At 43.0% G+C, this 71409-nt stretch overlaps 2 protein-coding genes across 3 annotated transcripts; both read left to right on the plus strand.

The window, feature by feature from the left end:
- The first annotated feature begins 6819 nt into the window (after positions 1 to 6819).
- On the plus strand, positions 6820 to 9181 carry TAL2 (TAL bHLH transcription factor 2). Its single transcript, XM_062513680.1, has 2 exons — positions 6820 to 6845; positions 8818 to 9181. The coding sequence occupies exon 2, from the start codon at positions 8828 to 8830 to the stop codon at positions 9179 to 9181; it is 354 nt and encodes a 117-aa protein (XP_062369664.1). The 5' UTR covers positions 6820 to 6845; positions 8818 to 8827.
- Positions 9182 to 20536: 11355 nt separating this feature from the next.
- TMEM38B (transmembrane protein 38B) lies at positions 20537 to 37364 on the plus strand. Of its 2 annotated transcripts, none has more exons than XM_062512982.1 (6): positions 20537 to 20628; positions 29420 to 29576; positions 32189 to 32373; positions 33147 to 33234; positions 35179 to 35296; positions 37141 to 37364. In XM_062512982.1, exons 1-6 carry the CDS (start codon positions 20613 to 20615, stop codon positions 37345 to 37347), a joined length of 771 nt encoding a protein of 256 aa, XP_062368966.1. In that variant the 5' UTR covers positions 20537 to 20612; the 3' UTR covers positions 37348 to 37364. The 2 variants fall into 2 exon arrangements, with proteins under 2 accessions (XP_062368966.1, XP_062368965.1); XM_062512981.1 differs by lacking the exon at positions 20537 to 20628 and adding an exon at positions 24808 to 25120.
- The last annotated feature ends 34045 nt before the right edge of the window (positions 37365 to 71409 follow it).

Raw genomic sequence — 71409 nt, forward strand, 5'->3', positions numbered from 1 at the left:
TCCTCAAACAGAAGAGGAAAAAGAGGGGGAAATGATACTTTGCTAATGCTGGTTCCATCCTTTCCTGCAAAGTTCACCTGACCTAGCCAGAGTCACTGAGCTAAGTGACTAAAGCTGGTAAGGATGGTTCCAGCTACCACCCCACACAAGCCCCAGAAAAGGGTAGGGGGCATGTGGCGAGCAGAGAAAAGGCAAGACAGAGAGAGGATCTCCCGGGAGATGCAAAACAGGCTCCCTGGATTGCCAGGACTAGTGGTGACACGCGCCAGACAAAGGAACTGCTACTCTATAAATGAGGCAGCCGGGACCAGTGCTAGGCTGACTCCAGCAAGAGCAAGCTCTGTGGCCAGGCACTGGAAAAGCAGTCGGGAAAGAATCACAAGAAGCTTCTGATTTTGCTGCCTGTTTGCCCCCTGACCAGGTTTCCAGAAGTGCAAGTTCCAGAAAAGTAAGTGACAATGGCCTCTTCTCTTTACAGCTATGCTCCCCTCTTTTGGGCTTATCTTGCAACTTTCTTAGGAAAGCCAAAATTTTCCCTCAGAGCAGGGACTATCCTTAAAGGAAGGGATTTCTGCAGTGGGCTTTTACCAATTTGCTGGATTTTAATTTCTTATTGTGGCAACTCTGGTTCTTGTCATCAAAAATTTAAGGATAAGGCATCTCATCTGACAAACAGCCACTTACACCTGGCTGCACTTCATCAAGTGAATAGACACTTTGCACCTGAACCTTCCAAATTCCTAGTGTCCACAGAGACTCACTGAGTTAGACCTTACCAGAAGAAAATATTGATTCGTTTTACTGCTTTTGAGAGAAATGCTGGTGGTGAGATGTGGAGGAAACAAAAGTGATTTTATAATCACTGTTCTTAACTATTCCTAGATTTTCTTACAGCTGTATAAATTACACACTAGGCAAACTCATTTATAGCACTGCAAGCAGCTGTAAATGAGAGTTACTACACTGGTGCAAAAGGATTAGTTAGAGCATCATAGACTTCCTGAGCTCAGAACTAAAACTTAAATGAATTCTCCTACACTGTTTGATATTTTAAACAAATTCCTTGCTAAAGCACAAATAATCATGTAGCAATTATTCATGTAGCAATTATTCATTAGACTATGTGGAAATTCATTCACAGTGTCAACAGGCAAAGGTGTAAGGAAACAGTTTCAAATTCCAATCCTCACATATTTAAAAATGTCCCCATCCTTTACTGGTCATCTATGTTACAGCTGATACAGATGTAAAATATATAGACATTTGAATTTTCTTTAATTCAACAGTGCACTTAGGAGGAAAAGCTTAGCCTTTTTTTTCAAAATTTCTCCTCTTAAATATTAGTAGCTCTCAAATTTGTGAAAAAACTTTTGAAACTGCCAATATAAAGCATGTTTCTATTTCCAGGGGCAGCCTTCTGCATGAAACTATCTGCCTGAGAAAGATACTAAACAGGAAAACATGTGTGCTTTTTTAAGCCTTCTCTATCCTTCCTGATTTCCTTGTAACACTACAGGACAATATTTCATTTTCAGAATCTTTTTCCACCATGCATTTCTGTATTATTCCACAATAAAGCTAACCAACCAGAAAAAAGCCCTAAAATAAATGCAGCTTGTTTTTACTGCCTGTTTACATAAATCTTTACGGTAGTTATGATATGAGCAGGTGATCCAAGAAATGAAGTGCTCTTCAGAGCCAGCATGCCAGGCAGGAAATCTGTGGACTAAATGCAGGTGGTTGAGGCAGGGATGATGTTTTGTGCTGCTGTTTCTCTCAGGAGCAGCCCCACAGAGGTTGGTGGCAAGAGGTTGGTTCAGGGGGAAATGGGGTTGTGCTCTTTTTCTTGAGGGGTTTTTATCTCACCTTCAGAAGTTAGCACCTGTGTGCTCATGGTGACCTTGTGTCTTAGGCACAGCAGGCACTGCTGTGACCCAGCAGCCTGGTTTGAGCTTTTGGCAGGAAGACAGGGCTTAGCACTGGATCCTGTCAGGCCTTCTTGCTTTGGCTGCAGTCACAGACAGATTTGCCACCAGTCTCAGAGCAGACCTGGACAGAATGCAAAAGCAAATATTGTTTGGGGGCCACATTCAAAAATCATAAATATCTACATTCCCCCTGATGCAAATGTCCTTTGCAGACCTGGATTTTCCCCTTTCTGCTCCCAGCAACTTCTCTAGCAGTGTGAGCTGCTGCAGACTGCTCTCTGCTGAGCAGTAAGACATGCAGCATCTGGTTCCACTCCTCACTTACACCCTTCTTTCCAGGAAAATGTGGACTTGCCTACCTACAAAGGCATGGCAAATGGTTTCTGCTATTAACAGCTGCCTTCCTGCCATGTTGTGGCAGAGAGAGGGAGGCAGGAATGAGTGATGCAATGAGGTGGAAGAAATATCAGTGTGGAACAGAGTTTTGCACACTGGGTCTGGGGAAAAAAAAAAAAAAAAACAAACAAAACAAGGAGACCTGAAGAACTCCTGGAACAGAACCAAACAGTTTTTATTCTCTCTGTTTACCCTAAAGCATGGGGAGGGGTGTCTCTATGTAGTATTTGAGCTGTTAATTTGGCAGAGACTGTTGTTAAAGAAAACCCACAGGAATTGTCCTTCAGGCCAGAGAAGCACTTTTGCAAGAGAAACTCCCAGATTCTCTGGAATAGAAAATAACACAAGTGTAACTCTAGCAAAGAAAGGCTAAACCTTCTGGCATAGTGTTCCTTTCTCAGCTTAGCAAGCTGCCATGCCCCTGCCATTGCACTGGAACTCCATTTAACAAAAGCTGTTGCAGCCCGTAAGTGGGTTCTTTATTTTTTTTTTTATATAGAACTATGGTATAATTCATCCTTCTGCAAAGAACCATGAAAAGTATTGAGCAGAAGGGAGCCACATGGAAAAAAAATCCAACAACAACAAAAACCCCAACTCCCAAAAAAGCCCACTTCCACGAGCAAAGTAAACCATCTCTTGAGCTACATCTTTATCATTATTGTCAAGTTGTTGGCCACATACTCTGTGCTCTCCCAAAACTCACCACGGTGGCAGCCCATTCATTGCTTTGCAGATCTTCCTTTCCAAAGGCAGACCTAGAGGGCATGATGCCACAGTGTGCATGCTGTGGAGTCTTTTTTTCTCAGAAAAGCAGAGAGTTCTTTGCTGATGAAGACCTGCACCCTCCAGGAGGGCAACTGGATTACAAAACCCAGTGACCGAGGGGCAGCACTGGATCAGGTGAAGGACCTGCCCCTTGGAACTGGGATCACATGCAGTGTAGTAACCCCAACCACGAATGATGACTTAATCCTGAGACTTTCACACAGCTGCTTTTGAAGACTCCAGTGATTTCCTTTTTTTAAAGGTTCAGTGAGAGCACAAGTGTGGCTGTGAGAGTTTCTGTAAATGTTGCCCTTAGACAGGAGGGCTCCCAAGAGCAGATATTCTACTATGTGTGCTTTGTCCTAGTTTTACAGACTCTAAAAAAGGTAAATCACTGTGTCAGCATGGACTGGTTTTTATAGTGCTTTTGCTGCTCTGCTGTACTGTGTACTGTGGTGTGATTGTCAGATAACACCCCCAACAGAGGCATGAAGCAGGAAAAGGAGCCCTTGTTTACTCCTGAAGTAGTTCCTCTTCCCACATCTTATTTGAAATAAAATGAAGTTCACAGATAGTGTAAGGAATCACCCTGGGGATGCAGGGAAAGGCTCTTCTCATTCATTATACCAGCACTGCAAGGCTGGGACACCCTGTGCTTGTGTCTGCTCTAACACACAAACTCTGACATACACTTGACAGTTTTCTTCCACAAACCTTGCAGAGGTTTATAAGCAGGAGGGTCAAGGAGGTGCAGGGGGAAAAAGAAAAAGAGGAAAGAACAATCGGATAAAGGAATTTGCCTGAGGCAAGGGAAACACAGAAGTTCATCTCCCTGGTTGCCAGCCCAGATCTCAGCACTGAGATCTCCTTGTGTTGTTGTCCTGTGGGATTTCAGGCGGGAGGCACTTTGGGAATGGTCAGCACTGAGATACAGGGAGGCAGCAATGGGGAGAGTGAGCTGAGGAAAGCTGGGGGGAAGAGCCTGTACCTAGTGGGGAGCTGCTCTTCTTGCAATCCATCAAGCTGGAGTGCATTGTCCCCTCTGCCCTTCCTTCCTCTCCCAACAAAAAGAAAGTCCCTGAAATCCAAGCGGCCACGCGGCAAACTTTGCATGGTTAAACTGCATGGAGTGAGTTTGCCCCTCCTAGGGAATGGAAAAAAAAAAAAAATTAAGTCACATGTCAGCGAAAGGTAGTGTTCTGTCTTGTGATACCCATGCTCAGTCTTGCCCTCTGCATGAAGCTGAGTGCCACGCTCTGAGGTCTGTGTGAAACTGAAGAGGGAAATCGTGAGTTTCCCCTTTCTACCCTTGCCCAAATCACAGGGAAGCAAAGCAAACAAAGCACAGCAGCAAGGACTGATAGCTAGTGAATCTGCTCCCCATAGCAGATCAGGCTCAGAAGCACCTGCCTGAAGAGGAAACTGGCACCATCTGCTCTTCTGTTGCCATTTACTTAAGGGAGAACTTTACAGAATCCAGTGCAATGTGTTAAATAACCAACTGCAGCAGGCACTGGGTTCCCCCTGTGGAGGGATGGTGTGGCACCGCAGGTTCGCTAGAAACACTCCAGTTCTTGGTGGCAGCAGGCATCTGCTGTCTGATCAAGATTTGCCGGAGCAGGTCTCCAGTTTCAACATGGATTTAACCTCACCGAGGTCAGAGGTGTAACTGGAGGGAGGAACTTTCTCGTCCAAGATCGTTAGTTAATAGCATCCTGCTAATTACGACGGAGTGCTGGGCTGCTGAGTCCCCTGCCAGCCCTCAGACATTAACTGCTGGCTCGGGGACCATTTGCTGGGATGTCTGGCAGAGATGTGCTTTGTGCCTAAGCTGCTCTGCTGCTGCTGCTGCTGTCTGAATTGCCTGAAAGGCTTTTGCACAGAGAGGCTATGAGAAATGCTGCTGCTATGGGAGAGATCTTCATCTCTTCCACCGTTCAGTCTTTTGTCTGGCTGCATCAAAAATAGCCACTATTCCACCCACCACATATTTTTATGTTTTTCAAATGGGTAAGCAAGGGGTGCAAAGAGCTTCAGCTGTCTGTTTGGTGGGTGTTGGTGGCTTGTTTTTACTTCGCTTTTTTCCCCCCTTCTTTCTGGCTGTTGGAGCTTTGCTGAGGTTATTTTTTTTTTGCATAATTCTCTTTACATGCTGCAGATGTGTACCTTTAGCTCATGGGATTTACCTCCTACTTCTGGACACGCCTTCTTGACCTGAGTTAAATCCTTTCCTCAGTGCAAAATTTTGTCCTTCGAAGTAATTCCTCCAGTGAAAATAGTTCCAGATTTACTTTGTTGAGAGCAGAATTAGTCCCCTTGAATTTAAGCAGCTGTCTTTCTGGATTTTTAATTGTCAGCTAAATGTGAGGTCGTTAATCTGTGGTTAGGAAAGGTGAGCAGAAAGTACAGAGTCCAAACGTGCAGGTTAATGCAATAAATCTGTACATTGTTTGTAAAAACAGGTGATTTCTGCACAGACTTAAAGCAGACCAGTGGGACACAAGCAGCACACAATCAGCAGATGACATGTATTTCATACAGTGCATCAGAGACAGCTAAAGAATTTTGGTTGTGCAAAATTAGCAATGACCTGAAGTGTCAAATAATATCTTGAAAGAAAAGTTTGGTGAGAAGGGTTGGAGAGAAAGAAGAAAAGAAGGAAGGGAATGAGACAAAAGAAATGGAAATCAGATCCCTTGCCAGCAAACTGGCTGCATTTTAACTAGAAGGTGCTGTGGTTACAGAGAACTTGAGGGATGTGTAGGTGACTAGAGCAAAGAGCTGTGCTGAAACATTATAATTACTGCAGGATTGGACCAGGATAATTTTTTATGCTATGTTTCTAATGGAAACTCCAAGCACAACCCACACCTATAAAGACAAAAAAGGAGAGGAATTTAAGGTGGAGAGACTTACTGAGATGGCTTACACCTGAAACAAAGCTCTCTATAGAGTTGTCCTTGCAAGAGGAGGCACTGGGAGAGGAAAAAAGCTGCTGTTTGCCGATCTCGAATGAATGTCAGAAATACAAACACACGTTTTTTGAAGTGTAAAGCAGGAGCTGTTCTCACAGAGGCATCTGTTTGCTGACACGACTTGTGACCACAAACGTAGCATTGTCCTTTCCAAAGGCATGAGTAGAGAGACAAAGAAAGCATGGGTGAAGGAGTAGGCTGGGTTTATTTTTCCACCAATAACACCACTAACGGGACAAAAGGGCACGTTCACAGCACCAGGGCTGGGTGTTGACCTGGTTTCTGGAGTGCTGTGCTGGGGGCTGTCTGCAGCAGGAGGAAGACAAGAAGCAGACTCTCGGTATTTGTCACTGAGATGTAAACTATTTGTCACTGAGATGTAAACAGGTACTCAGCAAACACCCTCATGGCAGAATTACAGTGCAGAGCCCTGAAGACCTGGCAAAATACAGTCCAGTTAACCCATCAGAAGAAAAAAGGAAGCCCAAATAACTTCCCCTGTGTTACAAAAAATAGCTACCTTTGAACAGATAAAATAAAAAAAAAAATCAAACAACAACATAAACACTAAAACAGAAGACAGAGAAAGAAGCAGGTGGCATTCTGCATTTCACATGGATCTGAGCAGCTGCTTGGAAGAACAAATCTGTAAAGGCAAAATTTTTGCCTTGGGCAGTGAAAACATTGCAGCAGAGAGAAGCACTGGAAGACAGTGTTTAAATCTGTACCACTGATGTGGGAGTGTTCTTGCCAGAAAGGTATATGCAACATGTTTGAGGTAGGTGCAAAGCACCAAGCAGATTTATTCCCACAGCACAAACCAAACAATATACATGGAGCAGGAGAACAATTTTTAAAAATAAACAAAAAAAGAGATATAGTCCCCGTTTGGATCAAGCAGTGATTCTTAATGTAAGTCTACAAAAGACAAGAAAAACACAGCAACCTCAAATATAAGGGTTTGTTTTTTAAAGGAGCCTTTCATGAAGCAAGGCCATTTTGATGAGACAATTTTATCTTCCCCTAAAGGTATGACAGTAATTTCAGACTTCTAACAAAATAGAAATGTATTAGCAGTGCAAAGGCCACTGTCAAGAAGAGAGAGTGAGATGGTGTCACTTGAGACCGTCTCAAGTGAGATGGTGTCAAGCACGACCATTTACAGTGTATAGGGTTGTTCTCTACTGGCTGCATCCCTGACCAGAGGTCTCTGAACACAGCTGTGACAGGATTTATAGTGCTGCAGCTGTGTTCCCCTGGCAGCTGGTAATCCCTACTGGACTGGAACTCGAAGGAACTGGGCAGGAACTTCCCTGCCTTGGCTCCCTGACAGGGCATCCCAATTAAACTGTGATTCACATATGTGTTTCTTTATTCCCTTGGACTTTCACCATGTATTTTGGTGAACCCCAAGTGTCTTACATGGTGTAAGGCTGCTTCAGATGGAAACAGGATCACAGTGGTCCTGTCATCCCAGGGTTTCCTCTTCCTGGAGATGAAGGATGCTATTCCCTCTGCTCCCCACTCCTCTTTACAGGACTACAGTAAAGAAGGGTTTGCCAATGAGTATAAAAAGCTGAGGTTTTCACATGCATAAGAGGGTAAGTGGAAACATTTGTCCTTTAATCTCTTGGCTGTGGGTAGCTCTTCCCTGCTCCAAATGTCTGTGTGCCATTGGCATAAAGAGCTGCTTCAGAAATGGAGTCTGTCCCTTCCAGGGCTGTGGGAGAGAAGGGAAGACAATTTCCCATGGTGGGGGAAGAAGGGTTAGGGCAACACAAATAACTTTTGGCAGCCTTTCTGGGAAATGACATTTAAAATCACCCTTTGCTTCAGTACTCTTCTTTGCCAGGTCTATTCTGGGCACAGGGCTCCCTTTGCTTGGCTCTGTGAGGGTGGACAGGGAACAACTGGGGAGAGGTTTTGTCTGGGATGCCAGCATGTTTTGTCAGAATCACAGTTTCCCTCATGCACTTATGGCACTTGTGGCTTGGCATTTCTCAGAGGCTAAAGCAGAAGCCAGACTGAAAAGTGTCTGATACCAGCAGCGAGCAGCCACTGTGGGCTGGGCAGGGAACCAGACTGGGGCAGCCCTGAAGAAATAACCACAGTCACACATGTCTGTGGTGTTGGCTGACTGCTCACTGAAGGTCCATGGTGAAGTCCACCTGGCTTAGTTTCAGCCAGGAATCACCAAGCTTGGGGCTGCTGGGTGCAGATTCCAGGGAGGTGTGAAATGAGGCTGGGGAAATGTGGATGTGTTCGGCACTGGATTTGCCTGTTTTCTCCCATAATAAGTGTCTGTGTGGCTCCCATGCAGCCTGGTGGGATGACAGATGCATTGTCTGTTGGGATTTCTGTTGCAGGGGAATTCTGAGGAGACTGGAGAAGTTTGGCTTGTAGTAGCACTAAATGCTTGTATAAGGAAATTAAACTCCTTTACCTCCTTTGTGAAGTTCTTACTGAAATCTGGAATCCGGTTGCATCTCTAATTCTGATCATGACCTTGGAGTGAATGTGCGAAGGATGTGCAGGACAAGAGCATCAGCCAGAGAGGATAAAAATTAGAAGCACCACCATTCTGTGCTTGCCACTGGCCCAGAGGTTACAGTGCCCCTAAAAAAGCAGCCTGTGTGATAGCCAGGGATATTGTGCATTCACTCACCATTTCCTTTGCTTTACAGCACTTTAAGAATGACAAGGAAGATCTTTACCAACACCATTCACTCACCATTTCCTTTGCTTTACAGCACTTTAAGAATGACAAGGAAGATCTTTACCAACACCAGGGAGAGGTGGAGGCAGCAAAATGTCAACAGTGCCTTTGCCAAGCTAAGGAAGCTCATTCCCACCCACCCACCAGACAAAAAACTGAGCAAGAACGAGACACTCCGGTTGGCCATGAGATACATCAACTTCCTCGTCAAGGTCCTGGGAGAGCCAGGCCTGCAGCAGACAGCAGTGGCAGCTCGAGGCAGCATCCTGGGATTCTTCCAGCAAGCCCCACACTTGCAGAGCATGGAAAAGCTGACACTGATTGAAAACTGTGGTGTCCCCTGTCCTGGCATGAGCAGCAATATAGTAGAGTGTTGGTCAGAGGCATCATGTCCCTAGCAGACAATGAGATATGCAGTTTTGGTATTAGTGTGATAGTCCCACTCTCCTGGCAGAATCTGTGGGTTGCTCTTCCATGTATTGTGATTATTGATTCATATTTATTGCTATTTAATTTGCATTTTTATTTAATAGGATAGGAAATCCTTGGTCATGCAAAAACCTGGAAGTCTAGACGGAGCACTTGTGGTCTCTGGGAGCTTGGAAGGACTTGTTGCTGTCATGGCAGAGCCCAAACCAGAAGAGTCTTCTGGCTGGATCTCCTCCATAAATCAGGCCATATAAATTCCTTCAGTGTTTCTGACAGGGAAAGAGATTATTCTCCCATGCTATTTCAAGGAAACACTATTGAGATGAAGAATTATGACAGCATAATTCTTAAGACACAGAATTTGTCCACAACAGACATCTGGCCTCGGTTTTGAGAGATGTGATATTTGACAGAGTCCTCCATGAGGAGGACTAGGGGCTAATTGCGCTCACTCTTGAACTTGAACTTGTGAATCTTATTTCTAGCTTGATGCCTTTTTTTTTTTTTTTAATTTAGGTCTTAGCCCTTGAACCTGGCTATATCTTTCTTCATCAGACTGGAGGGATCCCTTATGTCAGAGCAAAGCACATTAAAGAAAATTAAATGTTAGGTTAAAGCAAAAAGTGCCAATTTAAAATGACAAAATACATAGTCTTAGATGACTTTCAGTGGGTTCAATAGGCAAAGTAAATCTCCTCCATAGCAGCAACAGTGTGCATGTGAAGGAAGATGGTCAGCTATGTCCCAGCTATGCCTTAAAAGTCCATCAAAGAGGTTGGTGACTCAATGCCTTTGTTCTTCTATAGCAGCTGTAGCAATGGGGGAGGTCCACTTTGGGAGGGAGGTCCCAGGACAAAGACGTCAGTAATGTACTGTGAAAACCTTCGTGGACACAACCATGTCTATGGTTGTGCACGCACACTTCACTGCCTGCCCTTAAACCCCCTGCTTTCAGCTGTTCTAGCTGAGGTTCTCCCACCTGGATACTACCCCAAATGGGCCAATGGAGCAAGGACAAAGAAACTGGGGTAAATACCTTCCACTTGTGAGTCACTTTCCGGTAGGAAAAGCACCAGCTATCATGCTGTAGGGGTTTCCATGACAAACTGCAGTAAAAGAGGTTTCATGAAAGTGTCCCCAAAAATCCAATTTAATTTTCCTGAGTTATAACCTGTGCCAGCCAAGGCCTGGTCTGCTCATGTGACATACGAGCAGCCCAGAACAGCAGAGAAAATGACACCAGGTTTAAGTAGAATGGCTTTCTGGCGAGATCCTTCTCCCACTGACACAAGTGCCCCTTGATTTCCATGTGGACCAAGGTACATGTCAAGGCTTAGAAAAGACAATTGTTCATGACTGGTGAAGAAAAGTAGCTCCTGTAGGCCAAGGCATGTCCCTGGGCTGTTTCTATTTGTTCATGAGACAAAGAGGTGCTTTCAGAAAGCAGAACTAGGGTTTGTGCATGCAGCATGTACAGCCTTTCTGCGTGAGGGGATTTGGCACCTGAAGCTGAGCTGCCTTTCAAAGCCTCATCGAGCACCAGGTGCACCAAAGAAGCCAGGGCTGGCTCCTGCTGTGGGAATGTTGAGCTGTTCTCAGCACTGACAAAAGCCAAGGTCTGACAAGAACACAGCTCACCCCATCCGGTGCTGTAAGGTACAGGCATGCCAGCGGACAGATTTTGACCAAAAGAAAGAAAGAAAAAAGAAAGAAGGAAAGAAAAAAAAAGCTGAAAGGGTTGGTTTCTTTTCTGAACACTGCTAATAGTTTGCTTACCTCTGGGTTTGTGAGCTGTTAGGATGGCCCTGGAGAGCAGCTGAGTGGAAAGGCACCGAGAGTCCTTTGCATGTTTCAGTTCATTTCTCCCCACCTCTTCCCACCTTACTGTGACTAGGTGGAGCCACAGCCTCTTCTGCATGGCACCTCAAAGGTAATGAGCCACATCCTTCTCCCAGCTTTCCACTGGCTTGCTGGAGTTGCAGCAGGACAAATTAGTCCAAGTAAATCAGAGCACTTCCTGCTGAGGTGTGGTGGTGCTATTGGGTCTATCAGTCACTTGCTATCCCAGGGAGCACCAAGGCAAGGAAAAACATCTTGTGAGCAGCTGTCATACTGGGAAGGGGAAAGAAAACCTGGAAATTTTGTAACATAACATGCTTGTTGTATTTTCTATGCTAAAAACCTTCCCTACTTGTTACTGCTTCTGTTCATATCACCGTTTTCTTTGATCTCCTTTCAGTTTAGGGGCTCCCTACTGTCACATTCAGCAAGCATTTCCCTAGATCTCTCTACCAAAGATTTCTTTTTTTTGGTCAAGTTTCTCTGTGTTTTGGGGATTTCTTATCTGTGTCATCATGAACAAATACAATGCAACTAATAACACTTTGTGGTATATGATGTTATTTAACACCTAATATATTCCAAATAAATTATTTAAGAAACTAATCTTTGTTGCTCTAAACTTTTCTAAAAATTCATTTTACATTTGCATACCACTTGGTAGAGGATCCCAAAGACCTTAGGATATAATTTCCAGCCTAGGATTTTTCTACTGTCTTTTATGCAAGAGTCTTGGTGGTAGAAACAATATTATTAGATGATGAATAATGACAGGAATTCTTTGCTTATTACAATTTCTTACACTTTTAGTACATATTGTACTTCTATCTATGTGCTAAGAAGACTTTGACTAGCCCTTGAAAAAGACAAATAACTAAAATTTCATTGTGTAATGTTGTTATTTATCTCTTCCAAACATTCACAATTCTCTAATCAACTTAATTTTAAAAAGCAAAAGACACTCTATAGAATTAATTTGGAGTCCATTGTCATCTGGAGATGTTCAGATAGGTACAGCCTAAAGATTCAAGCAGGAGTCCAAGTTCAGATATAAAAATTAATTCAGAGTTGAGGGGAGTTTAGGCTGTAAAGCTGTCCTTTCTGGTTAACAATCCAATCTCCAACCGAAGCTGAGGCAGGGAGAGGAAGCATTAGGGTGACAGATGCATAAGTTGTGAGGAAGAGATGGGAAATCACTGGATCACAGGGACAGTTTCAGTTTCATGCTTGATTGGGTCTCTTACATCCCTGAGAGTGCTCTATAAACACCAAGAGGAATTTCTGCACAAAATGTGTGTCAGGAAAGCATTGTCTCAGGGAATTATATATAAAGCTCACTAAATCAGCAAATGTGAGGTTCAAAATGTACCTAGGTGTGATGTCCAGCATGTATTTATACTCAGCAAGGCAATGTCACCTTAGAGAGAGTCCTCTGCTTCCAGCAAGTGATGCCAAATTAGTTTGTATGCTGAGGATCATGTGGCAATCCCTCCTCTGGAAGTGGGCATGGTACAGCCATGCCAACACAGTGCTGTGAGATAGTGGGACCTGTGCCATGGAGGCGTACCAAGTTATTTGGAGTTGGCTGAAAATGTCCCAGATATGTTTGTTGCAGTGGCAAAACCTTAGTACAAATGACAAAAATACCCTAGTCCTAAGGACCCTACTGTCGCCTAGTTGTAAACAGCAGTGCTGAATAGAGTTGTATGAACAGCATTTTCTTTACTTTTAATTTTTTTTTTTTTGTCTGTGAAGCTATGGCTGTCAATATTGCAAGGAAGACCAGCTAAGGCAGTATTTTCTAGAAGCATCTTGGTACAAAAACGAGTGCTGGAAATTTAAGAGTCATGCTCTGCTCCAACCCATGAAGCAGACCTGAACAGAGGGTGTGAGGTGTACTCCTGTGAATTGGTGATGCAGAAACCTCAGTGAGACACTCCTTCACTTGGAATTTCTAATAGGATCAGTGGAAGAATACAACTCCACATTTCAGCTCACCTGAGGATTACTTTCTCCAGAGGCAGGAAAGAAGTTCTGCCACTGTTCACCTGTCACAAAGCCTAAGGGAACTGACGCCCATAACGTCCACTTTCTCAGTATCCCTGTTGTGGCTGTCCAATGTAATTGAAGTTGGACATTTGGACTGGTTAAGGAAAGAAGTAAGTTGCAAATGTATTTTGAAAGCGTGCTGTAGGTCTTGTGCACAAATCCCAGTGATGGACAGCCTGTGGTTAGAGGAAGGGCAGGTCTGCAGTCTGGGTTTTGGCTTGAGATTCTGGGGATTCAAATCTTGGTGCATGTGAACATGCTGTGCCTGGCACTGGACAATGCACAGTGAGATCCCACATGAGTGTGGTGCCTCATGGTTTCTGGAGTATTGCACATGCTGATGAAGACTTTGTGGTGAGGAATGTATTTGGCAGTCTTGTTTGCTGTTCCTAGTTTAGACAAGGGGGAGGCAGGTACAATGATCATCACAGAGAGGGACTCAGCCTTCTTGGGACAAACACATTAAATGGCAAAGCAGAGTTGTTTTAGGACACTAAGATCAATCCTACCACCTTGTTCTAAATAAAAAATAAAGGTGCAGTACCAGTGTGTTTCACAGGTATATGATTAATGAACCATTTAGCAACTTAGCCCCTAGTATCTAACCAGTTCCCACAAATTTCTCTGCAGCTAGGGAATGATATGCAGTGACCATGGCTAAAGTAGTGTGAGCAAGGCAGATCTGACTTTTGTTCTTTGAAGGCTGGGTGATGAAAGAAGGTGGAGAGAATGGACGACTTAACTACTGACCTGTGGGGCAGGGGTCACTTGGGAGCCAATCTTAAATCTAAAGGTCATTGACGCAGTGACAGAGTCTAAATCCACCACTTTTCAAGGGTGTAATTGTATTTTTAATACAGCAGGTGCTGAGAGAATCACAGGGGGGAAGGTGGGTGGAAGAAGCAACTCAAAAAAGTACATGGGTTACAGAAGGCAGAGATTGCCCTGTGCCCAGTCAATACCTATATCTGGTTGAATTTATTCACTTTTGTTCTTTCTGTAAGCCATGGATAGAATTTTATTTGCCCTCTGATTTGGTCCAACTCTTCTCTGTAAGGAACAGTGCCTCATCCCATTGTATTCTCACTCCATTCCCTTTCCACATGCACACACAAACGGACATCCCATCCCTCTACATTTTGTTTTGCTGTCTTGGGTTGCAGACACAGCAGAGCCCCATGATAAGCTTCTTTTGGAGAAGCATTGAAACCCAGAAATAGAGGCAAAGAGCAGCCAGCCTTTCCTGCTGGGTACATTTGTCCTGCTGATTGTCAATGTCAAAAAACAGCACAGAAGAGGTTAAGGATGAGGAGAGGCAGGGAGAAGTCAGTAAGACTCCTGTGTATCGCAGCATGGACTGCACTGGGATTCAGGTGAAGTCTCTGAATTTATGCTGTCTAGCAATGCAGAGAGGTACTTACAAACAGAGGGTAGCAGAGGTTTCCCATGCATACACCTTTCTGCAGATGGCTAGGGGTGCAGCACCTTAAAGCTGGGGAAGGCCCCTCACTTTCTCTGAAATCCCCTACTCTACACCTTGAAAAACAGACTCTTAGGTAGCCTAAAACCTTAATGAAAAACTAAAGTATGACAGCCTGCAGTCAGCAAGTCTCCAGAGAGGCTTTCTGCTTCCAATCCTGTCTGTAGGCATTGATTAGCATTGATTTTCTCTTGGTGACTGTATTTGGCTAACACTGGCAGACAGCAGTGCTCAGTCCTGGAGCTGAGAAAGGCCAAGAGCAGACAATATTAACTCTGCCTTCAGATCACAGCAGAATTGCTGTGCTCTGATACATTGATTTACAACCAACCAGAACGAAGAATTCCCTCAGCTCAAGGATTCACAGCACTAAATTCCAGCTTTAAAAATCTTTGCACTTGCTGGAAAGACCTGAACTCTCCAGAGGAAACTGCAGTGCCTAAAAGCACGCTGAGTGGAGGCTATCAGACCTAGTTAACTACAGGATCTCTGACCAGCTGACCGTGACCTGAAATATTTTACTGCCTGTAGGTTAAAAGGTATTTCAGAAGGAAGAACCTAGTCCTGCTGAGAGGCTTTGCAGGGGTCTCTGTGGGAATGAATGGCAAAAAGTCAGCTGCCAGTTGAGAGCTCCCTACAGAGAGAGTGAGCTTGGCAGACTGGACTTGCCAAGAGCACTTGGTGCTGATACAGCCTGCTTGGGTGGGAAATATTCCCACCACTTGAAAGGGAATTGAAATAACTCAGTACTGAAGGGAGCTGCCTGCCTTGGCTCTTCCTCCTGAGCTATGCTGCAAACATTTTTCCCAAATTTTCAAGCATAGAAGTGTAGCCAGCTGCTGTCTGGTGAACAAGCCCAGACCACTGTGCTTGGCACAGGACAGCCCAATCTCAAAGGCCACATTTCTGCATAGATACATGAAATGTAAACAGGTGTACCCCAGCTCTCAGGTTTAGAACTGAGAAAGTCATGGCAGGAAATTGCAGCAGCACAGTTTTACCTGTCAAATTTGAATGGAATAGCTGAGCACATACAGTAAACACAAAAGCAATAGACATGTCTGTCTTTATATCTTTCTGTCTATCTATTACCTATTGTCTGTGTTACTTTTGTCACCTCCTTGAAATCCATTTAACTCCACTTTAGGTCACATGCAAACCAAAATACACAAATTTTGACTTTATAATCAAAACAATTATTCTTTCAGACCAAATAATAATTTAAGTGAAAAAAATGAAAACAAGTTATATTGACAGTGAAAGCATGGAGGATGTATTAACCATGCCTGACATAACCTGGATGGAACTACACTTGTTGTAGGGATATAGACTTCTCTATGACTCCTGTATATGTCAGCTGCAGAAAACAGAGTAGCATCACCTTCTTTCTCTTGCATCCAAAAGTAATTCAAACTGCCAGTTTGGTAATTCCGAAGTAGTGGCTCCTATTAAGCTCAAATAATTCCCAAAAGTACACGCTCCTGAACCAAAACAGACATACACTGATTATGTGTTTCTGATTATCAAATATGTTTCCTATTTCCCTCAACAGTACAGCTGTAAGTTGCTAAAGTATTTTTTAAATTCAAATAAGTGAAAATACTGCTAAAATAATAGTTTTAAAAAAAGTTACTCTGCTATTTATCACAACCTCATCAGTTAAATATTTCCAGCAGCTCTCTGTGTGGTGCTGTAAAGATAAATAAAACCAAATACAGTACTTCTTGAAAAATGGAGGTTCAAGTTAGGCAGGAGATGGTCATAAATACTGCCTCAAAGCTTGACTTACCCTGATATCTTTATTTCCTTTTATCCTGTCTCTCTGAAGTACAGAAAAACTCTAGGGCTGGGGCTGGGCTGTCTGTAAGACTCTTGATCTTGAGGGCTCAACTTGAAACATTTTAGAGTTGCCATGACTGCTTTTTGGGGCATTTTTCTTGTAATCTCTGTCCATGCATGCTTTTAAGATACATCAGAAAGACGAGGGTGACTGGTCAGACAATTCAGCTGGAAGAGCTGGTAGTGTAGAAGCAGCCTGAAGATATTTTTAAAAACAGGCACCTTCAAGTAATTTAATCTCATGTTCCTGAATACACAAGCATATAGAGCCCCTAGCTGCTTTTAAAACCTGTGGCTACAGATTTGAGCCTCGAGTCCTCTGGAAGCATTTGTCTCCCAGCATGGGCAGAAAGAAGAGAATTAGGGCAGGCACTAAGGCAATCAAGCAGATTGTTTACTACTCTTAGCAAGGCAAGTCCATCACAGAAAATGCCCAGGAACAGCCCCCCCCCCCCCCCCCCCTCCCCCCAGACACATACCCTGCCCCTAGACAGATGGCTTCTTTTTCCTACCACGTTTCTTATCAGTCTCCTGCAGAAACTCTAAATGTCTTATCTTGATAGGCCAGATTACCAAGATGATCTCCTCTCCATGATGAATAGAAATCAAACTGTTTTTCTCTGTCAGCAAAGCATACATTCCCAGACCAGATACTTAAATCAATAGAGCCTCTCCTCTCCTCTCCTCTCCTCTCCTCTCCTCTCCTCTCCTCTCCTCTCCTCTCCTCTCCTCTCCTCTCCTCTCCTCTCCTCTCCTCTCCTCTCCTCTCCTCTCCTCTCCTCTCCTCTCCTCTCCTCTCCTCTCCTCTCCTCTCCTCTCCTCTCCTCTCCTCTCCTCTCCTCTCCTCTCCTCTCCTCTCCTCTCCTCTCCTCTCCTCTCCTCTCCTCTCCTCTCCTCTCCGCATCCTTACCCTCCCCCTATTAATTCCTATGCTTTAATACCATCTAAGGGTCCTCAGTGAGAAGAGGATCTGCTTGCTATGCAGGTGCAAGTTTTCAGCACCACAGCACAACAGCAATACCACCCGCTCTGCCCTCCTCAGGGCTTCTCTTTGTGAGCCACTTTTTCTTTTCTTCCTTTTCAGCTCCGTGCTGAACAACCCCATGCAGATAATGAGATTATGCTAATTTGTACTTCATGAACCCAAAGTAAGGGGATCTGTGGAGGGTGAGCTGGGCCGGGGATAAGGGTGGTGAGGGCAGGAGAGAGGTTTGGGAGGGGGGTGCACAGACAATGGGTTCAAGTCAGTTAACAAAAAAAGCCGTCTGTATTGCCAAACAAAGCACACTCCGGGTAACCCCTTGCTGCTCTTGACAATTTAGAGTGTCCCAAACTGGCCTGCGCCACTGAGCAGAAAAGGGAACATGGAGAATGTACAATGATGGGGCACAATGAGGAGTCTGTGTCCTGTTGAATGTTGCTCTTTTTTTTCCTCCTTAACTAATCCTTCCCAGAATGTAGTAGTTGAAGTATGATCCACAAATTGTTTGTCAGGTGGTAGCTATGGCACTAGACAGCTTCTGAGCACACACACCCTCATCTGTCCAATTAGACTGACGATGCACTTGAAATTTGTTGGATAATGGGCAATGACTTTGCAGACACAACCTCGCAACTCTCGGCTTGGACTCGTCCCTCTGCAGGAGCTGACAGTCACAGGTTGGTTTCCCATCATAATTTGCTGCAGCTGGAATTGCTCAGGAACCAACCCTGAGAAAAAAATATATAAAGGGTATGGAAAAAAGTATTTTTCAAGATTAAAGCAATGCCAGAACTGTTTGCATTGGCAGGGAACTCCTGAGAACATCTGGTCTAGCCTCCTGTTCAAGCCATGTCACCTAGAGTTGTTTGCCCAGGACTGTGCCCAGTCAAGTATTTCCAATCTTTGCTATTGCAAGGGAAAATGTTAGAGGGAAGGAAGACAGTTGCTCTGCACTCCACCTTAAATACAACAGCTCCTCTTTCTCCCACAGGACAGACTATTTGTTCAGTTGTGCAGCCCTAAGCAGCACACCTCTGGACACCATTTTATGAAAGCAAATGGAGGAGGAAAAATTACTACCGTGAAGCTGTCATCTCTGGTCCAGCCTTGGGTTCAGTTGCATTTGCATTAGGGTATTACACGAAGTTTACCTGGTAGGGTAGAAAACATGACTTGCCAGCATTCCTCTTCTTTAGTTGAGATCTCATTTGCTGAATGTGTAGTGCATTACAAGGCATATATCATTACTTAACAAAATCAGTTCTAAATTACATTGTGAATTGAACAACTCAGCAAAGGAGCAGAAAAAGGTATCAGAAATGTAAGATTACCAGGTTAAAATCAAGTATAAAGAGTCATTCAAAATTGTCAGATGTTGATGGAAGAATCTACATTCACTGTGTGCATGGAAATGTGCCTAGCTTTTCTCTTTTCCTTGGGAAGCAGGGAAGTTTATCAGATGTGATCCAAACCAAAAAGCACTTTTATGATCTGTGTAACATTTCACATAAATAGATGTGACTAAAAAGCAACTTTAGATCTGAGACAATCAGCAATCCCAGATCCTATGCTCCCTGAATGCTAGATGCCTGGAGCTCTTGGAACACTTCAAATACACTCATATCAAATGAACTTTAACTTTAGAGACCTGGGGTTTTGCCCTGTTGATATACGTAACACAGAAAAGCCAGTGAATACAGCAGGACTTAATGCATGGGAGTAGTTTGAGGCCTGGTAATTTGCTCTGTTTCAGGTCTTCCTGTATGCTCTTCTTCCCTTCTACAGCAGCTCTTAGGTGAGACCAGACTGGTAAGGATTTGACAAAGTAGATAAATAGATTAAGTATCATAATCCTGAGGAGAAGGTCTTGTTCTGATCCCTTGTCTCGTGAGCTGAGGGATGACTTGCCAAAACCACTGCTTTTCTTACCTTTTTTTAAATAGAGATAGTGAGTCACAGCAGGGATGTTTATTTTGCTGTATATATACAGGGAGTTTAATGCAAAGGGAATTGGCCTCATTTGAAACTATACTGTGACATATGATGTTAATATGTAACAAGAATAAGTGAAGAATATATTGTTGTGACTGATTACAACATTGAAACTAGCTATGACTGTTATTAACGTGTTTTTCCAGAAAAAGAAAATCCTGACCAGCTGGACGAAGCAGGCTCACAACTGTTGCATTACCTACAGTGACGAAAGGCACAGTAGGTGTGCTGAGCACCCACTCCTGAGAATCATGTACCTACTGAGAGGACAGGGGGGCTGCTCAGGGTTTGTTGGAGCCGAACCACAAGTCAATACAATCAATAAAAACTCACCCAGGGGACATTACAGGACAGTGACAGTACAGTACTCCTGCATGCCATTGCTGATGGAAAGTCACAGCTGTGGGGAAAAGGTATCCTTTGAACCTTGGTTGGATCAACAGAAGGTTGGAGCTTGTCTTAGTCCCATCAACTAAGCAGCAAGTGATGTATCTAATGATGCAGTAGAGATATAAACAAGGTACTAAGAGTTAAAGTCCTTTCCATAAATCAGCTCCTTTCAAAAAGAATACTGTTAAGGAACAAGACATGCTAAGGAGAGGCCTAGCAGCCAAGATCCAAACTTTTGATAACCTGAATTCAGCTCTTTGTGAAGTCATGACTGAGTTTACCACTTCAATAAAGATACAAAATACTGGAGTATTTATTTTATAGACATACAAACTCTTTTTGTATACATCCACAGCCTGAAGCACACACTTTTGCTTACTTGTGTGTCCGTGACCTAAGGGCAGACACCAGGGAGCTCTTGGACAGAGCCAGCAGATTTGGCTACAGCTGCTGCAGTCCTGGGCTTCACCTAGGAATGAACATAGTGCAGCTGCTTCAAAGGCCATAAGAGAAGAGCATTTTTTAAATGGATCCTTAAGTACTTGTGAGAATCAAATCTGGCATGAGGGAGGATGGATCTGAGGTGGATCAAACAACACTGCTGCTCAGTTAAAAAAATAAAAACAAAACACATTATTTCTGATTGGCACTAACCACTATGCAAGGAAAACAAAACAGAGTAATGTAGTGTTAGGAGACATTTGGCGGTCTGAACTTCCTATGATTTATTTTCTCATTTTTTTTCAGAAAATCTGAAAGGAGGCAGGACCTGATCTTCTGTAGGAAGACTGGAAAAGAAGGAAGGTAACCGAGGTGATGAAGCTGGAAGATGCAGAAAGATAAAGGTGGGGCCTGAGTACATGAGTATTGATTCAAGGCATGCACAAGTAAGGTGACAAAAGTGGAATGAATAGCTAGACCCTCAGACAGACAGGAGACTGACCAGTATACTAAGCCATGAATTAATGCTGAGGATGGCATGGAGAAAGCAAGAAAACCAGGCAAGGTGTGGGGAGTGACACTGAAAGAAATATGCAGTGTTGATGGATATATGATGAGAAGGGAAAAAGAAAATGTACTAGAAGATCAAAGTAAGCAGCTTGATGGGGATAAAAGACTGTTGGAAAACAAGGAAACAAGGTAGAAAACTGTAGAGCAGAGCAAGAATTTGTTTGGAAGGAGACAGACAGCAGTGTGGCACATGGCTACAAATCACAAACGTTGCAGGATGAGAGCAGGCAGTGGAATTGTCTATTTCCATATTGTGACAAAGATTACTATTTTCACCTGACTTGATTTTTATTCACCAACTTGAGGTTGAGAGCTCTTCTTAGAAGATAAAAAAACCTTAACCTAATAATTAATAAAAAGACATTATTTCTAATTTCCTGATTTGAGGAAGACGAGTAAGAGTTTTGAGGCATACTGATGAAAGAAGTTGTCCTACCTTTTTTCCCCTAAGGCACCATTCTTGAACTCCAGGCCTCCAAGAAACATTACAAGATAAAACACTAAATAAACATATCCAACATTAATCAGCAACTTCACCAGCTATACTTCCATGCTAAGTACACAGACTTTTTTTTTTTTCAAACACAAAATTAGCATAATCCTGCTGAAAAGTACTGGGGAGAATGTGGAAGCTGGGTAGCTATTCAGCAGGTGTTTACAGTGGGGTTTTTTAAGGTCAGGATAATATTCCTTGGGCAAGAGACCCAGTTTTGGCGTGTGCTTTGATTTCATGTTAAGCTTTCCATTTATACAACACAGCAGCCCATCTTTAAAATTCTTAAATGCACACTGTGCTGCTCAGGTCTCATTATTAGTCTGCTCCCAATAAATGAAAGGGGTACCTGTTCTTCCAGTTTAAAATCAGCAAAACACAAAAAAATAGTTTCACACACACATATGGTGTGTGTACCTAGCTTACACACTAATACCACCCGCTCACACTATCACAGTTCTCTCAGCATCTGTGTACTTGGCTCAAGATGAACAAGAGGTTTATGTTTCAGGTGTTTTATCCCCTGCTGTCTTTAAGTTATTGCTGAGGTATCCAGGACAGCTGGAAAATTGATCTGATTTTTAATTTTTGCATTTGTTACTCTACTTCTATTACTCAGACTGTGTTGTGTGGTCAGATTTTTGTCTGGTGGCTTCCTCTGTTCTCTGCTCCGCTGTTACCCTGAACACACAGGAATCTCTCCCTGCTCACCAGTAATCCTAGAGAAACTGCTGCTCTAATTTCCTGCTGGAGCTGGAGAAAACTCACCAAAACATTTTTCTTGTTTAAATTGTGGTGGTTAACATGCTTTTAGACCACCTCACTGCTATGAGATGCACCTCCACACCAGGTACCTCTGTGCTGTTTAACCCCAGCCACTAGCCCAGCCCCATGCTGCCATCCTCTCACTCTCCCACCAGTGGGACTGGGGAGAGAATTGGAAAGGTGAAAGTTCACAGGTTGGGATAATGGCAGTTTAATAAGGGAAGCAAAAGCTGCTCACACAAGCAAAGCAAAACGAGGAATGAGTTCCCTGCTTCCCATAGTTGGGCAGGGGCTCAGCCATTCCCAGCAGGGCCCCATCACACAGAACAGTGACTTGGGAGGATAAATGCCATCACTTCAAATGTCCCCCCTTCCTTTCCCCCCTCACTTTTTACACTGAGCATGATGTCACATGGCCTGGAATGTCCCTTGGGTCGGCTGGGGTCACCTGTCCTAGTTGAGTCTCCTCAACACAAGGAGTAGCAAAGACCTTGGCTCTGTGCAAGCCCTGCTCAGCAATAACAAAAACATCTCTGTATCATCATGCCTGAATTCAGCACAAATCTAAAACACAGCGCCATAACAGCCTCCTGGAAGGAAATTAACTTTATTCCAGCCCAAACCAGCACAACTCTGCTTTGGAGAGCAACACTTCAGGTGCAGTGACAGTGCAGTATTCTGTATCTGAGGACCTGACTAAAAATTTAAAGTTCAGACAGGTATTGCTATCTGCTGCAAAACAGCACCAGCAGAGGTATCACTGCTGGCATTTCAAAGAAATTGGGTATATTTATGACAAGTTGCAGGCACAGTGGTGGCTGCAGTGCAGATATTGCTGGCCCAAACTGTGATTTTTTTTTTTTTTTGGTCACTATGTTCCTTGTGGTCACTGCCATTTTTATTTCACTCCCTCTCCTTCTATGATCACATACGAGATAGCTTGAGTAGTTTTCATTGCCTAGCAATGAAACGGATGCCACTTGGTGGGGATAAACCAGTACTGCAAGGAGTGAAAAAGACTGTATCCTTTTAAATCCTGTCAGTAGCTCCACTGTAGCTGCGCAGACACAGAGCCCTGCTCTGGGGGAAATAAAATGATGCTGAACTGATATCTGCCACGGAATGCAGCTTACTAATGTATTATGTCTTATTACTCATAAACTGGGGCACGTCAATATGCTGCTCTAGAAAAGCAAACTCTGGTTTCTGTGTCTGCACATAAGCATAACAGAAAAATCAGAATTAGACTTGTTAATGACAAGACTAGTAAGAGATCACTTTGACTGAACTAGGATCCCTTCGTGTAGATGAAATGAAGATGGAAATGGCCATGAAATAGAAATGAGCTGCACGCACATGGGTCAATTCCCAGGGAGCAAATGAGTCACTGGATGCACAGCAAGGAAGAGACTTTGAGAATAGGAATTTATTCAGTGAATATGGTACTGATAAAAGGCAAATCAATGAAAATAATAGCTGGCTATTCATAACAAGCTGAAATTATTCTGGGAAAAGCTCAAGTGCTTGCTATGTTGAGTGGCATAAACCTTTTCTCCAGAATGATTGTACAATTTCAGTTATTTCCTGAAATTAGCTCTTGGTAGGCAAAGAGCAAGTTCAAGAGCACCTGTGAAAGTTGCACTTTCAGACTGCTTTGCTTAACTTCACCATACAACGTGCAAAACTTAGATCCTTTAAGAGTTCTTTTCACCAGCATGCAGAAACTGAATGGAAAAGACTGAAACGGTTCAGGGAAAATTTAGTAGGGAAAACCAACCAAAATTCACAAACTACTAAACCTCCATCTCCTGGGGATGGGGGCAGGGGGGGAGGTAAATACGCAGAAAAGATGGGAACAACACACCTCAAGAGTGTTTCCACCAAGGAAAGTGCCAGGTCTAGTGTGCCTTGGCTTCGGGGTGACAGGATAGTCAAAAAGCTTTCCAGTTTCTGACAGAAGCTTGTCAGGATGGTGGAGAGAATGTTTACAAGGGCACGTAGTGAGAGGACAAGGGGGGAATGGCTTCGTACTGAAATAGATTTAGATTAGATATGAGGAAGAAATTCTTCCTTCTGAAGGTGGTGGGGCACTGTCACAGCTGCACAGAGAAGCTGTGGCTGCCTCATTCCTGGGGAAGTGGCCAAGGCCAGGTTGGATGGAGGTCAGGGAAACCTGGGATAGTGGAATTAATGAGATTTAAGGTCCCCTCTAACACAAACCATCCTGACTACATGGATTTCCTTCAGATCCTTTCTGTTAGCTGGTCTTGTGAACAAAGAAAAAGCAAATGTCATGTACCCTAGAGTTAGCAAAGCTTTAAAAATGGGTAGCTCACAAACACAAAAAACTAGCTTTGCTGAAAATACTGTGGGATTGGTGCAACACTGGATACAGATCTTTAAGGAGGCAGAGTTAGCAATGGCCGTCACTATCAAAATAGACATAAACATGCTTTAAAGCATTTCTGCTGAGTTCTGACAGGATCTGGAGTACATTAATGCCCTCAGTAACTACGTAGATAAATAGATGGCATCAACCTGAAGAAGACCGTACACGTTGATAATACAAAATATTCTTGATGAGTTTCAGAAATATTTAGCGGGTAAGGAGAAAAAAAAAAAAAAAAAAAAGATAGTAAGTGTAGTGACCTGCGCACGAGATGCGTGGGGGAGCACCACAAAACCAGCGGCTCCGAGGCAGGCCACAACCCGTCTGGAAAAGTGCACGGAGTTGGATTTATCAGCTTTTTGACCAAAAAAAAAAGGCAAACAAAAGGCAGAGCAGGCAGCCCGTAGGGCTGTCCGGCGGGGCTGAGGGAGGGGACAGGCCCGTGAGGCGCCGCGCCCGCCCCGCCCCGCCCCACCCCGCGCTGACGGTGGCCGGGAGCGGCCAGGCCGCGTCCTCTGCGCTCTGCCGCTCCTCCCGTCCCGAGCAGCCGCTCCCGGAGCTCCGTGCCCGGCTATGGAGCTGTGGCAGGTGCCGCTGAGCTTCTCCCGCCTCCGCATGTTCCCTTTCTTCGACCTGGCGCATTATGTCGCCTCCGTGCTGGCGCTGAAGGAGCAGCGGGGTGAGCGGGGCGGGACGGGACGGGGCGGACACCCCACAGCTCCATCCCAGTCGCGGTTTTTCCCCCGTGTTGCCCTGGGGTGTCCAGCCCCGGCAGGGTGAGGATGAGGCCCCGAGCTTACCCCATGGCCGTGCAAATGCGACTGTCTGCCGTCTGCGTTAGCCCGTCTGTCCATTAGCGAAGTCTCACTGCCCGCCAAAAATACCTAGCCGAAGCTTTTCCTCGCTTTCCAGAGCCTAAGAGGTGCTGGCGAAATCAGCCGAGAGTTCTGTTGGAAACCTTTCAGGTTTTTTAGTTGAGTTAATTATTTGTTTGTTTCAGTTTTAAAGCCTAAGGAATGAAGGGGCTGAGGCCCCTCAAAGTTAGATTTATGGGTGCAGGGAAGGCGTGTGTGACACAGACCGGCATCTCTGCCCAGAATTGCATCTCGGAGGAGAAATACTAGACTTTACATCCTTCACAGACGCTGGTTTTTTTGCAGGGGGGTGTTAAGGCGATTCTGCCGTGTAGGAAACAGCCCAGGACTCTCATGTGTCAGTGGCTGGTCAGCGTTTTGTACGGGAGACACCATTCCATTTCAGTCTCTGCTCTCTTCTAGAAAACCTTTTACACTGGGGCTGTTAACCTCAAGCCTGCATTTTTAATTTTTTTTTTTCTTTTGGCCGTCACAAATGTAGACACTGGCCTTGTTTCAGTGTTTAGAATTAAGCTACTTGTGGCGTGGGTTTAGACGTGTTTACAGTAGCTGTGCATCCCAGGTCATAACTGTATGGGAAACTGAGCGGGCTTTTGGGATTTTAGTGTGAATTTGGGAGCTGCTGCTTACCTCAGATTTCTAGGGCTCTGCACTGTTTAGTAGGGCTTGTTCTTTGGTCTCTTCATAAGTGTTCCAGGGTGAATTTTGACCTGCTGAGGAAATGCGCTTAACAGACTGTGAAGACTGGTATAAAGTGCTTATGTGTTCTAAAATCTTCACCAAACTTTGTTAACGCTGCCAGAAATTTTAATGTGTGCTGGGCTGTGGCATTGTGTAATGTGTCTGTCCCATTTGGAAAGGGACTTTCTGACATTATCATGCAATACCTTTAAACTTTCCTCTGGAATGAGCAGATCTAAAGATGTGATGAGAGGATCACACAGTGTCACAGGATGAGAGGCCTCTTTGCTTCAAATCAGCATAGTTTTAGTGAGACAACACTTATGGAAAGTAAAATTGCTGCCAGGAGTCTAGTCAGATCCATACTCCTAGTTGTTGTTTTTTTTTTTTCCTTTTTTTTCTTCTCATCTTACTAGCTGGTAGTTCAGAACTCCTGAGTATTTTCTAATACTTGGAATTAATAACTATAATCCAGGTGACTGCCTGCTGGCCTGGTTCTCACTTCCCAAGTGGTTTGAACTGGGTATTAAATCATAACTGAAATAGCAGTTATTATGAATACTCAGTATGGGTATATTGTTGTTGATTAATGCTGTCTAGGCTTTATGTTGTTTTTGGAAACTTACAACACTAGCTATATTTGACAGGGAAATTACAGGATAGCCTTGAGTGCCTGGTGATGTAAGAAGTATGTGGTCAAGTTACAGCCACATTTTTTTTATCCCAGATTACTGTCTCATTAAAATACCAACCCACCCCCACAGCTTAAAATCAGATTCAGTGTGGGCATTTGGTCATGGATGGGTGCACACTAACTAGGACTTTTCCAATCCTTCCAGCCAGGCTTTCTTGCTCACTTGTGACTGGCAAACTACAGCAGTGATAACCAACTTGTTGCTTTCTATGTGTTTTAAAAGAGGAGTTCTTGATTAGTGATTTAGGACAGCTTAGGAGTTGCTTGCTTGTAACTCCAGCCAGTTGTGGAACTGGCAATTTTTGGTGCTTTTTGGGATGGAAGGACAGCAAAAAAGTGTTGATGGTTGGGGATGTGTCATATTTGGTTTGTTCCTGAGGTTTTTTCTATGATGTGTTTCAGGTGATTTGACGAGAAGTAATTTCTTCAGCCTAGTTTTGCTCTGTTAAGTCTCAGTCTCTAAATCCTCTATCTTTACAAATGATATTGTATATGGTTGAATGAGGTACTTTAAAAAAATGTGTACAAATCCTCCTGGTTTTGTCACTAGATGTGTGTATAGTATGCATTATTGTCTACTTGGAACATGCTAAAAAGTTTAAAGAAGATATAATCCTATTGACAGAAATAGTTGGCAAAGGTTTTTTTTTATTTGTCTGGGTATTTTTGTTTGGTTGGTTTGGTTTTTTGTTTTGTTTGGGAGTTTTTTTGGCTTTTTTCTTGGTTTGGTTTTTGTTTGTTTGTGTTTTTGTTTTTTAATGCTATGATTGTTCAGGAACAATGTTTAAAACTGTATTCAAAATTAATCCTTGTGTTTTCAAACAGTTCCTTAACTTTCTGAAGTGTACATCCGCATTCCTAGTGGCCTTCTGGCATATCCACCATGGCATGGTGGTGTGATGCCTCATTAATTTTAGAGGATGCATCAGAGGACAAATATAAATGACCACTTTGTACAAAAACATGTGACCTACTTGAAACTGAATTTGTCTTCTGAAAAGCTACACCCCAGTCATAATTTAGGTAGCAATGCTGAGATGATCTTTAAATTAGTATCAATGCTTTTTGCCTCATTGCCTTCTGTATTGGGTGTATTCCTTGTTATAAAGCAGGTTTGAGTTGTTAAAAAACTGGCATTTGAGATGTTTTTAGTGCTGACCAAGAGAAAAATCTTGAAGTACAGTAGAATGAAGAAATGTAAGTAAAATGTAAGTAAAAATTTACCTGCATTGCTGTGGAGCTTACTGGTACAGGGCCATCTGGATGTGACCTCAAAACTGAAAACCACTTGCTGCTAGTTGTGAGAAAAAGGAAGTGTCGAGAAGCTGGTGGTTGTTGGAAAGCAGGAGAATGGATTTCAAGAGAGAACAGATGCCTAATTTTAAACCTACTCCAAAAGTAGTAAACACAAGCCATTAATATTTTGCAAGTGTCTTACTTGGAGCACCAGGTACTGCAGTTTGAAAAAGAAATTACAAAATAGTTAAAAATTAAAGAGATGTTATTTTATATGCTGATGTTCTCTAATGCTTATAATAAATGCTCATTTTTATAAATTAATAATTTATACATGAGCATTTAGATAGTGCTGCAATACTTGATATCTATGCCAGCATTAAAATTGGAATGGTCTTGTTAATATATTTAATTAACTGTATTGAGGGTACTGTATGCTTTTTTAAATGTTTGAGCCTCTCATCTTGACTATGACCCTTCATTTCCCACAGAAATGCCTGATAAACCAAAGCTTCTACTGTGAATTGGGAACAGATGTCAAATTTCGTTTTGGGGCAAACAGTAGTGCTTTTGTGAACTTCAGCCTTTGGACTACAGAAAATTAAACTCATTCAGGCAAACAGAGCTCAGAACCAATGTAAAGTGGAAGCTTTGGCAACACTGAACTTTTAAAGTGGAGGGAAATAGTCAAAGTAACTACTTGAGTCTATTTCTAGCTTTGGTAAAATGTTTTCCTCTGGAAATGGTTAGTACATCCCATTACCTCCAGTATAATCTTTTAATATTATGTACTCTTTCTGGCATAGTTCACTTGCATTTCAAAAATATAGTTAATTTTGAAGACTTTATTTTAAAGTGAAATAAACAAAACCATCAACCTTTTAATAATGAGGGAAATTTATTTATTATTATAGTTCAAGGTAACCTTTTTTCCCCCTCTCTTCAAGAGTGCAGGTGAAAACAACTTGACAATTATCTTGGATGTTGTTCTCATTTTGGCCAGCAATCACAGCAGGGTATTATGAGGAAAGAGGGAAAAGCAGTTACCTTGGATTCTTGGAACACTTAAAAGCAGGAATGGAATTCCTAGAATAACTCTCCAAATGTTAGCAATCCTGTTTAGATAAGCCACTTAGGTTTTTTGTAATACAAATTTGAAAGCAAGTGTCCCTGGGTCAGGTTGTTAACAGCAAGACCTCACTGCTATGCTCTGAAAGATTTTTCTTCTTGGTATCCAGATATAACAAACTAATGCACGAAAGATGTTCAGAGAACACTTTGCCAGCCTTTCAGTTCTGTTCAGGTGTTGTAAGTTAAAGTCACCGTACCCTGACGTTTGTATTTCTGGAAAATTTTCCTGTGAGAGCCTGCCAATTGCTGGATGATTTTTCATTACCTGAAGGAACTAAATTGAAAAATACTGACCTTTAAAACATTATGTTCTTCTCCAGCTTTCATTTCTGTTTATGGGGCTTGTTTCTTTTCCCCACAGGAGTTGTGGAAGTGTCAGTCCGAAGTCCAGTGGCTTGCTGGTTTAGTGCAATGCTTTATTGCTTTGGGGGTTCAGTTTTGTCTTCGTTGATGCTTGGTGAACCTCCAGTAGCATTTCTTGCAAAGACCATAAATATTCTACTGGCATCCTCAGTCTGGTAAGCAGCCACAATTGGGTAAGATGAGTGATATTGCCTTCTAAGGAAGCTATATGCTGTAAACTGATGCTGTAAACTGATGCTGTACCATCAAGGTTCCATGTAAATCAGAATCTTTACTTAAAATTGTTGTGGATTTGGATGCTGTCTCTTTATCCAGATGCTCACAGCAGCTGTTATGATCCTGTTCTCTGGGAATGGAAAGCGAGTCTCAGCAGCATTTTGTCGTGCAACAAAATGCTTGGTTGCTAGATTGGACTTCCCTTAGGTTTTTATTGTATTCCTGGTCAAACAAGTACAAACATTACTTTTAAATAAAATTGATTCAGTTTGCTTAACATAGGTATGTCATAAATGCAGTCAAGTTTCTTCAAAAACAGCTCTTGAGGTTCAGAACCTAGCTGATGTAAAAATTTTGGACTTTCCTATAACTAAGGTTCCATGACACATCTTTCCTCCAGTTTCTACTATCAGACATATGTTTTATTTCTTTCTGTATTTCATTCCTTCCCAAATGTCTGGGAGGGTTAGGGTTAGTGGTGAGCTGAATTGTATGATTGAATCAAGTATGAGACAATTTGGCCTGCTTTGGAGTTAAATAAAAATAGTGGAGTTACTTTCATATAAATGTGGTCTTCCAATGGAGTTAATTTGTTCCAGAAAGCGGTCTTTGAAGAAAACTTCAAACTTAACATAAATTATGACCAGCAGTGGGGGTTTTGAATTTAGAAAGCTCAATCACTATATTTGGATAGTCTGGCCTGCTCAAAATCCTTTAGTTCCACTAGTCCCATTAGTTTTACAATTGAAAATTCATTAAAGTGAAAGAAAGTGTTTCTATCTGTCTGGGTGTATGTATTAGTTTTATGGTCTTTATGCTGCAATAGAAGATGACATATTTAATTTAGACAAATGGGTGAAATTAATAATATGTATTATTAGTGAACTATTAACAGAGCTTACATAAGCTGCCTGTGATTGTTAGTCTGATGGCAGACTGATTGCTTGGTTCATCAAGTGACACGAGCTAGGAGTACATTTGAAGAGAACAGGATTTCTGTTTAACTCCCTGTGATCAAATGTGATTTGCTGCACATAATTTAAACGAGGTTTTTAGTGAGGACCTGTGAATGTTATGAAACGTTTTAAGCTTCCAGCTTTGCAAATTTCTCTCTTCCCAAGTGTAATGACCTTAATTGCTGGTCTCAGATCATGCGAATTGAAATTCCCCAAGCCGCATTTGGAACTGGAAAGCGAGTGGAGTTGTGCTCAGCTTGAAGAAATGCTCCTAAATAGTCTGTAGGACAGCGGCATCTACTGTTAGCAGAGCTTACAGGCAGGAGTGCTGTGGTGGGCCTTCAGTGCCAGCCTGTCACATGCTGCTTCAGGTTCCTAAACCCACATTCTGATGGTGTAGATTAATTCTGGTGTGAGTTCTCCGGTGAGTAGGTGGCTTAAATGGCTTTTTGCAGTAGCCTCTAAAGTTCATCCTCTCTCTACATTTTTGGCTTCATTGTATCTGCTGAAGCCGGGTTGCATGCAGTGGCGTCTGACTTTACAATAAGAGATAAAGGAAAAGGCCTCAGAAATTCTTGGTATGCAAGATCAAGATCAAAAACCTTAAAGCAAAGGGGAACTGTCCTCTTTTTTTTTAAAGAAAACAAAAAGTTACCCTTCTTTTTAAACACTTACTCTACTCTTATGCAATTATTACTCTCTTACTCCAGAGTGGAAATAATCTACTTAAGATAACTTAATCAAGATATTTAATCTTGATTGGGTTTTCCTGAATGTCTCAATAGGAACTGAATTTTATTTATTATTGACACTACATAGTCTAATAAAACATTACATAGTCTAATCTTTTAAAATTCACTGTCACTTAGGATTTAGCTGTTAGCCATCTTTAATTGTTTTTAAAAGCAAGTTGATAAAAGATATTTTGAGTAGTGTTCTTTCAATGCTTTGAATAAAGAAATGTGCTTGTAACTGGCAAACTGGAAAAGCTAGAATTGGTGAGTACTAAGATGTTAAGTGTGTTTAAAAATAGCCATGCATTTCACCTAGCATGACACTAACTAGTGGAGGCATTCTTGCTGAAGTTATGTAATTCCAGGTACCTACAGTCTAGAAGCACAGAGTCAGCATTTAATTTACCACCCTTTCGTAACCTTATTAAAAAAAAATCCTAAAAAAAAAAAAAAAAAAAAAAAAAACCCAAAAAACAAAACAACACCCTACACCAAACTAAACAAAAAAAAACAAAATAAAATCAAACCACACCAAGTCAATCAGATACCACTTTAATAACTTGAATTATAATAATATGATATTGTAAGGTGTAGAACAGTTGGAAAAATGTAAAGCTGTTTCACATGGACTTTAATGGATTCTTCTCTGGGACAATGAGGCAGTAGAGTTTGGTTTGGTGCAACAGCTCAGGTGTGCTCAAAAGCTTTTCAAGTTTGTTCTGAGATATGTGCCACAAGACTTTGAATTGTCAGCAGCATATCAGGCATTGCTAGTCATATTCCAGAAATATCTTTAGGGATTATGAAAAGATAATTCCTTAGCAAAAATGTGGCTAATGTTTTTTTTCTGATTATTTTCAGGTATCTAGTGTTTTACTGCCCAGAAGACATATTCTACCGCTGCTTTTCCTTGATGCCTCTTCGTCTTCTGGTGGTAGGAATGAAGGAAGTGACAAGGACTTGGAAGATCACAGATGGCATTGCACACGCAGACGTTGTCTACAAAGATGCCTGGCTTGTCATGATAGCTGTGGGCTGGGCCAGAGGTAAAGTGCATAGCATCTTGTTCTGAGGGTTTGGGGTTTTTTGGAGTGGTGTTTAAATGTCTAACCCCTCAGCAGAACTGTAGCACCATGCTTGCTGTGCTGGGCATGGTAGTCCTGATGCAGTCTGATGTCCCCTCGAGGAAAAAGCCTTTGCTGAGATTTTCTGCCTGAATTAAGGGTGACATTGAAGGACTTTGATGGAAGTTCCCTTCAGCAGGTCTTGCCAGAACTTGTAGGTTGGGCAGTTGATGGCAATAAAAAAGTAAATCTCCTGTGTAGCTGTTGCTGAATTTTCCAACAGCATTATTGCCTCAGAGCTGTGTCCTTGCATGAGGCTGAAGAAAACTGGTTATCTTTGGTTACTTGGTTTTAAGCATGGGGATGACCCTTCTTGCCTGCCTGTGCAGTTGGTACTCTGGAAAAGCCACCCTCCTGACAGCTGTATTTGCATCCACACCATCGGGGGTCACTTCAGAAAGTAGTTGTGCAGCTCTTGTTTCTGCTTGATTCTGTACTGCTGTGTGAATGTGATGTTTGCATCAGTTCAGATGCTGTCACTTACAGGCAGACCTGACGTTTTTGCTGAGTGTCTCAGCCTCTGTGGTTTCGTGGCCGTTGTTTGAGTCTTGCTTGTGTGAAAAGTTGGATTAAGTCTTTTTAAGTCTGGGCTTTGGTGCCACATTTAGCATCTGGTGTCATGAGTTTTTCTGGGAGCAATGGCATAGTAGTGGTAGCAATCAGTAGAAACTTGCCATAAATCTCTGCAATTTCAGGTGCTGGTGGTGGTCTAATTTCCAACTTTGAGCAGCTGGTGAGAGGAGTGTGGAAGCCTGAAACCAATGAGCTCTTGCAAATGTCCTAGTAAGTTTTTTTTAAAAAAACTGCAACAAGTTAGCTGTTGTTTTGCTAACTCAGTCTGTTGATGCTTACTTTCAGTGATTGAGGCTAAAAAAAAACCCCGCAAAACATTAGGACATATTTGTTCTCAGTTTTAGTGTGTATCCTTAGAAACCTGGGATGATGGTCTTCGGGACTTCTAGAAGATGTTTTAATTTTTTTACGTTCACAGCCCAAGAGTGCAAATGAGAAGAAAAGTCAACAAAACTTGGCAGAAAGTAGTAAAGACCTCATGGGGAGTTGCTAGAAAGCAGTATTGTCTTACAGGGTCATGGTCTTCTTCTGTCCAAAATGAAAGTACAGTGATACTCAAAATACACAAGTGAATTTTGGTGTACGTTCTGAGCATCACTAAGATGGATTCCTTTGAACACTGTCACTCTTACTTTTGCTGCCGGTGCCATTTTCCTCCAAAGACATCAATTATTTGAGAAGGTACAAATTGGTTATTCAGTATAGCAGAAATGACCTGCAAGATGGGAAAAGTTACTTCTCTTGCAGAAGCAAAGAATGAGGAATATTACAGGTCTTCTGGTTTTCTCTGTAAAATAAGAATTGAAACAGGCTGGGAAGCCACAGGCTATTATTGTAAGTCAAGATAAGGTCACTGTGATAATTTCCTAAAATTCTTTTGATCTTTCCCAGGTTACAGTCAGGTCTTTAAAAATAATAATTTTATTTTTTAAAAAAGCCATCTTTCTTTTCAGCAGCCACTCCTAGACACAGAATAACAGGAGAGACATTTGTAGCCTTCTCTTTGGCAATATTTCAACTTTTTGTGGCTTCTGTTAGTTGTTGGCTTTTTCTGAAATTCCAAGTATTTAGAATTTTTCTTTCTCTTGTAAGTACCTAAATGGCAGTCTTTAAAGTAAACTTTCAGAAGAAAATGTGACTGTCAAAAATAGCACTGTAGACACAAATAAAACTTCTTTACAGGTGCAACACTGGAGCAGTGCTTACTGATTGGCATGACTTGCATATATTCTCCTTCTCCACTGTGGATGTGGCTCAAAGTAACTCAAAAAAAGATTTTAAAAGTTTTGTTTATGTGTAAATCTTAATAGCATTAAGTTGAACTAAGTTACAGAGTTAAATGCATCAAACTTCCTACATGAGATGCGTGTGTACACATGGTTATGTTTTGGATTTCTTGAGCAGGAAGCTGATGCAGTCTTTTGGTTGCTGAAAAGACGGTGAAGATCAGATCTACAGTAGATGCTCTGTGATAGCAGGAATGTCACCTGCACATGTCACATGCTGATTAAGAAATACACAGAATGATGGATAACTAACTGAAGATGTCTTGGTTTCTGGCTGTATACCTAGGAGGGGATTTAGTACCACAACAAAGATTGCTATAAACTGGAAATAGGTTGGAAATCTTTGCATGTCTCAGGTCAGCACAGCTGTGTTGACAAAACCTGGTAACACAGGCTTGGCTCCAGTCAGATCTAAGCTGATACAGCCCAGAGTTGCTGGAGTGTTACAGTGGACCAAGACTTGGACTATGTCACTCTTCAACACCTTAAGCAACTCCTTGGAGTAACTGACTCCTGGAGTATAGTATACGAACCTATTTTTATGTCTAGTCCAAGTAGTGTGAACTCTGTAATTTAACTCTTCAATAAGATACATTGGGAGAGGAAGAAGAGACTCAAGATGACATATGAAGTCTAAATAGAAGCATTGATTTGACGAGTATTTGTCAAATAGGAATTTGTTGGGTGTGCAAAGTAATGCTGGACTTAATGATTTATGGGCAGAAAGCATAGTACATAAACTTACCACAAGTTTTCATTAGTTCTATTCAGAATCAATTCTTTTGCACCCAAGAACATGTATTGCTTTCCAGGCAGCTTCCACTATAAAGCAGAGAAGAGAAATTAACATTCTTTGTTTGATTTCTAGCCCTGTGAAGGTAACTTTGATAGGAGCAGTTCTTTTCACCCTGCAACGCAGACAGTACTTGCCAATAGCAAAACACAACCTTGTGTTTGTATACACCATCTTTCTTGTTGTTTTCAAGGTAAGAATTTGAAAGTGTTGCTAGTGACCAAATAAATTTATTTAATTGTTAAAATGCATGCTTCTGGATAGGAAGGCCAGCTCCTGCTGAAGGCATGTGTTTAGTGTTCTGTGCATGAGCAGAATGGAGGACCTATTCTGTTCAATGTGTGCAGGGGAAGGGGAGGAAAAGAAAAAACAATCAGGCATTTTTGCACCCAGTATTTGATATTCCAGGCTTGTATGTCTGTAATCTCAAAAAAGGGCTTATTATTGTAGAAAGAAACTCTTCTGTTCTGTCTTTTGTGTTTACCTATGTAGTCGCCAGTGGGTTTGTAAAACAAGCCAGCTGAATTCTCATTTGATTTAAGGTGTTCACAAAATAAGTATTTGGGTGGGGAAGGGAAAGCATACCAAAACTACTCTGAGGTAGGTGTAACTATTTTGTCGCAAAATATACACTACTTCTCTATTGAAGTCTTCAGTCCTTCCAGTCTTGTTAATTTCCAGGATGATGCGTTTCTTCTGGATTACTAGTTTGTAAGAAAACATAATTTCTGTTAGTGGATATCTGGCAGTTTTAAGAGCTTCAGAGCTGGTGTTGAACAGACCAGATAATGTGTGGAAATGTGGTTGCCAGTCTCCTTTTTTGTGAAGGAGCTGACAAGTTTAATTCTGCACAAGTTACTTTTGGGAGCCAAGACTTAAAGCTTATGTCCTTGATTTTCCATCTGAATCAATAAAGGCATTGTTGAACTGTGGATGCTGAGAATGGAGAAGGAAAGGAATGTTGTTCTGGAAGTGAGAAATTGCAGGTGTCCACAGAAGCTGGCTGTCCAGGTGCACTGGAGTTACTAAATCCTTACACTGATGAGTGTACTGACAGTCAGGAACTCGACCACCTCTTAACTGATAAAGTAATAAAGCAGCAGTGTATCTGGCATAATCCTTTAATAACGACTCCTGGAAACTTGTCATACCTCTGAAAGCTGTAGAAACCATTGCAATATAAACTTATCCAGTACCCACATCTGAAAAATCAGGTTTTTCAATCCTGATTCCATGTTATGTGTCCTAAGGGGTGCCCATCTAAATCTCTGAACTTTATGGAATGAATATGGCTGTCTGGAATTCTAATTAATGTCTGGTTATGCACTTATACATTCAGGTCCTTACCCATTCCATTCTTCCAGTTTAAGTGGAAGGAAGCCACTCTTGTTTATGATTTTTGAGTTTGAACAAGACACAAAACTTACACATAAAAGTTGCTTTTCACCTTAATTGTATGGCATTAAATATGATTTACAGTCAAGATGATTATCCTTACAGAGAGTATTTTTGTGCACATTGTGTATGGCTTGTAGAATCATATAGTCATACAATATTAAGGGCTGGAAGGGACCTCAAAAATCATCCAGCTCCAGCCCCCCACCATGGGCAGAGACATCTTTTACTAGGCCAGGTTTGTCAAGGCTTTATCCAGCCTGGTCTTGAGCACAGCCAGGGTTGGGTTATCAGCAACATCTCAGGGCAACCTGTATCTTATCACCCTCACAGTAAAGAATTTCTTCCTAGAATCCAGCTTAAATTTCTCCTCTTTCAGTTTGTCATGTTGCTACAGTTCCTGATGAAGAATCCCTCTCTGGCCTCCCTGTACATCCCCTTCATAGCTGTGCCAAGAGTGTTGGTCAGAAAGGAAAGCATTCTTTGACCAATTTCAGCTAAAATGAGCAGACTTCTGTTAGTGGTGGCACAGCCTCATCCTTGTGTAGAAAGATAAAATGCCATACACCCCTTCTGCTTTGAATTTGTTTACCTGTGAAGCCATCACAACTTTTATTGTAACTTGATCCTTGTTCTTTGTAGGTAAAAATGATGTTGACAAGATGTGCAGCTTCTCCACTTGCTCCCTTTGAGGCTGCAGTGGGCCAAATGTTTTTTGGCTCACGAAAGACACCTTCCAGAGTGGAGGGTGAAGGTGTCACATCTTCCAACGGCTCTTCAGTCTGTGACCAGCCTTCTGAGCAGCACCATGAGAGTGCTAAGAAAAAACAAGCAAAGAAAACAGAATAAATTACTTTAAATCCTTGTGATGGTCATGAAGATGTTTGTCTTCCAGATTAGGCTGGTTGAGAAGTTACTCTAAGGAAATGAGAACAGGGCTTGTGGTTTTGCCTTTGTGGTTTGCCTTTTTGGAATGTGTTATTATGTAAGCTGTGTGTAAATGCACATGTTGGATGTGTGAGTTAAAACTATGAATTTTTATAGTGGTTAAAAATTTACTAATTTTTATATTTATGATAACTTCAAGTGCTTACATGTTAAAAAGATAATTGTGACAAAAAAATGTGACAGTATATTTTAACTTTTTTTCCTCCTTGTTTCATGTCTTAGTATCTCCCAGGTCTTGTTTCATTTTGATAACGCTGATTTGTACTGTCAGGTGTTCACTGTAGCACATCCCAAATAAGAAAGTCATTAAGTAAGACTTAAGCATATTGCACTGTGGAAAACCATACAAGTGTACCGATTTAATGCTTTTAAAGTAGAAAGTAACTGTAAAGAAAAGTAACTGAATTATTGTAATTCACATTGCATTGATCTAGATTTTCTTCATTTCTTAAAGTAAATATTTTTAAATATTTTTCAGTGTTTAAAATTGAGAGTACATTATCTGGCTCTTTAAAAAATCTTTATAGTTAGCAAGTAGAAGCCAATATTTTTGTTGTTGGCTTACTTGGACTCTTTATTTACAAGCATTTGAGATGTAGGTGTTTTTTTGCCATGTTGATGTTTTGCAAGTGATTTGTAGTTATCTTTTTTGGTTCACTGGGTTCTAGATATTCTTTGCCTTCATTTTTTTCCCAAGCATATGCACTTGTTTCTTTGCAGAGACAAGCTTCATTAGGAAGAAGAATACTGGACAGTACATTTACCTCATTTAATCAGCACCCTGAGCTGCAAGACAGGGATGGGAGCAGTGGTCCCCATAATCCAGGAGGGAATGGTCAGTGAGCTGCTAAGGACGGGACTGGACCAGTGAGCTGGACACTCCTAAGTGGTGGGATGGGATCCACCCCAGGGGGCTGAGGGAACTGGCAGAGAGCTTGCTGAGCCACTTCCATTCATTTTCCAGCAGTCCAGTTACCTGGAGGTTGGCAAATGTGACACACATCTACAGGAATGGTCAGAAGGGGGATCCAGGGAACTCCAGGCCTGCCAGCTGCCCTGATGCCAGGGAAGCCATGGAGCAGATCACCTGGAGTGCCACCAGCAGCAGGAACAGGACAACCAGGGCATCAGGCCCGGCCAGCCTGGGTTTGGGACAGGCAGGTCCTGCCTGACCAACCTGATCTCCTCCTGCGCCAAGGCGAGCCGCTCAGGGCTGAGCAAAGGCTGCGGCCGTGTCTGCCCGCACCTCACAAAGCCTGCGACGGCTTCTCCCGCGGCATCTCCTGGAGAAGCTGGCTGCTCGTGGCCAGGGCCCCGTTCCCCGGGGGAAGAACTGGCTGAGGGCAGGGCCTGGGAGCGCTGGGCAACGGAGGCGCATCCAGCCGGGCTGGGCACGGTGGGGCTCCCGTGGGATCGGGGCCGGGGCCAGGCCCGCTCGACGTCTCCATCAAAGGTCCGGGTGAGGGGATGGAGGGCCCTCGGTCAGTTCTCACAGCAGCGGGCTGGGTGGGAGCGTGGCTCTGCTGGAGGGCAGGAGGGCTCTGCAGAGGGGCTGGGCAGGCTGGATCCATGGCAGCAGGCCAGCGGGCTGAGGGACAGCCCGGGGAAGTGCTGGGTCCTGTCCTCGGCTCACAGCAACCCCTGCAGCTCCAGGCTGGGGGAAAAGTGTCTGGAAAGCTGGGACAGGCCCTGGGGTGCTGGGGACAGCAGCTGGACACGAGCCCAGGGGTGCCCAGGGGCCATCGGCCTTCTTGGCCACCTGGGCTGTCCCAGCCATGGGGTGACAGCAGAACCAGGGCAGTGCTGAGGCCGCACCTTGAATCCCAGGGTCAGTTTTTGGCCCCTCACAACAAGAAACTGAGGGGCTGGAGTGTCCAGGGAAGGGAACGGGGCTGGGGAAGGGGCTGGAGCCCCAGGAGGGGCTGAGGGAGCTGGGAAAGGGGCTCAGCCTGGAGAAAAGGGGGAGCAGGGGGGATCCTGTGGCTCTGCACAACTCCCTGACAGGAGGGGACAGCCGGGGGGATTTGGGATCTGCTCCAGGGAACAGGAGGAGAGGAAATGGCCTCGAGCTGTGGCAGAGGAAGGTTAGTTTGGATATGAGGAAGAATTTCCTCACAGAAATGGTGAAAAGCATTGGTGTTGTGATAAACGTCCATGGAGGGATTTAAAAGGGTGTGTAGATGTTGCCCATGGGCGATATGGTTTAATGTTGGACTTAGTCATGCTGGGTTAATGCTTGACTTGATCTGAAAGGTCTGTTCCAACTTAAACCACTCTTTAATGTCAGAAGCACTGAAAGTTTTTATTAGCATTTGCTGAAATCTTGTTGCTTTCTGCTTGTTGTGTCTTTGTTTTGCTCAGGATGTGAAGCAGTTCTAGGCGTCATACACTTCATAACTGAGAACTTTGGCATTTTAGAGATGTTACAATACATAAGAATAGAATCTTTTCAGAGCAATCTTTTCATTGATCTGCCAATTTTTAGAATAAATTATTTTTACAAAATTAGACTATTTTCTTCAGAGAGTACTGCTTTGAAGAATATTGTTCAGTGAAGAGGGGTTAGGTTAATCTTTGTGCAGGGATGCGAAAGAGAATGTGGAGGGAGATCTGATTTGAAAAGATGAAGTTCTAGTTTCAGGTACATCTCTAAATTTAGAAAAGCTGTCACCAATGCTGGGCTTAGAAAAAAGAAAAATAAAAGTACCAAAGAAATTTCTTGTGCCTAAGTAGTCACATTTCCATGGTGATGACCAAAAGCATTGAACTCAGTTTGAAATCCAACTTCATTGCAAATGTGCTGTACCTTGAAAGCTAAAGTTACTATTTTTTTTAACACTTAAGAATTAAAACACCCCAAACTCTTTGGACAAGCTAGCAGTCATATCCCTACATATTACGCTGCTACTTTGTGTTCAGTTACAAATGCTTGGAGTATTCACTTGGTGTCTCATTTTTTTGTAGCTTGATGACATGGATTAACTTGAAGCTATCAATTAAATAATTATCAATCAGCTAGCTATCAAGCAACACCAGCACATGCTGCCTGTCCATGTTTTCTTAAAGTTTTGGATGTTTCTCTGAATAGGTGTAACTGTGTATTCTAGATCACCATAGAGAATGGGATTGTGCTATGGAACCAGGTTGCACATTTGTGAAAATCTGCCTGAAAGCTGGCTATTCCTAGCCCAAGTCAATGTGAAAATATGCTTAGACTAAGTCTTTAACAAGCTTGCAATTAGAGGGAAAAATATATTTCTTTTTATTCATTTTCAGAGTTAAAGACAGCAATATTAAAAAAAAATTAAATATTTTTCTGTGTGAACGCCTTGAAAGTAATACACAACACACAAAAAATATTTATTGTTGTGAGACAGAACACGGGTTACAGCAGGAGAAATCCTGTTTTAAGCACCATGAAAACAAAATTTTGTATTTAAAGGTATCACGTGCTGCTAAAGGATGGGTGCTCAAAGGAGCTCTATGCTGAATAACTACATGCAAATGTTCTGAGAACTATGTTTTATGACACAGAAAAAGATAACAAGTTGCTCAGGGTTTAACCTGAATTCTGTAGGGGATGTTAATATGGTGTGTCCAGGATGCCTTAAATAAATAATTCCAAGCATTCATGCTGATAGTTCTTTATATCTGGTAAACTTCTCTGTGTGAGAATTTTATTAACAATTTCTTACAACTGTTCTGGTAAAGTGTGTGAGATACAGCACAGCTGCACATATGAACTAGTTGGCTGTATTTGATTTTGTAATTAACTTAGTAAAATGAGAAAATGCTGCCTTGTGCCAATATAAACTAAGTCGTTCAGAAATTGCTTTATCAGCTTAGTTATTGGGCTAGAAAGGCATATTCCTGATTAAACCAACTGCTGTTCTGAGTAATTTCTACTAAATACACTCAGCTTCTGTAAAAAGGATTACCTTAAAATTTGCTTCATGAACAGAACTGAAGTTTCTTCAGACAATAAATGTTATTTGCTTTCCTCTTCTGTTTTTTCTGCATTTTATTGGTAAAAAGTGGAGGTGGGAGGATGTCACACAAGCAGTACCATCATCTGAAACATGATTCTTCAGTGTATTGTTAGGCAAGACACAGTTGTTCAAGAATTTCAAACATCTGTCTTCTGTAGGAATCGGAATCTGCTCAGCATAAGGGGAGTGCTGAAATCTAACATCTTCCAACAGTCTAGACAATGAATGCAAGATTTACTCAGAGTGAATACTCCTGATTTATAAGGTGAATCCTCATTTCTAAGGTCTAAGTGAAGTCTTAAAATGAGTAGCAACAGAGAAACACCATTTGATGCCAAGATGAGAATCAAAAATGTGTTGTAAATAGTAATTTGCATTTGTTCTGATAAAACTGCTTTGTTCAGCAATCAAAAGTCTTTTGTGAAATGTATGAAATTGTTCAGCAAGGAATAGAGAGTAATATGAAGGCTGACAGAGAAATACATTAATACTCCCAGGCAAGAACACTGATCTGCCATTGGGCTTTATCTACAGTCAGGGAGTAGAATGTGGCGATCAAAATGGCATCCCAAGTAAAAACCTCTGCAATCTGGTGTGATAGTTTATGCACAGCAACCTGCAGTGGGTTTGCACAACCCCTGATGTCAGTAATTGCTGGTGGGTGAGAGGCTGGACATGGCCTAGCAGTGTTCTCTGACAGCCCAGAAAGCTAAACGTGTCCTGAGCTCATCCCACAATGTGGGCAGCAAGGGAGGAGAGATTCTGCCCCTCTGCCCTTCTCAGGTGAAACCCCACCTGCACTTGTGGGGTCCCCAGTTCAGGAAAAGCATGCACCTGTTGGAATGAGTCACAAAACTTGTTAAAGGGCTGGAACATCTCTCCTATGGGACAGGCGGAGAGAACTGGGGCCAAAGGCCCCTGCTTATTGCATGTGAGTTGGACTAGATGGCCTTTAAACATCCCTTCCAACCCAAACTATTCTGTGATTCTTTGATACTAAGAAAAAGGATTTCTTCAGTGTTGAAGCATGTTGTCAGAGCAATTGAGGCAGCCCTTACTGACCCTGGAAGCTGATACTGCCAGTGTTGTGTAGTTCTTATGAAAGGAGCTAAAGAGCAAAAAAGGAAGAAAAATGCATCTAAAAGAAAGAAACGTGTGTCTACTTTGTTGTCTTTGGCTGAAATTTTATCAAGCTCTCTGGCACAGTTTTCCACAATAAATTAGATAATAGTTTTTTTAGTGATAGTAATTTCAATCAGAGTCACCTTTAGTTTGGTCTAATTTTCTCTTCCCCCTTAAAAGAAGACTGTTATCAGACAGTTGAATGTCAAGGCTAGATTAGATGGTTTTGGTTCTTTAGTTGGACATTTTCATGGCCAAATTTGGAATAAAACTACTGGAAGATACTTTGATCTAAAGCCTTTTGGCACACATTCTGTTTTCTGAAAATAATACCCTTTTATGGTCCTGGGGTGTTTAGGAAGTGTTTTTGAGTGTCTTTCAGTGGAATTTGAGAGTACCTTTAAAGCACTTAACAAGTAGATTACACCGAGCAAGATGAAAATACAAACTTACATGCCTCTACTGTAATAGCAGAAAGTCAGAAAAATCCAAGATGAAGAAATCAGTTTTATATTGAAGAGGGTACAGTTTCATGGCAACTGCTTTGTCACATGAATGACTTCCGCAGTTCATATGTTGTTTACAGGAAAACTTAGCTCTTTTTACTTACTGGCCACCCATCATGCACCAAAACCTGGTTCTGACTCCCCTAAAGTGAGCTGTTTCCCTGCAGTGTTTTTGGTGTTTGCTTTCTATCTCCTGGAGGCCTAAAACAGCAGGAGAGAGAGAGAGGCTGAGTGCTTTACTTGAAATTTTCAAGCTGAGCTGAGGGAAGGAGCAGGGTGTGGGAGCAAGACCCATCTCTCGGGCAGCTGGGGTGTGTTTCTTTGGCTGCAATCCAATTACCTAAAGAACTTTTAGTCACCTTTAGTTCAGTGTAGTAGGTGAATGTTAAGGAAAACTCTCCTGTCCAATCAGATTCTTCTCTGGGAGTAACACTCATTCTGCCTGAGGCTTTTAAGTGCAGGGACGGAAGCCGTGTTGAAATTTGGAATTAAATAACTAATGTTCCAATAATTTGGGTATCTTCTCCTGCAACAAATACACATGTGCTTTTCATTTATTCTGGATATTATGGATTAAAAAGTTCAGGATCAGGTTGGATTCTTCTGAATCCATTTCTCCAAGTATAATCCAGATGTCCTGTAGCTAGCTGGTGTTGAGAACTGTCTTGCCAAAGGAGTGGTTCCTTAGAAATCAAACGTGTTGATGATTTTTTTCCTTCCCTTATCTTTACCTAAATCTCCTGCTTATATCAGACTGAAGTTTTGTTTGAGCTAGTTTGGCAGGAATTGGATCATAACTGAATTTAGAAGAAGCTGGAACACAAAGGCTGTTAAAAAACTGAAGTTTCAAGACTGGTGTCTATTAACTAAGAAGATGCCAAGTGCTTAAGAGTTTACCAAAATCCAATAAAAAATTAGTGCTAATACTTGGAGAAAGCAGTGGATTTTTGGGAAACAAACTCAGGCATTGCTATTGAGAGTATCCACTGTATACAGGCACAGGAACCAAGTTTCCAAATTGTGCATTGCTGTGATGGTGTTCATGGTGGTGTTCTTTCCTCAAGTGCAAACAGAATGGAGCACAAGGTTAATGAGCTTCAGACCAAGCTGAAGCAAGAACACAAGGAGTTAGGACAAAGTGGAGTAACTCCTGGGAATTCTATGCAGCATCTTATTACATGTTATAGCAAGAGGCAGGAATCCAGACTGTTGTCAGAAATTAACTAGGAATATGGTTCTTAACTGGTACAGCCTTACTGTCGCTGACCTGAGAGGTGACATGCTGCATTCCTGAGTCTGTATCTGGTCTGTATGGATGTCTATGAAATCAGAGCATCAATGCTGCCAGGAAAAACAATGATTAAGAAGGTCAAGCTGGGTAAGACCCCTGAGGATATGTTTGCAAGACTGTGAACAGGCATTTCAAGTTACTAATGAGAATGTGCTTGTGATACCTTTAAACAGTGCTGATTTTTAAAATTTTATGCAGGGTGAAACAATGTGAAGAAGAGTGGGGTCTGAGCACTTCACTAATGCCAGGGAAAATAAAACAGGAAAAAAAAAAAAGAAAAAAGGGCATTAAAAGTTATATTCCTGGTAAAAAGCATTCTGGTTTCTAGGCATGCAGTAAAGTAGTCACATCAGGCAACACAGAATTTAACAACTCCTAGTGTGGGCTTCTTACTGCTTATCCAGGGCATCAGGCCACTGAACCTACTATATCTTCTTTATTGTGAAAGGAAAGAACAAGAAAACGATAAAAGTTATGGGTTGGCTTTGGCACAGAGAGTGACTGACTCAGTAGGTTGGCTGCTGTGTCAAGACTAGCAGAAGAGAGAGAACACTGCCCATCTCAAAGTCTGTAAAATCAACTCGACCCTGATGCATGTGGGATGATTTTTGCATAGTACAGCAATTTCAAATGGAACTGGTAAGTAATGGACCCTGAGCAAACAAACAAACAAACAAACACACAAACAAAGAAAGGCCATTTACGTTGCACAATGTATAATTAAGCTGTGGAACTCATTGCCTGCAGTGGAAGTGTTAGAAATGGAAAGCAGTCAGATACCAGGTGTGACTCAGGCAGACCTCACAGAGTTTTCTCAGATGGTGGGAGAGTATTTTGAGAGAATTGCAGGATGGCTGGGGCTGGAAGGGAACTCTCTACATCACCCAGTCCCAAAGCAGGGTCACCTGGAGCAGGTGGGGTTAGAATGTCTCCAGAGAGGGAGAATCCACACACTCCCACGGCAGCTGCCCCAGTGCTCTGCCACCCTCAATGGAAAGAAATTACTCCAGATGTTGAGTGGAGCAACTTGGCTTTTAGTTTATAGCCATATGAGTGCATTGACCTGTGCTCCAATATTCTCTCCTGTCATCCAGGGAATGATGCTGACAATTTTGGGGGGAAATTACAGGGATCAGCACATCTGGAGCACAAAGCATGGCTTCACCCTAGAAAACCCACCTTCCATGACTGTAGCATCTTCCCTACCAGGAAAACAAAAAGCCCTCTCCTGGGCTGGAGAGGCCTTTGGGCAGATGGCTGTCTTGCAGAAGCAGTGTTTATATTTGCTTCTGAAAGGTGGGCACTTGTTTTGCTATTGTGTCCTCTCCTATAAAACAGAAGTCCTTCTCTTGCCTCTGTGCAGTTCATTATTTGTAGAATGCTTCAGGGTCCTACATGGAAAGGCATTTTAGATGCATTAATTATTAGTGTTAAGCACAGCTGCTTTATCTGAGGGCTTCTTTCCAGCTGTAAATGGGTTTGACTGCAAGGAAACATATTTTTCCAAGAATACTATATTGGTTTTAAGTCTGGTAAGCAGAGAAAACAAATAAATCTGTTTTGTTTGAAATAATACTTTTTCATGGATGAAAATTATTTCTTCCATTATTTTAATTAGAAGTATTATTGTTTATGAAAAACTACTGTTTAATTCATCATGGGGAAATGGTCAAACACTAAAAAAATCAGTAGTTTTTGGAAGAAAGTTACTTTCAATTATTTGCTTAGGTATTAACAGAAAAGTTTCTTGGAAGCTGCCAGCTAATTCAGAAAGGAGACTTTTGAATTTAATGAAGAGTTTCAGAAAATATCTGCTGTGTGTAAAAAGCACCCACTTTTTTCTTTTCCCCAAGACAAAATTTTTCTTTAAGACCCATCATACAACAGTATGGAAATTTTCTGTGATGATACAGGGTTTTGAAAGCTTGGATGGTGGGGAAAAATTCTTATCTACCTTACCTATCTAGAAATTTATTCTGTCTAGGTTGTGGTCATGTGCTAATATTACTGATGACTTGCTTTGCTGTTTAGGTTGCAGGTAAGAGTTTTGCTTCTATACTCTGGTCATAAAGACATTCTGATCTAAGCCACATTAAAATAAGCATTGTTCTGTTGAAGGGACTCAAAAAGCTTCAGGCTGAAAAAAAATGAATGGTATAGTCTTACTTGCAGCAGTCATGCCCTTTTCACTTTCCAATGTTAAGCTGATGGTAAAAGTACCTGTTTAACCCTATTACGTAAGTGCTAATAATACAGAGAGGGTATTGATTTTCTAAAAAAAAAAAAAAAAAAAAAAATAATTATAGGAACTTATGCTATTGAGCTCATAATTTTGTAAGAACAGAGCATCTCAAGCAAGTGGGGAAAGCAACTTCATTTATCTGGCTTGTGCTCAGTGTTACAGAAACACAAACACTTAAAAAAAAAGCAATACTGGCAGTGTTGAAATGGGCACGGGTGCAGTGCTAAGCTTATGCTTCAGCAACCAGGAGGAACACCAGCAGAGAAATTTTCTTATTCTTTGGTCCTTGGTGTCCCACTTAAGAGTATTACCTGATGGTTCTCGGGACTGTGACTTGTGAGATAGGAAAAGCTGTAAAATCTAAAAGGTAAATGTCTTCCTTGCAGTCATGGCTGGGAGCTGTGCTCAGCATTAGCTGAGCCCAAGGTTGGCCTGGATATGATCAGTGAAAAGCCATGGATCACTCTGCACTGTTTTCTTGGAACTAATTTAGAGCACCTTACCTTTTGTTACATTTGTCTTGTAATGTTTACCAAATCTGTGGAGGCTGGACTTTACATTCAGACGTGATGATCTTAAAGGTCTTTATCCAACCTAGATGGTTCTAAAAGAGTATAAACCTCTCCTTTACTTGCTTGGGGTCACTTTGCCTTGCATTATTGTGACTGGCAGATGGGTGTGCAGATGTTTTCACACAGCCAATAAATGCAGGACAGTTCAGCACAAAGAGGGTGGGTCAGGGCACTTCAAGGTAAACTGTGAATGCTGCTGTTCGGGCAAGTGGAGGAGTAGTTCTGCAGAGCCATTACAGTCTCTTCTGTACATGATATTTGGGCCCATTTTAAAGCCTTTATTTCCTCAGCCATGAAATAATCTTTGAGTGGTTGCATTCTATCTTGGAAGTACTCTAGTCAGGGCTTTTCCAACATGTGTTTACAAGTTTCTGTGGGTGTGCTTGCCATAGTAATTCCTGGCTACATTTTATTGGGAAGTCTTGATACTCATACCTTTTGGAGAGAGAAGAAGTGTTCCAAGTGGGAAATGATATCCACAATTCCTAGTGGCATGTACTAAAGCCAAATGCCAAAGACTTATTTAGAAAATCTTCCTCTTTGTAAGGGATGTACATTCTTTATATTTTCTCTGTTTGTAATACAGTCATGCTACTTCCATCAATATATACAACTGTTCTCATTTTACCCTTTCTCTCTCCTCACTATCATTATCCAAAATAGTCTTCAACAAAAAAAATAGATTGAACTTACCTCGTCTGTTTTTATGTGCACCTTCCTAGTTAAATGTGTTTGAGCTGCTGAGCTATCACTTGATGAGTCACAGCAAACCCTTTGTCCACATTATGACTAGTAGATATTTAATTGCCTGCTGAATTAAATTGTTCTTTCCACCTTCCCATGGTTATTTTCCCTTATCTCCTTTGACATTCACATTACAAAGTAACAATGTTGTAATTATTTTGAAAAGAATGAAATTACCTTTCCTGTGAGACACTCACTCTTGGTAGCTATAACAAGGTAGAACTGTTGGGTGGCAGGCAAGAGTGTCACCCTGCAAAATATGAGAGAAAGGCACAAAGGGAATTACACACATTATTTAAGAAGGGAGAGGTCGTCTTCATGTTGGCTGAGACAGATGTGAAACTGAAGATTACTGTGTAGAGTAGGAGCATGTAGGTTTTGTGTGCATCAAGATCCTGATGAAAGGGACCCAAGAGTGAGTCAACTACCCCACGTGGAAGGTATTACCTCAGCACTAACACTTGTAATCCATAATTAGGGCAGTGTGGACCAGACTGTGGGAAGTATTATCCATGGAGCAGTATTCCACCTGCAGTGACCAACACTTCACAGTGAATTCCATAGGAATTCACAGCATTCCTGAGGAGCTGAAGTTACGAACGCCAAGAGAATGCTGAGAGGCACGACAGGTCATACGCATGAATTGTATAAGGCCTGTGAGGGGAGATGTTGAGGTTGGGGTGGTGGAGAACACCACTGATCTGCTGTCTTCAGTCTGGGGGGCAATCTGCATTCCTGTCTCTGCAGTTCTGGTAGTCCCAGTATCCTGATGCCTCAAGGGGAAGAAGACTCTTGGTTCCTTGTCTGAGCGCAGTGCTCCTCCTTGTGAGTTCTGCATCCCTGTGCTCCACACACACAGCCCTGGGTGATGACTTTTAACTTTCGTATTTAAAAGTACAGTTGAAAAATGTTAATGTTTTGGACTGTTTCTAGATTCTCACCTGTTCTGCCTTAGTGCTGTGTTTTCTGCCACCATCTAGGGTTTTCCTAGGGTGTTCCCAGGGATCTGAAAACAAAGGTGTTGGTCCAGTCATTTCCAGCCTTGGCTTATAGGCAGTAGTCCTGATTAAGCAATATACTCTGAGCAGCATCAAGGTATCCCTGTCAGCCCTGGAAGCAGAGGACTTGGTTTAGCCTTTTAACTTGTCTGTCCACATAGCAGTGGCAAAGAGCATTGCAAACAAGGGGTGGTGGCTGTTCACAGAGCAAGGGAACCCTCACTTTAAACCTTGAGAATAATTCCAGGTTTAACGTAGAGCGTGAGGTGCATCCCCGTAGGTTTTGCCCTAATAACTTTTGTATGCAGCAGCCATAGAAATGTCTGCGTGCCACAGGTCGGGTTTTGCAGCTGCTCAGGTGTCTCTCATCTGCCACACCTGCCCACCCCCGCTTCTGCACGGCCCGGGGGACATCTGGTGGCTAAAGCTGTCCTGGCATCCCGCACGGAATCCCGCGGAATTCCGAGTGCCCCAAATCCAGGCAGCACGGCAAGGGATGGCAGTAACCTGCTCACCCAGCCAGTGAGTGAGAGTTTAATGCAAAACTCTACAAATAACTAGTCCAGCTTAACCAGCTGGCTCGTTGTACGGGTGCACTTTTTTCATACACAAATGCTGCTGCCCTGGTTTGAAAAGCAAATGGGTCACGCTCACGCTCACTTAGATGAAACCAAAAGGTGCTTTTTGACCTGTCTGAAATGGACATGGGATCTATTAATACATTGTAGAGTTTATTATTTCTTTTGGTAAAAGTACATAGTAATTTTAAATTTGTTCTCCAAAACAAATAGAATTTGCTTTGAAGGATCTGTGCTAGTCCAACTGGCCAATGACCCAGTCCAAAAGATGACAGATTATTCTTTTCTTTTCCAAAGGTAGGAAAATATGATGACCAAACATAATGCAGTCCTTTTTTTTGAGGAACAAAAGCTTTCCATTTCACCTCCTGCATTTAAGTTGCTACAAAAGTACAAAATAGTTAAGCTGAAAACCATCAACAGTAATACAGATCTAGTAGTTGATCTGCATGTTTGTTTAATTCTTGCTTTCAAAGAAGAGGTTCGCATTAGAATTGAGACTCATATAATTTAAGCTATCTATAAATTACATGTAATTTATGTCAGCCATATATGCAGAGAATAATTCTGTTTCCTTCACTGAAATTGGGTGGAGGGTAGAAATCTGCACTATCATTTGCAGGATAGCCAGAGATCAGAGTTGTTTTACAGGGCAAGCACTAAGCCTTTGGAACAATACCCTACAGCACATTTTCAACACAAGTCTCCTCCAGACAGTGAGGATCTGGGTTTGAAAATGGCCTGTCCCCAGTAACTATTGCACATCCCTGAAACTGGCAATATTATACAATAAACAGTCGCCTTCTCTGTGCCTTCCTGAATGTATATAAAATTTGCCATGGCTGAAGTCTGTGTTTTGGGAAGTTCCAGAGGAAATTGTCTGGAGTTAGCTTACAGGGCTCCTGTCAAAAGGAATTAGTATTTCAGCAGCTCCTTGGCCAATTCTACGGCAGTACTAAAATAGCTGACTGCCTTATATATCAGATGGCCTTGCTTAGGTGGAACAACTCAAATGTTCTTAAAAGCAAAATAGTTATCATGCTTCCATTACTTCCTGCAGCAAAATTCTTCTGGCCAAAAAGGTTTCAAGGGAATGAGTGTCTTTATTTTTCTCTCCATCTACCTCTATTTATAGCTAATGAACTTTGGGAAATGTATGACAAGAAACTGGGAGAGGAATGGATTTTAGGACTTGAAGGTCAAATATTTTGTTCAAGGGAAGCCTGACTTGTTCATGATGGGAAGGACAGCCTGATGGCAAAGCTATGTGCTGTGTTTAAGGTACACAGCTGTAAAGGGAAACTGATTAAATTCAGGATTACATCTTCAGTGGACACAAAGGATTCTTTCTCATACACATACAGTGCTCATATGGAGTCCAGAGCCTCTCTTGAAGCTCTTTCTGATATGAAATTCAACAGTCTTTATGACCAGATCAAGTGCTCTTTTTTCCTCATTGTTCATAACAATAGTTGCAGTCTGAGAAAATAATACTCAGCATCAGTAAGAAATATTCAACTAAGGGCAAATAAAACTGTGTTCCATCATGAATTTCTTTCCCTACAACACACTTTCCCGTGGTCATTTTATCCACTGATGACTGCATCCCAGCTGGAGCAGGCTGGCAAAATTAATCCAAAGTCCTTGAATTCAAGATGATTTAAATGGACAAGGGATCTTTATCCGAGGTTATCAGTTTATAGTTGTCTGGCACTTGGCCTTCAAACTGTGAGCTGCATAATCCTTATCTTGGTAAAGTCAGCAGCAATGTCTTCACTGACTTTAGCAGAAGTGGACCTTAGATCATTACTGCTCAACTATGATCCTTTGAACCATTTCACCCTCAACAGCATACAGCTGTGTGTCAGATGTGATTATTTCATTGCTTATTCAGGTTTTCTCTCATTTCCTTCTGCTTTTCTATTGCAAATGGTATTTCACCTTCACTGTTTCATATTTTACCAGCCTTAATTTGAAATGCATTGGTCTTACAACCCATTCCTCCTGCTCCTTGTAATTTTCAATTCCACAGTCCAGGCTGGAATGTTAAAACATGTTTCCTATAAGTAGGGTAGCGCTTCATCTTGGAGTTCTTTGGAGGCAATGTCCAGTCAAAAAATCTCAGTCTAGGTACGAGGGTGCTCAGAAATTGTGGCTGGAATCTTGATTCCTTTTAGAATTTTTAAAATAAAAAAGATAAAAAGGAGAAAAATACTCAAGTTTGCATTAGGTTGTACAAATTTTCCTGAACTATTGTTTTTCAAGTTAGAGGGGTTTTTTTTGTTTTAAAATCATGCTTCTTCTCACTTTGTGAAAAAAAAAAGAAAGAAAAGAAAAATCAACACATTTGTAATAAGTCCGTGTTACAAGGCTCACTTCTAATTCAGCTGACAGGTCTGGGTTATTCCAAAGAAAACAGAAAAGAGGGTGGAAGGGTGAAAATAACCTACTGCTCTTCTGTTACTTTGAATTGCATGTGTTCATGAACACACTTCAGGTAATGGTGATCCTTCCTTGTGAACTTTAAAAATTAGAGGAGGCTTTGGTTCTGCTCTCTTCAAAATGGTTTTTCCTGTTGTATGCTGCCAGAGCAAAGTGTACAGGTGCAATGTATAATATACATGTATGCAACAGGTATTTGACACAAAAACCAAAGCCCTATAATCATTGAAGCATTTAAACCAGAGGACCAAATGATGGTTTCAGCTGCAGTCAGCTGTGTAGGTGATGTCAATAACTGACAAATTTGACTTAATGCCTGCTTTTTGTGATATCTGGTATTTTTGGCAAACTACATAAACAAAGATCCTGAATATTTTTCTTGGCAAACAGCATGAATACCACTCTTGCTTTATTCTCTTTGCCTCGGCAAATACCTTATGGCAAGTATTTATCACCAAATAAAGTGTGAGATCATGTGCAGTGCAAAGCCCATTAGGTAATGTATTTTGGCATTCTGCTGGGCTGCAAGGTTGGCCACAAACTTGGCCAAACTGTGCATGACAGTGTTTCCCATGCAATAGGAATCAGATACCCTTTTTCCTTTGTGCACAGAAGTATGTGTATTTGACTTGGTGAGCTGCAGTGGTGTGGTACAGGGTTAGACTTGTTTGCCTAACCAATACTTGTGTGTAAAAATGACACATGTGAAACTGAGATGTTTAAAATATGTCCTTGTTAGGACTTTTAAAGAGAATTTATGCCCACTGTTGCATTCATGTGCTTTTTTTCCCATCCTGCCTTTGCCCACTCTCTCTCTACTTTTTGTGGCACATCCTTGACACCTTCCTATCCCACTATGTCCCCTGCCCCACTTGTGGCTTCAGTCAGCTTAAAATACCATCCACTGCCATGAGTAATGAGCTCATGTTGAAAGGTCTCCCTGGGAAATCTGAGGCTTTGGCTTCTCCATCAGTATTTGCTCTGCTGCTGCAGGCTCTGACATATGTCCTTCAGTTACCAGAGCAGAAATCAAGGGGGCTTGTGCATGCTGAAGCTCCTTTTCCAGCAGTGCCCCAGGGTATCTACCTGCCTCTAAGCCACTTTTGAAACCCCTGGTAACTGGCTGACAAATGGAAGGTAGTCACTCCAATATATCCAAGGATATGACATTTTATTTTTAGAAATTACAGTGCACTGGAATTGTAGATGGGCTGCATGCACAATGCTTCTCACTCTTGGCCTTCTAGGCATCAAGCTTGATGAACCCCTGGTGCCCCTGATGACTGTTGTAGTCCACATATGTTCTCTGCTTTTTTTACAGTGCTTCTCAGAACTGCATGGATGTCAAATTCACTGGAATCAGTGGAAGATCTCCATCTAGCAGCATGTACACTAATCAGTGATGAAACCAAGAAGTGTTTACAGGCAACCTGATGACCAGATCAATCCTGCAGTAGGTTATTAACATGATCTTGTGGGGGTCTGCTAACAGGCTGAGTTACTGTCCAAAAGAAGTTAAAAAAAGGTGCTTCCAGAAGTACTTCAGTAGTGTTGTCTGTTTTAAAATATTCCTTTTCATTCACTTTCCTTTTTGCTTTCCTTATTAAAAAAAAAAAATCAACATTCACATTTTTGTAGCTTGGTCAGTCTTCACCCATATAAATGATAAGTCTGAGAAAATTAACTCAGTTTAAGGTAGAACTTGACAGGTTTATGAAGGGAGCCATAAGACATAGTTATCTACCTTAATATGGACTCTATGTGAGAACTGAGGGGGCTTTTTCAGTCCTGTTTTTCCAGAACATATGCTGTAAAAATTCAAAAGGTACAAATCTGTATGTATCTGATACAGTACTTTCATGCATTTGCAATTTTATTCTAGAGTAGCAACAATACTCTTGACAAATTCTTGCTATTTATAGTGTCTGCTGCCTGTACCTTCACCAGAAATCTTGGAGGATGTGAAAGATGGAGGACAATATTGGAATGTCTCGCCTGTGCTGCTGCTGTCCTTAGGTAATCACCTGGAACTGAGCATCAAAGGGACCCATCTGTTCTGCTGTGCCAGGAGGGGATCAGGTACAGGTGGTTTATCAGCTCCTCAGTGCAAGGGGAGATGTGACAGAGCTGTTTGCATAAACCTTTGTAAATCTGCACTGAGATGTTTCACAGCATGGTACAAAATTGTGAAAAGAAACATCTCAAAAAAGACGGATACCATCAGAAATTACTTCCCTGTTATCTCTTGATACTGAGGATATGCTCTGATTTTTGGTGAATGCAAGTGTTGCCCTGATTTAAGTGAGACACTGGAACACTGATGCTTCTCTGTCAATTCTCTATTTCTTCAATGGTTCTGGATTAAATCTAAAAAACTGTCTACGTTTAAGTCCCTCTAACAATTGGCAATAGAGTTACTTGGCTAAGTCTCCCATGCTATCTACTGTGGCTTCATTTGACATAATTTGTTTTGTTGAGTTTTGCACACTCTCCTCCCCCCCAAAAAAACTTTCTTTTCTAGATGGCGAATGATCTGCCACAAAATCTTCTTGTGCCCACAGATACCTTCAAGGCTTTTAATTATTCTGAAACTCAGAGCTGTTACTTCTGAAAGACAAACACATACACACCCAAACCAAATCAAACCAAAATGTTTGGTGTTCAGCTGGTGCAAACTTGGCCCCTTGGACCCATGCTAGTCTGACTGTGGGTGCTGGAATAAAGGAGTGTGAAGCTACCCTGGGCAGAGCAGAAAAGCTGCAAATATTTTGATCACCCTACAAGGCACCGCAGATGTTCTTTTGGATAATCGGGCTAAATTGGGCTGGCAGTGAAAGTGACAAATGCACCCAGAAAGCTGTGTCCAGTTTTGGGCTCCTCAGGACAAGGAAAATGACCTCCTGGAGAAGGTCCAATGGAGGCCTACAAAGGTGGTTGAGGGACTGAGGGAGCTGACCCTGTTTAGTCTGGAGAAGACTGAGAGGGATCTCATCAGTCCAGATAAATATCTCCAAGAGGTGTGCCAGGCTGATTTTGGTTGTGTCCAGCAACAGGAAGCCACCAAAATGGCCTAAATTAAACTAAGCCAAGATGAGGAAGAACTTTCCACTGAGGGTGGCAGAGCACTGGAACAGGCTGCCCAAGGGGATGGTGGAGTCTCTCTCACTGGAGAGATTCCAACCCACCTGGATATGTTCCTGTGTCACCTGCTCCACTTGACCCTACCTTGGCATAAGGGGTTCTCCAGAGGGCCCTTTCAACACTTAAACTTCTGTAATTCTGTGGGTTTTTTTGATGTGAGAACAGGCAGGTTGGAAAATATGAAAGCTCATCCTGGATGGGCTACTAAGAGATGGAGAACACAGCCTGGGTTTGAAGTTTGGGGATAGGAACAGAGGGGAAGCCCCAGGGATGGCAGCAGGTGAAGTGGGGATGTGTCCTGGCTGTTTCTGGGGCTAGGCTGTGGCCCCTGCTCCTGTGAGGGGATAATGATGATGCTTGAGGACCACAGGAGAAGGGGGTTGAGAACATCTGAAGAGTATTTTCAGTGTTCTGTGTCAGAAATAGTGTGGCCAGCAGGACCAGGGGAGTGATTCGTCCCCCTGCTGAGGCCACACCTCAAATGCCTTGCCCAGTTTTGGGCCCCTGAATTCAAATGGACATGGAGGGGCTGGAGTGAGTCCAGAGAAGGAAGTGGAGCTGGGGAAGGGTCTGGAGCACAAACCCGATGAGAAGTAGCTGAGAGAGTAGGGTGGTCTCAGCCTGGAGAAGAGGATGCTCAGGGGGACCTTGTGGCTCTGCACAACTCCCTGACAAGAGGGGACAGTCAGGGGGTCGGGATCTGCTCCAGGGAACAGGGACAGGAGGAGATGACAACGCTTCAAGCTGTGCCATGGAATTAGGAAGAATTTATTCACAGAAAAGGTTGTTCGACACTGAAAGGGGCTGCTCAGGGCGGTGGTGGAGTCACCATCCCTGGAAGTAAGTGCTGGAGGAACAACTGGATGTGGCACTCAGCGCTCTGGTGGACGCGGCGGTGTCCGCTCACCGGCTGCACTCCGTGTCCTCAGAGGCCTTTTCCAACCTCCGTGATCCTGCGGTGCCGCGGGGGCGCGCAGGGGCGGGCGCGGGGGCGCGCCCCGGGCCCGGGCGGTGCCACGTGGCCGCGCAGGCTCCGCGCTCCCGCCGGCAGGTGGCGCGCGCCCGCCGCTGCCGGTGTGCGGCGCGCTCCCGATCCCAATCCCGCTCCCGCCCCCCATCTCAATCCCGCTCCCCGCCCTGATCCCAGTCCCGCTCCCGGCCCCGCTCCCGGTCCCACTCCCGCTCCATCTCCCGCTCCCGGTCCGCCAGCCCCCAGTGCAAGGCGGTGCCAAGCGGGACCCGGTGCAGCTCCTGCCCCGTCCCGCTGCCCTCGCCGTGCTCCGGGTACGCTGCGGGAGCGGCCCCGCCGGGGAACCGCGGGCCCCGCGGAATCACAGGGTCAGTCAGGTTGGAAAACGGCTCCGGGATCATCGAGTGCGACCGGTGACTGATCCCCACCTTGTCACCCAGACCAGAGCACTGAGTGCATTCCGGTCTTTCCTTAAACAACTCCAGGGACAGTGACTCCACCACCTCCCTGGGCAGCCCAGTCCAATGTTCAGTCACCCCTTCTGTGAAGAAATTCTTCCTGATGCCCACCCTAAACCTCACCTGGTACAAATTGAGGCTTTGTCCTCTCATCCTGACCTTGTTCCCTGGGAGCACATACTGATCCCCACCTGGCTTCCCCCTCCTGTCATGGAATTGTGGAGAGAGAGGTGTCCTAGCCTCTGGTGCTTCCTTAACTGCTCCTTATCCGACTTCTGCTCCCCACCCTTCCCCACCTACATTGCCTGTCTCTGGACTTGCTCCAGAACCTCAGTATCTTTCCTGGAGTAACCCAGAAGTGGACACAGCACTCGAGGTGTGGCCTCAGCAGGGCCAGCACAGGGACAGTCCCTGCCCTGCTCTTGCTGCCACACCATGGCTGGGACAGCCCCGGGGCCATTGGGTTTCTTGGCCACCTGGGCACACCTGAGCTCGTGTCCAGCTGCTGTCACCAGCACCCCCAGGTAGTTTTCCACTGGGGCACTTTCCAGGCACTTTCCCCCATCCTGTAGCACTTCAGGAGCAGCAAAGCCCACTTGCAGCAGTCCTATGGCTTCCTGGGTTGTTTGAGGCTCATATAGCAAAATCTGGATTTTGGTTGCCCCCCCTGTCCTTTGCATTCTAATAATTATATCTTGTTTTCTTTTCCTTTAAAGTTGGATTTGATTTCCTTACGCTAATTTGCTTCCACACTGTTACCTCATGATTCCAAACACCATGCTTCTCCATCAAGCTGGTCAGTGCTCCTTGCAGCATTATGAAGTGCTACATGTTAAACACGTTAAAATCTTTGTCGAGAGGAGGAAAAGTGCCAGCAAAACTTCAGCCCTGGACATGAGAAGAACAGACCTCAGTCTGCTCAGGGAACTACTGAGTAAGATCTCCCAGGAAAACACTTTTGAAGGTGCTGGGGTCCATTAGTGCTGTCCATTTTTCATGCACCACCTCCCAGGAGCACAGGACCAGACAGTTTCAGAATGCTGTAAGTCAAACAGATGAAGTGGAAGGTCAGCTTGACTAAGCTGATCTTTTTTGGAAACTTCAACTGAAAAACAAGGCATTTCCCTAGTGGAAGCAAGGTTGGATGACACAGGAGGAATACAGAGATGCTGCTCTCCACTGTAGAGAGAAATTTGTGCAGCCAAAGCCTCTCTGGAATAGGCCAGAACTGTGGGGGACCATAAAAACAGGTTTTATTATGTTAATAGCAAAAAGCAGTCCAAAAATAATCTGAGTCCATTGACAAGGATAGTCACCTCAGAACCTGGGACATGGACAAGGGAGAGGTGTTCAATGCTTTCTTCTCTTCCATCTTCAACACAGAGATGACAGGTTAAGGGGTCCCAGTGCCCTGAGCTGGAGCACCATGGGTATGAGAATGATCAACTCCCAGTTTTCCCTGAAGTTGTATAGGATGTGCTGCTGCAGCTGGATCTCTATAAATCTATGGAGCATGATGGAATTCATAAAAACATACTCACAGAGCTGCTGATAGCACGGCAAAGCCTCTCTGGATGATTTTTGAATGGTCTTGGGAATCTGAAACAAAGTCTCAGTTGACTGGAAGCTGGTGAATGTCCCAGTTTTCAAGAACTGCAAGAAGGGCAAATTCAAGAAGGTTGACTCTGCAAACAACAGGCCTGTCAGTCTCACTTCAGTGACTAGTAAAATTATGGAGAAGATTATTCTGGGAGGTATTGAAAAAACACCTGGAGGACACACTGGTCACAGCCAGCTCAGGTTTATGAGGAGGAAGTCTTGATTGCCAAACTTGGTTTCTTTTTACAGCAACATAACCCACCTGGTTGGTCAAGGGAAGCCAGTTGATGTAATATTTTTGGACTTCAGCAAAGTTTTCCATACTGTCTTTCCCAGGATCCTTCTGGACAAAATGTCCATCCCACAGCTGGATAAACACATCATATGAAGGGTGAGCAATGGCTCGCAGGTCAGCCACAGAGGGTTATGGTGGCTGGGGTGACATCAGACTGGAAACCTGTTGCTGGTGGGGTTCCACAGGGTTCAATTCTTGTCCCCTCAACATCCTCAAAAATTGCCTGGATGCAGGAGTAGAAAGGATACTAAGCATGGTTGCCAATGATATTGAGTTGAGAGGAGCTTTTGCATCTCCCAGAAGCAGAGAGGCCCTGCAGAGAGACATTGAGAGGTTGGGGCAATCATCAACCATGGGAAGTTTAACAAAAAGTAAGTGCTGGATTCTGTCCCTGGGGTGGGGTAACTGTGGATGTATGGACAGGCTGAGGAAGGGACATGGGGATCCTGTTTGATGGCCAGTTGGACATGAGCCAGCAGTGCCCTGGAGCCTGGAGGGACATCCCTGTCCTGGGGGCACCAGGTCCATCATGGCTGGCCAGGCCAGGGAGGGATTGTCCTGTTCTGCTCTGGGCAGGGCAGCCTCACCCAGAATATTGTGTGCAGGGCCAGGCAGCACGGTGTAAAAATTACATTAAAGTGTCAGGCAGTGTGCAAAGGAGGTTCCTGGGGATGAGGATGGGGAAGCTGCATGAGGAGCAGCGGAGGGCACTTGGTCCATGGAGATGGAGGAGACTGAGGGGAGACCTCACTGCAGTCCTGCAGCTTCCTCATGAGGGGAAGAGGAGGGACAGGCACCGATCTCTGCTCCCTGAGACAGGGACAGGACCAGGGAATGGCCTGCGGTTGTGTCAGGGCAGGGTTAGGTTGGATATTAGGAGAAGGATCTTCCCCCACAGGGTGTTTGGCCACTGGAAGAGGCTCCCCAGGACAGTGGTCATGGCACAAATCTGTCAAGAGTTGAAGAAGCATTTGGACACACTCTCATGATGTGACTCTAGGGCTGTCCTGTGGAGGGCCAGGAGCTGGACTTGATGGTCCTTGCCGGTCCCTTGAAGCTCAGGATATTTTATGATTCTATGACCCTATATTTTAGTTCTGCAGTTTTTGAAATCATCTTTCTGACTGTGTCAGGGGCCTTTGGCTGATTTACAGGAGCAAGCTGGGAAGAAATTTCTTTGGTCACACAAACACCATTATTTTTTCCTCTGTATATTACACACATGCACACACACACTGTGCATACCTTGGAGGGGTGTTCTTGCTGGGTTGCACCAGAGTTCTTCCCCTGCTAACAGATAACCAAGTGAACAGCTTTGGCCTTCTGAGATTTCTCCTCAGCTCTCACCAGACAAGCCCAAACATCAGGCAGCTGTCCGGCAGTCTTCATACTTCCTTTGTTTAGGGATGTGGTGTTTTTAAATCTGTGAATTAGTAACATGGCTGGGTTTCAGTTCTGCAGAGGGAAGTTACATGGGTAATGTCACTTGTCACCCACAGTGCAACCCTTTCAATGGCATTGTCTAATAAAAACATACACAACAGTAGTATTTGCAAGTCAGCTGGGTTTTGTTTCTCATGCATTGGCAATGTAGAGTATAGAGTCATTCTCTCAAAAAGATGATTTTGTAAATAGTTAAGGTCCCACACTGAAGACTTGTGGAAGGAGATCTTCACTGCTAAGTGCATGGCAGTCTTTACTTACCCTTAATGACAAATTATTAATATAGTTCAGGCAAATACATCATTCTCAACAGCTCCTTGTTTTTTGCCATTCTCTCTGGTCTTGTCCTTGTAAATTCAATTTCACAGGCACAATCTGTAACACAGCAGGTGCCAAGTGTAGCCTTCTTGTTTCATAGGATCCAACTAACTGTCTATGTAGGATTCATTTAGACAGCAGCATAGACAGCAATGAAAAAAACTTGTGTTTCTGCTACACAGAAAGAAAACTATGCTTCTCAAGTAGCCTTCCCTTGTAGTTTCTTGTAGGGTTCTTAAAGACCATCTACTGCCATGCTTCCATGGAAGCTGGCTCTGGACACTTTGTGAATTCCATGGAGAAAACAGTCATGAGTGTGGCTTTGCTTTTTCAGTTTTAAAATTTTCTAGGTCAGGCTGAGAATCAATGGTGCTGAAACCAAAGGAATTCAGGGACCTGAATACCTTTGAGGGTTTGAGCTCCAGTTCTTAATGAAAGTCTGTTATTAAGGTTCCAGAGCTTGGGTTATTAAAGTTTTGCAGATTCTGTCTGAATTGTGCCAAATAAACTGACCTGTGTACATGCCTCAGTCCTGGTGTAGGGAAAGAAGCTCCGTAACTCATTGCCTCTATACTTCCTCCTAGTTTTTAGAGCAGATGCAGGCTCCACATCCAGAAAAATCTCGTGGAGGTTTCCCTGAGGGAAGCCTTTGTGTAGATACACATGCACAAAACGTCTGCATGACAGAAACTACCCCTACAGAAAATTTGCTCTAATTGAAACTGCAGTAGTGATCAAGCAGGGCGGGGTGATTGGTAGGGCTGAACTGCATTTTGCCAGTGGGATGGCTGTGCATCTGGAATTCACATCTGTGGAGCTCAGATGCAGAGATCTGTGCATGGAGCTGGCAGAAGAAGGGAGGGGTGAGCACAGCTGAGGGTGCCAACACAATTAAAGCCAAAGAGAGAAGTGACTGTTTCCTATCAGCACCCTGCACTCTGCACCTGAGCACCAGATGAAGCAGGATCTGAGCTGCTTTTTTTCTTTTTTTTTTTTTTTTTTTTTTTTTTCCCTAGGTGAGGATTTGCACCAGGCCAGAAACTAACAGAGAGCACAAGGGCTGCTTTGAATTTGGTGGCAAAATTAATGAGCTTCTGTGTGTCTGATTGCTCTGATTCAGTGCCTACAGACAGACCTCTTGGTGCCAGCATGTCACAAGGAATGGGCACCCTAAGGAAGTTGAATGCTGAAGGAGGAGCACCCTAAAAGCAGCTCCCTGGAAGCTTACAAATGCAGGAGGTCGTTGCAAACTCTCCTACTCTCTGGAATGCTGGTGATGGACTCAAGCACTTTGAAAACCCTCTACCCAAGAAGAAATGCTTGTGGTTGCTTTGAAGTGAGCAAACAGAAAGCATGCTTTTGAAGTCAGCACAGTAGCTGGAGCGGGATGTTGCTCTGCTGCAGTTCAGATCCTTTTATTCAGCAGGGTAGTGGCCAGTGCAGTCATCTGGGAGACCTATGCAGGGAATGCAAAAAGTGATTTGTACCACAGCCTTGCATGTGTTTGGTGGTGCTGGTGAAGGTCACTGTCTAGGGTGACAAGTTCTGGTTGAACAGTAGCATGGAAGATAAAGAAGACACAGTGGGACAGCAGTGGGACAGCCCAAACTCCAGGTTTCCTAGGGGTTAGTCTGCCCGAATGGCCCATCTGATGCATGAATGAATTTCCCTGCCACTCCTGAGAGGCAAAGTAAGCAGGCTGCACTGATGGCTGGAGGATCTGGCTGTAATGGTGACAAGTTGGCTGCTGGGCTTCAATTTTTTTTTTTTAATTTTTAAAGTTACATTTAGTGCCATAGATCACATTTGTAAGTGTCCTGGACAGAAACTTTGCTTTTTATTTTTTAGAGACTCTAGCCATAATATTAGGAAAGAGTGTTGTATATTAGTAAGTGTTCCTCTCCTAACCTTTTTCAGGAGTATTCTGGGTTCATGCCACAGATACTGATGGTGATGGGGTGCCAAGTAAGTGATAAAGCATTACTTGCTTCTGACATACCTGGTTATATGTAAGACTTGACTATTTTAGGCTAAGTAGGAGGAAAATTATTTTATGACCTTATAATTAGCAGCGTTAGAATAACAACAAGACTTACTGAGTCATTCTGATTGCACAGTTTCCCTTTTATTTTTGAATTGCATAATTAAAAAAACCCCAAAAAACAGCAACAATAACAAAAACCCCCAAACAAATAAAAAAACAAACAAATAAAAAAAACCCACTTCAGCTTTAAATAAGCAAACAGGCAAACTTAATTTCAAGGGATGGTCCAGAGGTCTCTGTTACTTAGGTTCGTGGTGACTGAAATGTGTCTAGAGGAACTGAAGAATGCTGATAGTCTGGCAGAGAGCAGATCAGGCAAAGGACACAGGTGATACTCAAGAACATCTTGGGGTGATAATTACAGATGGAAGATGTGGGAGAGAGATAAATGAATGGCCAAGCTGGTTATGGTACTGTAGCTGAGTTGCTACAGTATAGCCTTGGGACCAGTGAACAGCAGCTCCATTCTGATCTACTGACTGAGTTAATGATGCATTTATTTACCTGCCTCCTGCATCTCCCTTACATTTCTGTTTCTCCTCCCTTCACTTCCAGCTCCTTCCGTGATGAGCTCATGACACAGTCATTTCTGATCACCTTCCCAAAGATTTTAAGGCAGCTCAAGGGGAGTTATTTGCCCACTTACCAGCGAATTTCAAAGTACATGACAATTCCACCCTCTTTTTTTGAGCTAAGCCTCTCCCTGAATGCTACTGCTGGGTTGTCAGTTTTCTTTTCAAGGTCTTTCAGCAACTCCTTTCTAGTGACTTTGGTCACTGCTTGCTGTAGCAGCCCCACAGCTAAGTCTGGATGACAAGGCACACAGTACTGGCATTTGTGCTTACATCTGAAATTCCTGACAGGAGGAAAGCTCAGACAGGGCCTGGAGAAACTGCTGGAGGACCTCTCATTTGTGTTGGGTTTGAGGTATGGTTTGAGAAGGTGGGAGCTGAAGAACAATGCTTTTGTTGAGACCTGAACACTTCACTGTGTGACAGAACCTGGAGGCAATCTTCTGTCTTCCTGTTTAGGTTTTTGTCAGATAATCCCTGGTGCAACCCAGGCACCTAGTTTATTTGGCTTGCTGAAGAAAGAAACTTCTCTCTTCCTTGAGTCATATAAAAAAGGATCCCACTCAGCAGATGTCTGTCAGCAGTTGTTTGGGACCACAGACCTGCATGATGTTTTATGAACAATATGTTCACGTTCAAATGATGTTTTATGAAACATGCCCAGCACCAAAGCTGACATACTTTTCCCAGAAACAGGGCTTTCTTATTACTTTTTTTTTCTTTTTTTTTTTTTTTTTTTTTTGTTTTGGTGGGAGGGGGTGGGGGTTTGTTGAAATTGCCCTCCAGCACTCCAAGACCCAGTGGTCAGTTTATCTGCTGGTGTGAATCATTATCACTCCAGTCTGATCCACTCTCATTTACCATCTGTCTCCTTTGTTTTCCACATGGGTCTCTGAGGGTGGGGCTTCAGGTCTGCCGAGGGAAATCAGCCTGTAATGGGAGATGCATGAGCACCTACAGACTGTGGGTCCTTCCCTACCCCCCTCCACTCCTCCTTCTCGGTCCTGCCTACCCTTTGCTGCCTGCCATCTCTCCTACTTGGTTTGAGACTGGCCAGATGTTTTCTGGGCTCAGAGCTCCTGGAATTTTCATTGCAGCTGACATTCTGGTGTGCTGTGGTATCAGGTAACCTGCACTGACTGCAGTGAAGAGGCACTGTCCTGACCTCTGAGGCTGGAGGGTTTAGTAGACTGTCTTGTGAGGGGAAGACCTGGGGATGCAGTGTTATTCTGGAAATAAAGAATCCTGCCATTCTCAATGGCTTCTCCAGGCTTTACATATCATGTACCTTATTAGATTATTAGGTTATTATATTTTTGCACTTATGGAGAAAAAAGAATGAGCATATTTTTGTGGCCCCCAGCACGCCTGTGTGGTAGGTGAGAAGCTCACCTTTGTGGAGTTGTGCTGTCACCACAGGTGGCAGGCAGAGAGCAGAGAAGTAGATTCCCCACAAGAATGAGGGTGGGGGACTCAACAACCTTGGAGCAGGTGTACTCTGTCAGCAGCGAGTGTCATGTAAACAGGACTGTGCTCAAAAAACATCAAAATCCTGCCAGTGACACTGGGCTGAGAGACAGGTATTCACCTGCAGGATTTGCCTGCTTCCACCCCCGTGCTTCCCTACAACAGGCAGGATACAGAATAACCCCTTGGGTTCCTCTTCACTGCCTGCAGGCTTCTTGCTGGGAATTCATCACTGCCCACCTGGAGAACCAGAAGTGGATAATAACCAGAGGAACAGACCAGGCTTGAGAGTTTTCTACTAATTTCCTTTACCCATGAAGGCAGCAGAGTTCCCAGTGTGCTGGCATGGGTCTGGCCAGCATTTTGGGCCTCCTGCTCCTCTCAGAAGGGAGGCATTGACACTGTCCTTTTATATTTTCTTGGTTGGGATGGTGGTACAGTGGTAGGATGATGAGGCTAGCTTGCCCTAGGTGATTCCTCCAACCTGAATGGAGATCCTGGCTGTTGTTTGCCTGACCCTCAAGTTCCAAAGCCTTGTTCCTGTTACATGAATGCAGCTGGGAAGGTGAGGGAGGCTGGGAGGGGATTCACCTGCTGTCATGAGAGGATACCTCTTTCCCTTCCTCCCATTGCTTAGGTGTCCTCCTCCTGCCTGCTGGTGAGAGAACAGGAGTTCTTCTGTTTCCTGTGGTACAGCCAGCTGATGCATTTGTCTCAGGGATGGTAAAGAGTGGTTCCACCAAGTCCATCTCCTCCTTGGAGTCCTTGATACTTCTTCCCCTTCCTACTTCCTTCCAAAGCTCTGCCAGCAGGAAAGCAGATCATCCACCTGCCCACACCTCACACTGCTGTTGTCCCTACTGCCATGCCACCCTTTCCAGGCTCTGGCACTCCCTGCAGCCCAAGCCTTGGTGTTTTCATGGCAGTTCCCTCTGTGTCACCACATCCTTTCTGCTGAGTGCAGAGGGCTCCCCACAGAATGGCACCACAGCTGGGCTCCTTCCCAAGCAGGGTGACCACCATCTGGGCTCACCTCTAGCCCTTGGTGCACAAACTGCCCCAGGCTCATTGCCTCCACTCCCTGGGGGCTGCTGTTTTAAGGTTCAGGGGGTGGCTGCTGTCCCTCCCTGCCCCTCTCACACTGAGTCAGAGCTTCAGCACTCAGGGTCTGGGGTGTCTTGCTGAAGTCTTAGGATCAACTCTCAGTATAAAATTTGAGAGCTTTCCTGGAGACAAGCCCTTGTATTTTCACTTTTATATTTTTCACCCAGCTCAGAGAAAAAGCGAGGCTCTAACAGGTGAAACAATTTACGCTTCTAAGCATCCCCCAGCACTTCCCAAAGTTTCGTCTAAGCCACAACAGCTTATTTTTGTTGAGACAAATGAAATTAAAATCATGATTTTTTTTCCCTCTCCACCTGTATGTGGTCAGATGGCATAGCCTCTTCAGATTCTTGCAGTACACTCTTATCTTAGTGATACTCCTGAGAGGTGTGTGAGCAACATTTGGAGAAGCTGCTTGATGTTGTCATTCACAATGGTAGTCACAACAGAGGTCTTAAAACAAAGGGCTCTATGTGTTTTACCAAGGGAACCCACAGTAACAGGTTTCAGTATAAATGAGAGTTGTATTGCCTCCATCAGAGATGACTTGAAAATAAAGTACTCTGATGGTGATACTGCAGATGTCTGCAGGAAACCCAGCACAGCCTTGAACACTGTAGTTAGATAGCTGTGCAAAAAAGTACATGAAGGGAAGAGCTAATGTGCAATACTTCTATTTAAGATAGAGGGAGGAAATAGAAATTGTGATAGCATGCTATTTCAAGTAATAATAGAAAGTACTTGATGTTTACATGGCGAATGGATCAATACTAATTCTGTAGTCAGGGCACATACAGTAGTTTGGATTATACAAGTGATAGATGCACTTGGTATAGCTGAAATTTCCACCCTGCAACATTTATTTCTCACTGTGTGTTAGATGGAATTTTCCACCCAACTATCTGAAAGGATTTGCATAAGAATGGTGATAGAGCAGTATTCTTTAATGATGTGCTTTTCTTTGTTAAACTTCAAAAATGTCTACGATGCATGATGAGGTTCGGATGAATTGCTAAGCTAATGCTTTTATATTTTCTTTAAAGAGCTTATCTTCCCTGTGTTGTGGGAGTTACTTTATATTGTTGTCATAAAGGCAGCAGCAGTAAAGCTGACTTTGTAGCAACCCTGGTAGGTGCCCCCTCCTCCTTTACCTGCCAGGTCTTTGGTGCTGCTGGAGGAGGCAGATCATAACACCTCTTACCCACCACCTGTTTGCCCCTCTCTTAACTTGTTTGTGCAGCTTCTGTGGTGCTGTGCATGACATGACTCACTGCTGGCTCTGTGTCATTTTACTCTTAAAACAATGGCCCTCTTGGCATCCAACCTAAATCAGCCCAGGCTGCAGTACTGTTTGTAGAAACTGGGTCATAACCAGGATCTTCCCAGAATGACTTCTCAATTTAAAAGAAACTCAGGATTAAAAAAAAAAAAAAAAAAAGAAAAAAAAAGTGAGAAATCTTCTGCCAGTGGTGATTTTTACAGAAATAGAGAAGACCCTTTGTTTTGTTCTTCATTTCCTTGGAGCAGAAGTCCAATATTTTAAAATTTGAGGGGAAAGCTGCTTGAAATTGGTGAATTTTAGGAATGTAACCTGTTGAGAAGCAATATTTCCTTCCTTGGCCATTGGCCCAGTGAGTCACCTTCTAATCTGCACTGTAGTGAAGCTGTTCAGAAATCTCCTACAGCAGAAAAAATAAGCAATACAAGTGACTGCGAGGTTTGTCATCAATTCCAATTCCATGTAGGGTGCAATGATTCCACTTTCACAACAGCTATTAGACAGAGAGGGGCTAATTTTTCCCTGAATCAAGACTTCTGTAGCACAGCATGAGTGTAACGGAGGAACAATTTGGGTTTTGTTGGGTTTGCTTTTTTGTTTTATATTTGCCTTTATTTGAAAGGATTTTGAAATTATTATGGAACAGAAGTTATAACTGATGATCTGAGACACTTCTCTGATATTGGACCTTGTGTTGAAATCACCTGTGTTTTGTTTTGCTTGTGCTTCTGAAAGGATGGTGGTAGCTGTGTATGCTGTACCTGAATATTCCAGCTATATATGAGAGCCCAGCATATCCCATATGTGTACCCTGGTAGTCAGTCATACCCACAGAACAATCACTCACCTTCCTGTACTCTCCCCACTTCTTCAGCCTATCCTCCTCTCTTAATTCCAGAATCCAGGATAACTGCATAGGAAGAGAATGGCACAGGTATCAGAGATAGAAGCAGGGAATAAGATTTTTATAACAAATCTCTTTCAAAAACAAGAAATAAGCAGCTGCAAAAATAAGCACTGTCTGCAAAAGTGAACAACTGAAGCCCAAAATCTGCACAGTGACTTCCTTTGTGGTCACTGGAGAATTGCTGGTCCTGCCCCAGCTTCTTGGGGTCCCTGTTGGCCCTTTTCTCCAGGGTGTTGTATATTGTGCACAAATATGTTGTCTAAACCATAGTTTTAAAAAGATGTGCTTGTGCAAACACACACCAGCATAGCACCCATGTAGTTTTAGTGTTCTGTTGAATTTTTGATGAATGACAGATCCTGTTGCTACTCTGTCTCGTGTGTAGCCCCTTTACTACAGTGTGCCCCTTGTCTTGCCTCTGGAAACCTTTCCTGGTGATGGCACAGTGTGTTTAGACTTAGAAATCCATTACCTGGGTTCAGGAAGGGAGAATGTCCAAGATGTGGAGTCTCTAGTTAATGGAACTGGCACTAGGATGTACACAAAGATGACCTAATGGAGGAGGGGACACTGAAAAGGTCACTCTGCTGATGCTAGAGCTGAATGCATGAAAAAAATGGGAGAAAAAGGCAAGGTCAGCTTTAACACACAAATGGTTGTCTTTGCTTGACTGCTATTGTACTTTCCCCCTACCCTCTGAAAACATGCAGAGCTGGTTTCTGTAATGCCCGTCCATTCACGTGACAAATGAAATGTCTCTGTGGCCTGGCTCCTCCATCACTCCCCACTGCACGTGTGCCTGTCCCACAGGGCTGCTCTGTGGTTCTGGCTGAGGCATGCAGGCATTGGGACAGCTGTGTCTTCTTGGAGTGCTGTGGTCTTGTCAGATGTCACATGCCTGACCAGTGTTGCTAGTTCTGCCTGCTAAAATGGCAGCATGGTTTAAAAAATATCTGCCCAACTTCAAAAAAATGGCCAGAGAGCGCAGGAGATGAAGTTGCGTGTGCTTTTCTTGCTGTATTTTACACTCTGTTCTTGGTTGCTGTTCTGCTACAGCCCTGTCTGACACCTCAGCATGCCAGCTGCACTCGTTTTGCACAACAACCAAATCCCCAATTACTGCAATTGATGTGATGCCATTATCTGGCTAGGAACTCGGAGGCATCACCTTTCCCCAGGTCTGTGCCTGGTGACTCTGGACGGGAGTGCTCTGCCCTGGCTGGAGAGTCACAGCCCCCAGTATTTGTTTTTTTGCCAGTCTCCCCCTCTCAACCTGCAGGTGAGCAAATACCTGTTTTGTGGAATGTGAGAGGAAAGTGGGTCCCAGGTTGAAAGGCGGCTGTTCTGGGTTTAGCTGGCACGATGGGGAGAGTTGTCAGTTTGTATGGCATTGCATGTGGCACTCTCAGCTCCATGTCCCTTTGCTTTCTGGATTTTATGTCCACACCCAGTGCTATTTTAATTTGAGGTTTGTGTTTAGCTAACCTGTGTGGTGGGACTGAGAAGTAACTGCTGCCTTTGTGTTAGCAGAAGACATGGGTTTTGTAAAGCTGTGACCGTGAAGATAAAGATTTTAAACAGTGCAGGAGAAAAAGCCCACAAAATTATTTGAGAAACCACACTATGAAGGATAAATGTTACAGGAAGCATTAGCCTTCTGTAAAAATTCCTTTGCTGGTGAGGAATTTAATACACAGCTTTGGCGAGAGAAGAAGTTTTACCTCACTGATGTTCTGAAATGCTCTATTTAAGAATTAGACTGAGGAAAACCTTGACTTTCTGCAGTTTAGACTATTTGCATTTAGATATTTTAAACATTTTCTTTAAACAAGGATGCTTAGTAACTCCTAGGCACATAAATACTGTTTATATATAAATTAAATGTGCTGTATTTTATGCACATGCATGAATGCTTTACTTTCTCTTTTGTCTTTTGGTGTGTACAGCAATCTTCTGTGTATTTTTTTTTTCTCCAATAGGCACTTGGAAGAGGATGTGATCACAGCTAAATTATACAAGCCTGCTTCTTATGACATGAAATAACAACAAGGTTTTTATCATTGCAGTTTGGAATCATAATTCTCTCTAAGATGAAAGAAACCCATAATAATTTCCTTTTCTCCTGATGAGAGGTGTTAGATGGGTAGTGCTAGAGACTAAGGTTTCCTTTTGGGTGGGTAGAGCTTGATACCCATCTCAGTGTCCTCTCTTCCTGCATTTGGCTTGACTTAAGCTACATTAGTTTTTTTGTGAAGCCTTCATGGAACACCAATGTGTTTTGGATTAAGACAGTTCAAAGAAAGAATTTTCTTATATTTTTTTCCCCCTAGTTCTCATATTTCTGAAGTCTACAAAAACTCAAGCCTCTCTCTTATAGCCTCTTGAATGGTGTACTGTTATTTAGTTTGCACTCTTTCACCAGATTGGTCAGGCAGTCCTGCCCCATGATTTCAGACTTGGATTTGATTAAGAAATGTCTGATGGAGAGTGAAGCTTTTGGAAAGAGCTTCCTGTAATGACTCCCCAGTGGTGGAGTTCCCTCTTGGGGAGATTCTCATCTACTCCTTCCACATGCATTTCTACAGTCCACCAATTCTACACTCCTAATTTTTCTAGATAAAATAAAATAAAATAAAATAAAATAAAATAAAATACAATGTACCTCTCAATGTTTCCCAATCCCTATTTCATCAGAGATTGTGTCCTCAGCTGCATTTTCTGGAGGTTTCTGCCGCTTTTGATGGCAAGACAATTCTTTAGTTGGTAAATACTGAGAGCTGTCTGTCTTTGGTATGTACTTAGAACAAACTGCAGGTAAATGCTTAAAAGTAATGATCTGTCCTGACTGTTGCATGAAGCTTTCCAAAAATAGTTGTCTATAAGTAAAAATAATCCTGAGTTTTGATATTAATAGAAAATTGCTTTAGGTCTTCTCTTTAATGATGGTTGGTGCACTAGAAGCCCTGAAAAGGAGAGGTCTAAAATACTTTCAGGAGAGACTCCTGATATAAGGGGATCTTAGTCAAAAGATACATAAGGTCTTCTGAAGGAATGATGAGTACCTATCTTCTAAAAATTGAGTGATTTTGTGACAGTTGAAATTTGACATAGGTTGGTATTGCCTTTTGTATTGTCATGGTCAGTTTCTGTATTCATGTATTATCTCACAACCTGTCTCCTGCAACAAGACCCATCTAAATGCTTGAGGTTTTTTCAATTAATTTTGACATTTTTAAAGTGGAGAAAGTTTGCAGTAAATGAGTTATTAATGTGAAGAACTGCATGCATATGAGCCTTTTTAAGTATTCCAACTTGCCCTGCATGAGATTTCTGTGGAAATAGTAATTGATATTTCATGTATTTGTCACTTGACATGAAATGCTTACCTTACCTGAATGTCTAGAGGCTGTGTCTGAAATTTAACTCTACTGTGCAAGGTGCTGTACAGATGGAGACCATTTGATGTCCTCTGGATCTGAGGACTCACATTTGACAAAGGGCAGGATGAAGAAACACCAGAGAGGTTTGCATTGCTCAGTTTTTGATGGAGTTTTTGTGGTTCCCTCATCAGTTTGGTGCCTTCCAGAAGTACATTAAATTATGAGGTGATCTGTCTGAGCTGTGGGCTCAGCTCTGAGGGAAGTCATAGTGGTGAAAATGGGGAGGGTGGACATGCTGTGCTTATTTAGGGGGTTTCCCTGGGTTCTGTGCCCCTGCTCCTGAGGAGATGCTGTGCTGGGAGTGCTGGATTTTTGAGGACAGGGTGTCCCACTTGTGCCAGGCTGTGGTGTCTCAGCCTGGGGACCCTTCTGGGGCCACCTCTTGTTGCAAAAATGGTCCTGCTACGTTTTGATGCAGCCGGCTTGGGGCATTGCTTTGTGG

This window comes from Cinclus cinclus, chromosome Z (genome assembly GCF_963662255.1).
Source record: "Cinclus cinclus chromosome Z, bCinCin1.1, whole genome shotgun sequence".
NCBI classification, from domain to species: Eukaryota; Metazoa; Chordata; class Aves; order Passeriformes; family Cinclidae; genus Cinclus; species Cinclus cinclus.

Excerpts from the sequence above, each read along its gene's own strand:
- TAL2 (XM_062513680.1), top strand. The coding sequence starts at position 8,828 with ATGACAAGGAAGATCTTTACCAACACCAGGGAGAGGTGGAGGCAGCAA.
- TMEM38B (XM_062512981.1), top strand. The coding sequence starts at position 25,015 with ATGGAGCTGTGGCAGGTGCCGCTGAGCTTCTCCCGCCTCCGCATGTTC. Across the intron at positions 32,374-33,146 it reads AGCTGTGGGCTGGGCCAGAG|GTGCTGGTGGTGGTCTAATT; the intron begins GTAAAGTGCATA and ends CTGCAATTTCAG. Across the intron at positions 33,235-35,178 it reads GAGCTCTTGCAAATGTCCTA|CCCTGTGAAGGTAACTTTGA; the intron begins GTAAGTTTTTTT and ends TTTGATTTCTAG.